Raw genomic sequence first — 72089 nt, 5'->3', positions numbered from 1 at the left:
ATCAAAAATGAAACGGAGAGGAGGCGGGGCCAAGATGGCAGACTAGGTGGATGCTACTGCGGATCCCTCTTGCAACAAAGACTCGGAAAAACAAGTGAATCGATCACATACATAACAATCTACGAACTCTGAACAACAAACACAGATTTAGAGACGGAGAACGAACAAATACGGGGAGACAGCGATTGTTTTCAGAGCCAGGAGCCAGCGTACCAGTCAGCGGATTTTCTGGAAAAACTAGTTTCCCAGTGATGGCTCGGAGACAGCAGTCCATATCAAACCACATAAAGAAGCAGACCATGACAGCTTCTCCAACCCCCAAACAAAAGAATCAAAATCTGTCCCAAATGAAGATACAATCCTGGAATTATCAGATACAGAATATAAAAAACTAATTTACAGAATGCTTAAAGACATCACAAATGAAATTAGGCTAACTGCAGAAAAAGCCAAGGAACACACTGATAAAACTGTTGAAGAACTCAAAAAGATTATTCAAGAACATAGTGGAAAAATTAATAAGTTGCAAGAATCCATAGAGAGACAGCATGTAGAAATCCAGAAGATTAACAGTAAAATTACAGAATTAGATAACGCAATAGGAAGTCAGAGGAGCAGACTCGAGCAATTAGAATGCAGACTGGGACATCTGGAGGACCAGGGAATCAACACCAACATAGCTGAAAAAAAATCAGATAAAAGAATTAAAAAAAATGAAGAAACCCTAAGAATCATGTGGGACTCTATCAAGAAGGATAACTTGCGAGCGATTGGAGTCCCAGAAGAGGGAGGGGGGACAGAAAACACAGAGAAAATAGTTGAAGAACTCCTGACACAAAACTTCCCTGACATCATGAAAGACGAAAGGATATCTATCCAAGATGCTCATCGAACCCCATTTAAGATTGATCCAAAAAGAAAAACACCAAGACATATTATCATCAAACTTGCCCAAACCAAAGATAAACAGAAAATTTTAAAAGCAGCCAGGGAGAAAAGAAAGGTTTCCTTCAAGGGAGAATCAATAAGTTCAGACTACTCAGCAGAAACCATGCAGGCAAGAAGGGAATGGGACAACATATAGAGAGCACTGAAGGAGAAAACCTGCCAACCAAGGATCATATATCCAGCAAAACTCTCTCTGAAATATGAAGGCGAAATTAAGATATTTACAGATAAACACAAGTTTAGAGAATTTACTAAAACCAAACCAAGGCTACAAGAAATGCTAAAGGAGATTGTTTGGTCAGATGACCAATAATATCAGGTACCAGCACAATACAAGGTCACAAAACAGAACGTCCTGATATCAACGCAACTCAAATAGGGAAAGCATAAAAACAAACAAATTAAGATTAATTCTAAAAAAATAAATAAATTAATTAAATAATACACATAACAGGGAATCATGGAAGTCAATAGGTAAAAGATCACAATAATCAAAAAGAGGGACTAAATACAGGAGGCATTGAACTGCCAGATGGAGAGTGATACAAAGCGATATAGAACGATACAAGTTAGGTTTTTACTTAGAAAAATAGGGGTAAATAATAATGTAACCACAAAAAGGAATATCAACTCCATAACTCAAGAAAAAGCCAAGAAAAACGTAACGACTCAACTAACATAAAGTTAAACATTATGAAAATGAGGATCTCACAATTTACTAAGAAAAACGTCTCAGCACAAAAAAGTATGTGGAAAAATGAAATGGCCAACAACACACATGAAAAGGCACCAAAATGACAGCACTAAAAACTTATTTATCTATAATTACGCTGAATGTAAATGGACTAAATGCACCAATAAAGAGACAGAGAATCACGGACTGGATAAAGAAACACGATCCATCTATATGCTGCCTACAAGAGACACACCTTAGACTTAGAGACACAAACAAACTAAAATTCAAAGGATGGAAAAAATATATCAAGCAAACAATAAGCAAAAAAGAAGAGGAGTAGCAATATTAATTTCTGACAAAATAGACTTTAGACTTAAATCCACCACAAAGGATAAAGAAGGACACTACATAATGATAAAAGGGACAATTGATCAGGAAGACATAACCATATTAAACATTTACGCACCCAATGACAGGGCTGCAAGATACATAAATCAAATTTTAACAGAATTGAAAAGTGAGATAGATACCTCCACATTTATAGTAGGAGACTTCAACACACCACTTTCAGAGAAGGACAGGACATCCAGTAAGAAGCTCAATAGAGACACGGGAGACCTAATTACTACAATCAACCAACTTGACCTCATTGACTTATACAGAACTCTCCACCCAACTGCTGCAAAATATACTTTTTTTCTAGTGCACATGGAACATTCTCTAGAATAGACCACATATTAGGTCATAAAACAAATCTTTGCAGAGTCCAAAAACATCGAAATATTAGAAAGCATCTTCTCAGACCACAAGGCAATGAAACTAGAAATCAAAAACAGTAAAACTAGGGAAAAGAAATCAAATACTTGGAAAATGAACAATACCCTCCTGAAAAAAGACTGGGTTATAGAAGACATCAAGGAGGGAATAAGGAAATTCATAGAAAGCAACGAGAATGAAAATACTTCCTATCAAAACCTCTGGGACACAGCAAAAGCAGTGCTCAGAGACCAATTTATATCGATAAATGCACACATACAGAAAGAAGAAAGAGCCAAAATCAGAGAACTGTCCCGACAACTTGAACAAATAGAAAGTGAGCAACAAAAGAACCCATCAGACACCAGAAGAAAACAAATAATAAAAATTAGAGCTGAACTAAATGAATTAGAGAACAGAAAAACAATTGAAAGAATTAACAAAGCCAAAAGCTGGTTCTTTGAAAAAATTAACAAAATTGATAAACCATTGGCTAGACTGACTAAGAAATACAGGAAAGGAAACAAATAACCCGAATAAGAAACGAGAAGGACCACATCACAACAGAACCAAATGAAATTAAAAGAATCATTTCAGATTACTACAAAAAATTGTACTCTATCAAATTTGAAAACCTAGAAGAAATGGATAAATTCTTGGAAAAACACTACCTACCTAAACTAACACATTCAGAAGTAGAACAACTAAATAGACCCATAACAAAAAAAGAGATTGAAACGGTAATCAAAAAACTTCCAACAGAAAAAAGTCCTGGCCCGGACGGCTTCACTGCAGAGTTCTACCAAACCTTCAGAGAAGACTTAACACCATTACTACTAAAGGTATTTCAAAGCATAGAAAAAGACGGAATACTACCCAACTCATTCTATGAAGCTACCATCTCCCTGATACCAAAACCAGGTAAAGACATTACAAAAAAAGAAAATTATAGACCTATATCCCTCATGAACATAGATGCAAAAATCCTCAACAAAATTCTAGCCGATAGAATCCAACAACACATCAAAAAAATAATTCACCCTGATCAAGTGGGATTTATACCAGGTATGCAAGGCTGGTTTAATATCAGAAAAACCATTAATGTAATCCATCACATAAATAAAACAAAAGATAAAAACCACATGATCTTATCAATTGATGCAGAAAAGGCGTTTGACAAAGTTCAACACCAATTTATGATAAAAACTCTTACGAAAATAGGAATTGAAGGAAAATTCCTCAACATAATAAAGGGCATCTATGCAAAGCCAATGACTCGATGGCACTAGTTTTTTTTTTTTTTTTTATGCAAAGCCAACAGCCAATATCACTCTAAATGGAGAGAACCTGAAAGCATTTCCCTTGAGAACGGGAACCAGACAAGGATGCCCTTTATCATCGCTCTTATTCAACATCGTACTTGAAGTCCTAGCCAGGGCAATTAGGCTAGACAAAGAAATAAAGGGTATCCAGATTGGCAAGGAGGAAGTAAAGCTATCACTATTTGCAGATGACATGATCGTATACATGGAAAACCCTAAGGAATCCTCCAGAAAACTACTGAAACTAATAGAAGAGTTTGGAAGAGTCTCAGGTTATAAAATAAACATACAAAAATCACTTGGATTCCTCTACATCAACAAAAAGAACACCGAAGAGGAAATAACCAAATCAATACCATTCACAGTAGCCCCCAAGAAGATAAAATACTTAGGAATAAAACTTACCAAGGATGTAAAAGACCTATACAAAGAAAACTACAAAGCTCTACAACAAGAAATTCAAAAGGACATACTTAAGTAGAAAAACATACCCTGCTCATGGATAGGAAGACTTAATATAGTAAAAATGTCTATTCTACCAAAAGCCATCTATACATTTAACGCACTTCCGATCCAAATTCCAATGTTATATTTTAAGGGGATAGAGAAACAAATCACCAATTTCATATGGAAGGGAAAGAAGCCCCGGATAAGCAAAGCATTACTGAAAAAGAAGAAGAAAGTGGGAGGCCTCACTCTACCTGATTTCAGAAGCTATTATACAGCCACAGTAGTCAAAACAGCCTGGTACTGGTACTACAACAGGCACATAGACCAATGGAACAGAATTGAGAACCCAGATATAAATCCATCCATGTATGAGCAGCTGATATTTGACAAAGGACCAGTGTCAGTTAATTGGGGAAAAGATTGTCTTTTCAACAAATGGTGCTGGCATAACTGGATATCCATTTGCAAAAAAATGAAACAGGACCCATACCTCACACCATGCACAAAAACTAGCTCCAAGTGGATCAAAGACCTAAACATAAAGACTAAAATGATAAAGATCATGGAAGAAAAAATAGGGACAACCCTAGGAGCCCTAATACAAGGCATAAACAGAATACAAAACATTACCAAAAATGATGAAGAGAAACCAGATAACTGGGAGCTTCTAAAAATCAAACACCTATGCTCATGTAAAGACTTCACCAAAAGAGTAAAAAGACCACCTACAGACTGGGAAAGAATTTTCAGCTATGACATCTCCGAGCAGCGCCTGATCTCTAAAATCTACATGATTCTGTCAAAACTCAACCACAAAAAGACAAACAACCCAATCAAGAAGTGGGCAAAGGAGATGAACACACATTTCAGTAAAGAAGATATTCAGGCAGCCAACAGATACATGAGAAAATGCTCTCGATCATTAGCCATTAGAGAAATGCAAATTAAAACTACGTTGAGATTCCATCTCACACCAACTAGACTGGCATTAATCCAAAAAACACAAAATAATAAATGTTGGAGAGGCTGCGGAGAGATTGGAACTCTCATACACTGCTGGTGGGAATGTAAAATGGTACAACCACTTTGGAAATCCATCTGGCGTTATCTTAAACAGTTAGAAATAGAACTACCATACAACCCAGAAATCCCACTCCTCGGAATATACCCTAGAGATACAAGAGCCTTCACACAAACAGATATATGCACACCCATGTTTATTGCAGCTCTGTTTACAATAGCAAAAAGCTGGAAGCAACCAAGGTGTCCGTCAACGGATGAATGGGTAAATAAATTGTGGTATATTCACACAATGGAATACTACGCATCGATAAAGAACAGTGACGAATCTCTGAAACATTTCATAACATGGAGGAACCTGGAAGGCATTATGCTGAGCGAAATTAGTCAGAGGCAAAAGGACAAATATTGTATAAGACCACTATTATAAGATCTTGAGAAATAGAAAAAACTGAGAAGAACACATACTTTTGTGGTTACGAAGGGGGAGGGAGAGAGGGAGGGAGAGGGTTTTTTATTGATCAATCAGTAGATAAGAACTGCTTTGGGTGAAGGGAAAGACAACACTCCATACAAGGAAGGTCAGCCCTATTGGACTGGACTAAAAGCAAAGAAGTTTCCGGGATAAAATGAATGCTTCAAAGGTCAGTGGAGCAGGGGCGGGGGCCTGGGGAACATGGTTTGAGGGGACTTCTAAGTCAATTGGCAAAATAATTCTATTATGAAAACATTCTGCATCCCACTTTGAAATGTGGCGTCTGGGGTCCTAAATGCCAACAAGGGGCCATCTAAGATGCATCAATTGGTCTCAACCCACCTGGAGCAAAGGAAAATGAAGAACACCAAGGTCACACGACAACTAAGAACCCAAGAGACAGAAAGGGCCACATGAACCAGAGACCTACATCATCCTGAGACCAGAAGAACTAGTTGGTGCCTGGCCACAATCGATGTCTGCCCTGTCAGGGAGCACAACAGAGAACTCCTGAGGGAGCAGGAGATCAGTGGGATGCAGACCCCAAATTCTCATAAAAAGACCATACTTAATGGTCTGACTGCGACTAGAGGAATCCCGGCGGCAATGCTCCCCAGACCTTCTGTTGGCACAGGACAGGAACCATCCCCGAAGACAACTCATCAGACATGAAAGGGACTGGTCAGCGGAGGGGAGAGAGATGCTGATGAAGAGTGAGCTAATTAAATCAGGTGAACACTTGAGAGTGTGTTGGCAACTCTTGACTGGAGAGGGGATGGGAAGATAGAGAGAGAGGGAAGATGGCAAAATTGGCACGAAACGAGAGACTGAAAGGGCTGACTCAAGAGGGGGAGAGCAAGTGGGAGAAGGGAGTAAGATGTATGTAAACTTACATGTGACAGACTGAATGGATTTGTAAATGTTCACTTGAAGCTTAATAAAAGTTAATTAAAAAAAATGAAATGGAACACATGAACATCGATATTCTAGTCATTAGTGAGCTGAAATGGACTGGTATTGGCCATTTTCAATCAGACAATCATATAGTCTACTATGCTGGGAATGACAGCTCAAAGAGGCATGGTGTTGCATTCATCGTCAGAAAGAATGTTTCAAGATCTATCCTGAAGTACAATGCTGTCAGTGATAGGATAATATCCATATGCCTACAAGGAAGACCAATTAATAGAACTATCATTCAAATTTATGCACCAACCACTAGGGCCAAAGATGAAGAAATAGAAGAATTTTATCAGCTGCTGCAGTCTGAAATCGATCAAACATGCAATCAAGATTCATTGATAATTACTGGGAATTGGAATGAGAAAGTTGGAAACAAAGAAGAAGGATCAGTAGTTGGAAAATATGCCCTTGGTGATAGAAACAATGCTGGAGATGGAATGATAGAATTTTGCAAGACCAACGACTTCTCCATTGCAAATACCTTCTTTCAGCAACATAAATGGCGACTATACCCATGGACTTTGCCAAATGGAACACGCAGAAATCGAATTGACTACATCTGTGGAACAAGATGATGGAAAAGATCAATATCATCACTCAGAACAAGGCCAGGGGCTGACTGTGGAACAGACCATCAATTGCTCATATGCAAGTTCAAGCCAAAATTGAAGAAAATCAGAGCAAGTCCATGAGAGCCAAAATATGACCTTAAGTGTATCCCACCTGAATTTAGAGACCGTCTCAAGAATACATTTAACACATTGAATACTAGTGACCGAAGACCAGATGAGTTGTGGAATGACATCAAGGACATCATCCATGAAGAAAGCAAGAGGTTACTGAAAAGATAGGAAAGAAAGAAAAGACCAAGGTGGATGTCAGAGGAGACTCTGAAACTTGCTCTTCAGCATCGAGCAGCTAAAGCAAAAGGAAGAATTGATGAAGTAAAAGAACTGAACAGAAGATTTCAAAGGGCCTCTCAAGAAGACAAAATAAAGTATTATAATGACATGTGCAAAGAGCTGGAGGTAGAAAACCAAAAGGGAAGAACATGCTGGGTGTTTCTCAAGCTGAAAGAACTGCAGAAAAAATTCATGCCTCAAGTTGCAATAGTGAAGGATTCCATGGGGAAAATATTAAAAGACACAGGAAGCATCAAAAGAAGATGGAAGGAATACACAGAGTCATTATACCAAAAATAATTAGTCAATATTCAACCATTTCAAGAGGTGGCATATGATCAGACACCGATGGTACTGAAGGAAGAAATCCAGGCTGCTCTGAAGGCATTGGTGAAAAACAAAGCTCCAGGAATTGATGGAATATCAATTGAGATGTTTCAACAAACATGCAGTGCTGGAGGTGCTCAACCGTCTATGCCAAGAAATATGGAAGAGAGCTTCCCGGCCAAATGACTGGAACAGATCCATATTTATGCCTATTCCCAAGAAAGGTGATCCAAAACCGAAGTAGGAAATTATAGAACAATATAATTAATATCACACGCAAGCAAAATTTTGCTGAAGATCATTCAAAAACGGCTGCAGCAATATATCGACAGGAAACTGCCAGAAATTCAGACCAATGTCAGAAGAGGACATGGAACCAGAGATATCATTGCTGATGTCACATGGATCCTGGCTGAAAGCAGAGAATACCAGAAGGATGTTTCCCTTTGTTTTATTGACTATGCAAAGGCATTGGACTGTGCGGATCATAACAAACTATGGATAACGCTGTGAAGAATGGGAGTTCCAGAACACTTAATTATGCTCATGAGGAACTTTTACATAGATCAAGAGGCAGTTGTTTGGATAGAACAAGGGGATACTGATAGGTTTAAAGTCAGGAAAGGTGTGCATCAGGGTTGTATTCTTTCATCATACGTATTTAATCTCTATGCTGAACAAATAATTCGAGAAGCTGGACTATATGAAGAAGAACGTGGCATCAGGATTGGAGGAAGACTCATTAACAACCTGGGTTATGCAGATGACACAACCTTGCTTGCTGAAAGTGAAGAGGACTTGAAGCACTTACTAATGAAGATCAAAGACCACGGCCTTCAGTATGGACTGCACCTCAACATAAAGAAAACAAAAATCCTCACAACTGGACCAATGAGCAACATCATGATAAACGGAGAAAAGATTGAAGTTGTCAAGGATTTCATTTTACTTGGATCCACAATCAACACCCATGAAAGCAGCAGTCAAGAATCAAAAGAGGCATTGTATTGGGCAAATCTGCTGCAAAGGACCTCTTCAAAATGTTGAAGAGCAAAAGATGTCACCTTGAAGACTAAGGTGTGCCTGACCCAAGCCATAGTATTTTCAATCATGTCACACGCATGTGAAAGCTGCACAATGAATAAGGAAGACTGAAGAAGAGTTGACGCCTTTGAATTGTGGTGTTGACGAAGAACATTGAATATACCATGGACTGCCAAAAGAGGGAACAAACCTGTCTTGGAAGAAGTGAGGCCAGGGTGCTCCTTAGAGGGAAGGATGGCAAGACTGCATCTTATATACTTTGGACATGTTGTCAGGAGGGATCAGTGTCTGGAGAAGGACATCATGCTTGGCAGAGTACAGGGTCAGCTGAAAGAAGAAGACCCTCAATATGGTGCATTGACACAGTGGCTGCAACAATGAGCTCAAGCATAACAACGATTGTAAGGGTGGCGCAGGACCGGGCAGTGTTTCGTTCTGTTGTGCATAGGGTCGCTATGAGTCGGAACCGACTCGATGGCACCTAACAACAACAACAACATAAGAATTCCAGATTATTTATTTACACAAATTGGCAAATTGATTCTAAAATTCATGTGGAATTACTAGGGACACAGAATAAGCAAAACTATCTTGAAAAAGGAGAAAGGAGAACTCACACTTCTTGATTTCAAACTTACTACAAAGCAACAGTAATCAAGAGAATGTGGTAAAAAAAAAAACTAGCACAAAAATAGACATATAGATCAATAGATTAGAAATGAAAGTTTAGAAATTAACCCATATGTATATATAATATGTATCTATCTATCTATCTATATACACACACACATATATGTAGAGCTCATCTCAACAAAGGTGCCAAGATCACCCAATGGGGAAAGAATGGTCTTTTTGATAAATGGTGCTAGGACAAATGGATAGCCACATGCAAAAGGATAAAATACGACGATTACCTCAAATGAGATTAAAAAAAAAAACTCAAAGTGGATCAAGGGCCTGAATGTAAGAAGTAAAACTGAAATGCTTAGAAAACATAGGGACAAATCTTGACCTTAGATTTTGCAAAAGATTCTTAAATGTAGACCAAAAGCACATGCAAACAAGGAAAAAAAATAGATAAATTGAATTTGAAAACACATTAAAGAAGTGAAAACCCATAGAATTAGAGAAAGTATTTGCAAATCAAATATATTTCATATAGTTTTATTCCAAAATAAACAGACAAATAACCATTTAAAAAGAGAATAAAAGACTTGAATAGACATTTCCACAAAGAAGAAATGCACAGGAAAAAAGATACTCAACATTATTAGTCATCAGGGAAATGCAAATCAAAACTTCAGTGAGATACCACTTCATTCCCACTAGGATAGCTCCTATTTAAAAAAAAATAAAAAAGCATATGTTGGTGAAAATGTGGAGAAATTAAAAATTTTGTGTATTCCTAATGGGAATGTGAAATTGTTGCCAGCACCTCTTCACATTTAATTGAAGGAGGTTCTTGCCTTTCACAGATCAAGAATGAACAGGTGAGGCATGGGGAATTTTCCATACAAGCAAAGCTTTTTTAAAAGAGGCTTGCAAGAGGAGATGAGGAGGGCCTAGGCAACACTTACTGCCATCACCCTGAACTAAGAGCTTGCATAGGTTTTTAAAGGTTTTTGAGTGGGGAAAGGATTTATGTTTATTCATGGGCATAGGCAGGGTTTTCCAGGAAGTGGCCCATTTGGGTGGGGATATGTTAATTAAGGTGCACATGCAGTGGTTTTCTAAGATAGTTCCAGTCTCCCGGGCTTCTGGGGTTCATTGCAGGACTTATTATGAAGTGCTGCTCCCCCAGTTCGGTTCCCCGGATTCAGCTTTAGCTCTCTGTTGCCCCTGGTGGAAGATCACATAGCGGTCAGAGGTGGATATTCTGCGCATGTCCCTAGGGCTGGTTCCATTTGGTTGCTTTTGAAAAAAGACAGCTTTGAGGAAATCTGTGAGCTCTATCATTAGGCTGCTTCGACTCATTGTTCCAGGATGCGTTTTGTCTGTTGTTGTTCGTTCCTTATCTATTTGCAGCTTCGGTTACTACAAGGTTAGAGCTGACCTCAGGTGCCTCTGGATCCCCTGTCTTAAAATGGTACAGCCATTTTGGAAAATATTCTGGTAGTCCCTCAAATTATTAAACTTAGTTACCATAAAAAAAAAAAGTAATTTCATTCCTAGGTATATATCTAAAAAAAGAAAACATATATCCATGCAAAAATTGTAAACAAATGTTTACAGCAGCATCTCAAATAGCTATGAAGTAACAAATGGATAAAAAAAAAATGTGACATATCTGTACAATGGAATGTTATTTGGCCATAAGAATGAATGAAGTAATGCTACCTGCTACAACATGGGTGAACCCTGTAAATATTATGCTAAGTGAGAAGAGTCAGTCACTAGAGACCATATATTACATGATTCTATTTCAAAGAAATGTCCAGAACTGGGGAATCTATAGAGTTTTCTCAGGGCCGGGAGTGGGAGGGGAATGAGAGGATTGTTGTTGTTGTTAGGTGCCACTGAGTTGATTCCAACTCATAGGACAATATGCACAACAGAACGAAACACTGCCTGGTCCTGCGCCATGCTCACAATGGTTATGCTTTAGCCAATTGTTGCAGCCACTGTGTCAGTCCATCTCATTGAGGGTCTTCCTCTTTTTGTCTGACCCTCTCCTTTACCAAGCATGATGTCCCTCTCCAGGGACTGATCCCTCCTGATAACATGTCCAAAGTGTGTGAGACCTAGTCTCACCATTCTTGCTTCTAAGGAGCATTCTGGTTGTACTTCTCCCAAGACAGATTTGTTTGTTCTTTGGCACTCCGTGGAATATTCAATATTCTTCACCAACATCACAATTCAAAGGCATCTATTCTGCTCTGGCCTTCCTTATTCATCATCCAGCTTTAACATGCATATGAGGCGACTGAAAACACCATGGTTTGGGTCAGGCACACTTTAGTCTTCAAGGTGACATATTTGCTTTTCAACACTTGAAAAGGTCTTTTGCAGCAGATTTTCCCAATGCAATGCATCTTTTGATTTCTTGACTGCTGCCTCTGTGGGTTTTGATTGTGAATCCAAGTAAAATGAAATTCTTGACAACTTCAGTCTTTTCCCCGTTTATCATGATGTGACTTACTAGTCCAGTTGTGAGAATTTTTGTTTTCTTTATGTTGAAGTGTAACCCACACTGAAGGCTGTGGTCTTCGATCTTCATCTGTAAGTGCTTCAAGTCCTCTTCACTTTCAACAAGCAAGGTTGTGTCATCTGCATATTGCAGGTTGTTAATGAGTCTTCCTCCAATCCGGATGCCCCATTCTTCTCCATATAGTCCAGCTTTTCGGATTATTTGCTCCACATACAGATTGAATAGGTATGGTGAAAGTATACAACCCTGACACACACCTTTCCTGACTTAAACCACACAGAATCCCATTGTTCTGTTCTAACGACTGCTTCTTGGACTATATACAGGTTCATCATGAGCAGAATTAAGTGTAAAAAGAGTACAGCGTTTCTTTTTAAAATGATGAAAATGTTCTAAAATTGACTAAGGCGATGGTTACACATATATGTGAATTTACTAAAAACCATTGAATTGTACACTTTAAATGAGTAAATTGTATGGCTTTGGTTTATACCTTAATAAAGTTATTGTCTGAGTTATTTAGTGCTGCTATAAGAGAAATACCACAAGTGGGTGACTTTAAAAAAGAGATATTTATTTCCTCACAGTAAAGTAGGCTCGAAGTCCAAATTCAGGGCATCAGTTCCAGGGGAAGTCTTTCTCTCTCTGTGGGCTCTGGACGAAGGTCCTTCTCACCAGTCTTCCCCTGGACTAGGAGCTTCTCCTCACAGGAACCCCGAGTCCAAAGGACGCACTGTGCTCCAGCCACTGCTTTCTTGGTGGCATGAGGTCCCCCTGTCTCTCTGTTGGCTTCTCTGTTTTATATCCCAAAAGAAACCTGCTCAAGAAACAATCCAGTCTGTAAATTTGAGTTCTGCCTCATCAACGCAACTGCCACCCATCCCGCATCATTAACATCATAGAGGCAGGATTTACAATGCATTAGAAAATCACATCAGATGTCAAAATTGTGGACAATTATATAATACCGGGAATCATGGTCCATCCAAATTGATACACACATTTTTATGGGGACAACATTGAATCCATGATGGCTGTTAAAAAATTAGAATCTATTCAGAGGAAAATTTCTGCTCAGATAGTGGTATTTGATATTACAAATGAAAAGTTTTAAATCCATTTTGTGACCCAGAAATTAGCTATGAATTGTGTATATTACATGCAAACATTGTAATGGGATCCATTTAGGAAATACTATTGGAATCATTATTCCCTTTTCTTGAGCATGCAGAATATGACCCAGCTGGACCTGCAGAATATGACCCAGCTGGACCTGGACACACAAGTACTCACAGGGACACATCAACTGGGCCCTCAGTTAAAAAGACAGTAGTTAAGACAACATTGAAAAATATCTTTTAGGGATCCTTTCACATAAACCAATCAAACAGAACACAAAAGACTTTCCACTCTTCTTTTTTTCTATTAGCATTTAGTGAATAGAAAATTTGTTGGGCCAATGAAGACCATCTCTCTGTCATTACTGAAACTTGTATCAACGATTGTAGGATCACATTTTCTAGCTAATTCCTGAAAAGGTGAAGCTTTTTCAATGGTTTTGCCCATTTGTAATGTTAATATATACTGATGACTCTGTAATGTTCCTTGGACTCTGGCAGACATAGCTCTAGCAGCATGCTCGTCCATTTTCCCATTCTTGCCTATTCTGTAGTATTTCCTTGGACTTGGATAGACATGAGTCTAGCAACATGCTTGTTTGTTTTCCCTTCTTTCCTGTTCTGTAATATTTCCTTGGATCTGGGTAGACATGAGCTCTGGCAGCATGCTTGTCCACTTCCCGCTCTTGCCTTTTTGAATATATGCTGAATAAACCTTTCATTTTGCTTTATTAAACTTTGTGATGTTTTTACCCTACAACAGGTTATATATGGTTTTATTGCAGAAAAAAATTATAAACACTTTTAATTTTATCATGCACCTTTTTTAAAGCACTGTATAGATTCTTAATGTAAACATAGTATCATGTTTCATGTATATTATATCCTGTACAGGCACAGATTTAAAAGTAATATAAATTGTAATATAAATATAATTTAATATATATATATTATCTTGAAATATAAATTTAAATATGAATTGCAAAATGTGCAACAGTTGCAAATATTCAGTTTGCTGTGAGTACCACTGCAATGCCTTTTGGAACATAAAGAGAATACTCAACACTACTGAGAAAAGAAACTTCATAAAAACTAAACATTAATGCTATCTGAGAAGAAGGATTTGCTAAATTAGCTAATCTGTGTTTTTCTGATTAAGTACTTCCTCCATTCAAATTCTACCTGCTTTCTGGAGCTTAATCTCTCACTGATGTCATCAGCATCACAACCCATAGAGCTTCATGGCATTTAGATGTACTCACCTTTGTCTCAATGACTTAGGCCAAAAGTGATGAAATATTCTTGCTGGGGTGCTGCATGATATTGTAAATCTCAAGAGTGGAAGTTCAAGGTTATGAGTCATACAAAATTATAAGTGTTGGAAGTGCTCAAGGCTCATGTATTCTTTAATAAATCTATTTTTTTGAATCTTTATGAAATATACAGAACTTCTAGAGTGGGGCCAGGGTAGGGATTCCTTTTGCCTAAATCTAAGTTTATTGTTGTTGTTGTTGTTGCTAGGTGCCATTGAGTTGATTCCAACTCATAGCGACCCTGTGCACAACAAAACGAAACTCCGCCCAGTTCTGAGCCATCCTTACAATCGTTATGCTTGAGCTCATTGTTGCAGCCACTGTGTCAATCCAAATCATTGAGAGTCTTCTTCATTTCCTCTGACTGTGTACTCTGCCAAGCATGATGTCCTTCTCCAGAGACTGATCCCTCCTGACAACATGTCCAAAGTATGTAAGGCGCAGTCTCGCTATCCTTGCCTCTAAGGAGCATTATGGCTGTTCTTCTTCTAAGACAGATTTATTCATTCTTTTGGCAGTCCATGGTATATTCAATATTCTTCACCAACACCACAATTCAAAGTCATCAATTCTTCAGTCTTCCTTATTCATTGTCCAGCTTTCACATGCATATGATGCGATTGAAAATACTATGGCTTGGGTCAGGCACACCTTAGTCTTCAAGGTGACATCTTTGCTTTTCGACACTTTAAAGAGGTCCTTTTGCAGCAGATTTGCCCAATGCAATGTGTCTTTTGATTTCTTGACTGCTGCTTCCATGGCTGTTGATTGTGGATCCAAGTAAAATGAAATCCTTGACAACTTCAGTCTTTTCTCTACTTATCACGATATTGCTCATTGGTTCAGTTGTGAGGACTTTTGTTTTCTTTATGTTGAGGTGCAGTCCATACTGAAGGCTGTGGTCTTTGATCTTCATCAGTAAGTGCTTCAAGTCCTCTTCACTTTCAGCAAGCAAGGTTGTGTCATCTGCCTAATGCAAGTTGTTAATGACTCTTTCTCCAATCCTGATGCCACGTTCTTCTTCATATAGTCCAGCTTCTCGGATTATTTGCTCAGCATACAGATGGAGTAGGTATGGTGAAAGAATACAACCCTGATTCATACCTTTCCTGACTTAACCAATCAGTATCCCCTTGTTCTGTCCGAACAACTGCCTCTTGATCTATGTAAAGGTTCCTCATGAGCACAATTAAGTGTTCTGGGATTCCCGTTCTTTGCAATGTTATCCATAATATGTTATGATTATTAATGATATTGTTCTATAATTTCCACATTTGGTTGAATCACTTTTCTTGGGAATAGGCATGAACATGGATCTCTTCCAGTCAGTTGGCCAGGGAGCTGTCTTTCATATTTCTTGGCATAGATGAGTGAGCACCTCCAGTGCTGCATCTGTTTGTTGAAACATCTCAATTGATATTCCATCAATTCCTGGAGCCTTGTTTTTCGCCAATGCTTTCAGAGCATCTTGGACTTCTTCCTTCAGTACCATTCCTGATCATATGCCACCTCTTGAAATGGTTGAATATCGACTAATTGTTTTTGGTATAATCACTCTGTGTATCCCTTCCATCTTGTTTTGATGCTTACTGTGTTGTTTAATATTTTCCCAATAGAATTCTTCACTATTGGAACTTGAGGCTTGAATTTGTTCTTCAGTTCTTTCAGCTTGAGAAACCCCAAGCGTGTTCTTCCTTTTTGATTTTCCATCTCCAGGTCTTTGCACATGTCATTATAGTACTTTACTTTTTACCCATCACTAGATTAAGACAAAAACATTACTATCACCGTAGACTACACTCGAACAGTCAGTCATCTAATCACATCACCCTCCCCATTCCCAATCACAACTATTACCAGGAATTATATATATATATATATATTTTTTGATGTTTTTCTATTAGGTTATATTCTATGAAATTTCTATCAGTGGATCATTTTTTTTTTTTTTTTTTGCTTTACAATCTGTCATTTTCAAAGTATTCAATAGAATCTTTATATCACTGCTGTAAGAATCCCTAGATGACTTATTAAAAAAGTGCCTCTTAGGGAACATATTAAAAGTTTAATCTTAATGGATAAATTTGGGGTCTTGATTGTTTTTCTCACCATTGTGCTTTTGAAGTTCAATCCTATTGCTGGGTGTAGCACTAATTCATTTATTTTCAATGCTGTATACTTCTATATTATGCATGGAAAATTAAAGGAAAAAAAGCCTCTTTTCTGATGTCACTGAGCCTGTTTTGAGATAGTTTTTTGCTATTGTGAATGAAGTTGTCTGAGTATTTTTGTACATGTCCCTGGTGCAAATTAGCAAGAGTTTTATATTTGGGGCGATGTTTTTGGGTATTGAGGAGGGTCCGTTCACCTCCCTGCAGTTTCAAAGAGTTTTCCTAAGCGATTGAATCAATTTAAACTCCCATTAGAAGTCTCTGCTGTTTCGCATCTTCACCAAAATATTTTCATTTATTGTGACGATTTAGTGGGTATAAACTACTGTTGCTGTTAGGTGCCGTTAAGTTAGTTCCGACTCATAGTGACCCTATGCACAACAGAACAAAACACTGCCCAGTCCTGCGCCATCCTCAAAATCCTTGTTATGCTCGAGCCCATTGTCGCAGCCACTGTTTCAATCCACCTTGTTGAGGGTCTTCCTCTTTTCCACTGACCCTGTACTTTGCAAAGCATGATGTCCTTCTCCAGAGACTGATCTCTCCTGACAACATGTCCAAAGTATGTAAGATGCAGTCTCGCCATCCTTGCTTCTAAGGAGAATTCTGTTTTTTTTTCTTTCAAGACAGATTTATTTGTTCTTCTGGCAGTCCATGGTATATTCAATATTCTTTGTCAACACGACAATTCAAAGGTATCGATTCTTTTTCAGTCTTCCTTATTCATTGTCCAGCTTTCACATGCATATGATGCGATTGAAAATGCCGTGGCTTTGGTCAGGCCCACCTTAGTCTTCAAGGTGACATCTTTGCTCTTCAACACTTTAAAGAGGTCCTTTGTGGCAGATTTTCCCAATGCAATGCGTCTTTTGACTTCTTGACTGCTACTTCCATGTCTATTGATTGTGGATCCAAGAAGAATGAAAGCCTTGACAACTTCAATCTTTTATCTGTTTATCATGCTGTTACTCATTGGTCCAGTTGGGAGGATTTTTGTTTTCTTTATGTTGAGGTGTAATCCATACTGAAGGCTGTGATCTTTGATCCTCATTAGTAAGTGCTTCAAGTCCTCTTCACTTTCAGCAAGCAAGGTTGTGTCATCTGCATAATGCAGGTTGTTAATGAGTCTTCCTCCAATCCTGAAGCCCCTTTCTGACTGGAGGAGATCTATATTTATTCCTATTCCCAAGAAAGGTGATCCAACCGAATGTGGAAATTGTAGAACAGTATCATTAATATCACACACAAGCAAAATTTTGCTGAAGATCATTCAAAAATGGCTGCAGTAGTATATGCACAGGGAACTGCCAGAAATTCAGGCCAGTTTCAGAAGAGGACGTGGAACCAGGGATATCATTGCTGATGTCAGATGGACCCTGGCTAAAAGCAGAGAATACCAGCAGGATGTTTACTTGTGTTTTATTGACTATGCAAAGGCATTCGACTCCGTGGATCATAACAAATTATGGATAACGTTGCAAAGAATGGGAATCCCAGAACACTTAATAGTGCTCATGAGGAATCTTTGCATAGATCAAAAGGCAGTTGTTTGAACAGAACAAGGGAATACTGATTGGTTTAAAGTCAGGAAAGGTGTTCATCAGGGTTGTATTCTTTCACATTAACTATTCAAAAAACTATTGTTACATAATAATATTTATTACGAGATTGAGAGCTCTTTCAGATGCTAATATTTATTATGAGATTGAGAGCTCTTTTGGGAAGTATATGTTTATGGTATTTCTAGTGAGCTCTTTGTTTTTATTGAATAATGGATCAATTTTCTGTAACACCAGTTCATACATTAGCTCTCCATTTATGTGTTGATCTTTTTGAGGTGGCTCTATTTTCAAACCAAGAGACCTGTTGTATTTATCCCTGCATCAGAATTGCTGGTCTTAATTATGGTAGCATACCACTGAGAAAAAAATAAGTTTGCTGTCTTAAGGAACACACCCCAAACAACTGTTAGTTTACAGCCTCCAAGTTACATTGTATGACAATGACTGGTTATCTTATCATCTGTAATCTACTTCAACATTATCGATAACCAAATGTGCTAATCTCAACCCACCGTGGAAAAGAAACGTATATTGCAGCTACTACTTTGACATTGGGAAAAGTTGGTAGTAAAACTTTAAAAAAGGGAATAAAATATCTGTTACATGTTCAGTCTGTATTGATTCCTGAAAGTATTTTAGAAAAAGCTGAATATGATATGTAGAAACCAGATAAAACTTCAATGAGCAATATATACAGAAATAGTTGTTAGTATTTGCATTTTTAGGATATATTTGTTATATTATCACTTGTATTTCTATTAGGAATTCATATCACTATATAAATACACTATATTTTTTAGCCTAAATGAGGTGTCAGTCTTCCTGATGTTGTAGATAGCACAGCGATTACTTTCAATGTACATAATGGAACAAGACCAGCATTAGTTACAAATGGAGGCGTGTCCATGTGTGTGAGGTACTTGAGATGGATGTGAGAAGGAGGAGGTGAAGGGAACAGGAAGTAATGCATACCAATGCATAGTACTGGCCTCTCAGAATGCAGGAGTCAGCCAAAGTGAAGCTCTTTCTCCTTTTAGACTTGTTCCATAAGGATTTGCAAACAAGTGTGACTAATGAGGAGCTTTGGATATTGAACCCTCAAGGGCCACAGAGACTATAAATAGTCTGCCTGTGACCACCCACTCAACAGCTGGCCCAGGTCAGTAGGCAGCACACCTGGACCTCCTCCCAGGGGCCATCACTTTCCACAGGATCCTACCTGGTCCTTCCCTGTCTTCTGTGCTCCCTCAATACAGAGCTTCCATTTTTATCCTTCAACCTTCAGAGGATAACTGAATGTCATTCCTTAGTGGTGACACCCAGGTAATCTGGCACCCTCTAGTTTATCTTTTGCAAATAGGAGAGGTCGTTGTCTATCAGCCCATTTGGGGAAGCAGTGAGTTAAGTACAGGTAGAAGAGGAGCAGAATGGAATCATCTGTGAGGTCCCTGCCTAATTGTTCATCATCTTCTTGACATAATTCCTTGTACTTTTGCACAAGTACTTCAGCAGCTGTCAGTCTCCTAATCACCTACTCTGACCCTGAAGTTGGAGAGATTTTTTTTTCATCCTCAAAAGAAAACTGTCGTTGCTCAATTTTTATGAATGTTTTAGAATTCTGTAAAATATTCTCTTATTTATTTGGCAGGGGGCTGGGGCATATGGTCACCTTCTCCCTATCTTTCAGTTCCTGGGCCTTGACATACTTTAGTGGGGGAGATCTTTGGTCTTGACCTAATTACTGTGATATGAGGACTCAGAAAGTAGATCGAGAAGCAGGGAGACCCTTCTAGCTACATCCCAAGTGAACCAGTGTTCTCTTAAATATTTTAAATGTAGCACAGCACAGAGTAATAGGTCACGTATCAGTGGGCACGTACAACCCATGTATCAATGTTTCCAGAATTAAAAGATGTTGACATTTTGCCATTAAAGTCCTTTTTTAAAGTAACAAAATAATGTGCATGAGTAAGACACATCCTTTATATTCCCTTTCATTTCTCTTCTTCCCTTCCTAAAAGACAAGCATGATCTTGAATTTTGTTGGTCTCCAGTGCATTTTAAACTGTGTGTGTGTGTGTATATATACAATAAAAATGCCCCTCAGCTAGAGAAAGGATAAATTGTGATGTAAACAAAGAATGGAAAATCTTAAGGTAGCTAGAGTTAATGAACCAAAACAAAGTATACCAAGACTGATAAATCATTAAATGTATCATTTTAAGAAGCAATTACTGTATATAAAAGTATGAAAGCAAAACTAAAATATTATTTATGGATAGAATCATAATAGATGTATTGGAAACACAGGAGAGTAACACATACAAATTCTGTGTTAGTTTTCCTGAAAGAGGGAAAAATATTGAGAATGTGAAAAATAAAGGAGTATTAATTTTTTTTTCAAATAAGTACACATTATTTTATTAAGAAAAAAACAATGAAAGTGTGGCAACATATTTTTTTAAATAATATGTTATTGTGTTTTTGGTGAAGATTTACACGGTGGTTTAGGTTCCCCTTCAATAATTTCTACAGAAATTGTACAGTGATGTTGGTTTTAATTTGATGGTGGAGCGTGGTGAAAAACCAGGCTTTTATTGTTTTTCTCTGTACTGCTCAGATCCTTGAAATGTTTCAGAATAAAAAGTGTAAATTTATATCCATGTAATTTTAAAACTTATTTAAATTTTTCCTAACCATAGGTGTCATTTTAGACGAGGTACTTTTCTCTTTTGGGTTTTCGTTATTTGTGTCTATACATCTGGGTGTGCTTAATTCATTTCAATTTCTATGCGTTTTATATCATTAGAAATGAATACTGATATCATTCATATTTACTTGGATTCTTTCTTTCCCATGCTTTTTTTACATGAGGAAGAGTCTCGGGAGAGTTTTAGCATATCTATTCCTCCTTAAAATTTGCAGTTATCTTGCTAGGGATGTTTTTTCTCTCTTTATACTTCTTTTATTTTGGTGCACCAATTACTCACTTCTATAATGAACCATCAGGTTGTGCTCATGCAGAACAAAACACAACAGGAAATACTGAGAGGGTGTCATATGCTGAACATCTTGTTTGAGGGTTTTATCTGTTCATTTTTCATCCTTATAAAATTCCTGTAAGGTTTTGTGATGGTCCCCACTATACAGTGAGGTAATGGAAGATTCTCAAAGAGTTCTAGAAATATTCTTGTTGATAAACCAAGTGCTAGAGACTGGATTAAAGTTAGGTCTGTCTGAGTGCAAATATTACACCAATTAATTGATGCTATTAAGATTGCTTGTTGTCAGGACCTCATGCTTAAGGTCAGACCCTCCTGTCAAGCTGCCTGGATATTTGTGTTGAGGGGACAGAGTTTGTTTGCCTAGTACCATTAAGAGAAAAAAATAAGATTTCTAATGAGTTGTTCACCCTAGCAATAGGCACTTTCACGACTTTTTCTAAGGTGCTGATTCATCAGAAAAATGGGAAAATGCATCGAGGTTGTAGTCAATCAACTCTTACCTGGTTTTAGGGATCCAGGTATTTTCAGGAGGCTCATTTTAACATCAGAAATGGAAGTGTACTAAGAGTTTAACTTGGTACACAACCTCAGGATTCTCATAAGAGCCAGTGCCCATGTTTCCTACCCCAGGTTTGATGTGGCCCAGCCAGAAACAGAAGGAAAGAAGAGCCAAAATTCCATGATTGATTTTCAATATTTCTTTTCCTAACACCTGCTACTTATACTATGGAGACTATGAATCAAAACATAAAAGGAAGAGGGGATGAGTGAAGCTACCGAGCAGTGAGGGATTATTCCAATCCTCTGGCATAAAATGGAAGAGAAGAAGAGAAGGACAGATCACAGCGGGCTATCTGAAAAGAGAGGAAAGGAAGAAGAAAATAAATTTAGAAGTAAAAATCTATTAATAAGAAACTAATTATTCCATTTGAAATTTGAAATTCTGTGGTTTCTTTTTCCATTGATTTACATGTAAAAATGGGAGTGGCAGTTAAACAGAAAAGAGTGTATATGCGTTTATTTCATACATTGCTGCATTTGAGAAGGTAAGGAATTACTAAAAAATAAGTTCCATTATTGTATTCGATTATCATGATAGTCTTAAATAGTACTTCACACTCACCAGATGCCAGGCTCCTTGCTAAGCAGCTTGTACTGATTAAATTTTTTAAGTCCTACAACTATATAAGTATTTAATGTGTCCTCTTATAATTTGCTCAGTGTCTTTCTTCTCCTTTAAGGTGACTTGGCAAACTTTCTTCTTTTTCTACTACCATTGAGACCCCCTGTAAGAAGCCTAGATGGTTGTGCTGATAGAGTATGTCTTTCTTATTCTCAATTCTGATTGTTGTTGTTGTTAGGTACTAGTGGGTCAGCTCTGACTTATAGTGACCCTATGTATAATGGAAAAAAACACTGCCTGGTCCTGCACTATCCTCATGATCCTTGTTATGCTTAAGCCCATTGCTGTAGCCACTGTGTCAATCCATCTTGTTGACAGTCTTCGTAGTTTTTGCTGACCCTCTACATTACCAAGCATCATGTTTTTCTCCAGGGACTGGAGATAACATGTTCAATGGACCTGAGACAATTTCTCACATACCTTGCTTCTAAGGACCATTCTGGCTCTACTCCCTCCAAGACAGATTTGTTCATTCTTCTGTAAGTCCATGATATTGTAAATATTCTTTGCTGACACCATAATTCAAATGCATCAATTCTTCTTTAATATTCCTTATTTTTTGCCCATTTTTCCCATGTGTATGAGACCATTGAAAATACCATAGCTTGAATCAGGTGCATCTTAATCTTCAAAGTGACATCTTTCATTTTTGACTTTAAGCACCAGTGACTGAAGACCAGATGAGTTGTGGATGACATCAAAGACATCATACATTACAAAAGCACAGGGCCATTAAAAAGACTGAAAAGAAATAAAAGATCAAAATGGATGTCAGAAGAGACTCTGAATCTTGCCCTTGAACACAGAGTAGCTAAAGCAAATGGAAGAAATGTTGACGTTAAAGAGCTGAACAGAAGACTTCAAAGGTTAGCTCGAGAAGACAAATTAAAGTATTATAATGAAAAGTGCAAAGACCTGAAAATATAAAACCACAAGGGAAGAACATGCTTGGCATTTTTCAAGCTGAAAGAACTGAAGAAAGAATTCAAATCTTGAGTTGCAGTTCTGAAGAATTCTATGGGCAAAATATTGAATAATACAGGAAGCATCAAAAGAAGATGGAAGGAATACACAGAGTTACTACACCAAAAAAAAAAAAAAGATCTGTGTTCAACCATTTCAGGAGGTATCATATGATGACAACCAGTTGTACTGAAGGAAGAAGTCCAGGCTGCATGGAAGGCATTGGCGAAAAACAAGTCTTCAGAAATTGATGGGATACCAATTGAGATATTTCAACTAACAGATTTAATGCTGAAAGTGGTCGCTCGTCTATGCCAAGAAATTTGGAAGACAGCTACCTGGACAACTGGAAGAGATCCATATTTGTGCCCATCGCGAAGAAAGGTGATTCAACAGAATACAAAAATCGGTGAACAATTTCATTAATATCACAAGTAAGTAAAATTTTGCTGAAGGTAATTCAGAAGAGGATGTGGAACAAAGGAGAGGATGTGATATGAGGGATATCGTTGCAGATGTCAGATGGATATTGGCTAAAAGCAGAGAAACCTGTGTTTTATTTAGTATGCAAAGACATTCAATTGTGTGTATCATAACAAATTATGGATAACACTGAGAAAGACTGAAATTCCAGAACACTCAAGTGTGCTCATGCAGAGCCTGTACACAGGCTGAGAGGCAGTTGTTCAAACAGAACGAGGGGACACAGCATGATTTAAAATCAGGAATAGTGTGTGTCAGGGTTGTATCTTTTCACCATGCTAATTCAACCTGTATGCTGAGGCAATAATCTTAGAGGCAGGATTTTATGAAGAAGAACAGGGTATCAGGACTGGAGGAAGTTTCATTAACAACCTGCAATGTGCAAATGGCACAGGTTTGCTTCCTGAACATTAAAAGAGCTTGAAGCATTTGCAGATGAAGATCAAAGATTACAGCCTTCATCACCATGGATTACACCTAAATATAAAGAAAACGGAAATTTTCACAACTCAGACATTAAGCAACATCACGATAAAGGGAGAAAATATTGAAGTTGTCAAGGATTTCATTTTACCGAGATCTACAATCAACGTGCATGGAAGCAGCAGGCAGGAAATCAGATGACATTGCATTGGGCAAATCTGCTGCCAAAGACCGCTTAAAAGTGTTAAAAAGCAAAGATATCAGGATTCTGCTTAGGACACACTAACAAGTTGTTGCTTTTTTTTTCTCCAGTTTTTGAAGACCATGTATTTTCTTTTTCCCCCCATTCCTCTGTTTTTGGGGAAAAAAGATGTCCTACATATTTCCTTGGTGTCCTTGTGGTGCAGTGATTAAGAGCTCTGTTGCTAACTGAAAGGTTGGCGGTTCCAATCTGCCAGCTTCTCCATCGGGGAATGATGTGGCAGGTTTCAACCTTGGAAACTCTATACAGCAGTGTAACTCTGTTCTGTAGGGATGCTATGAGTTGGAATCGCCTAGATGGCAATGGGTATATATCATTTATGGGAATAATGTTTCCATCTTCAAATAATTGGAAGAAAAGAGTCTCATTGCCATAATCGGATAATAGCATGAAGTTTCACGTAGCACACTCTATCCTGACCTCAGGTCCTGACTGTGGGTCTTGTTTTGATGCTGTCACTACCTGTGTGGTCAGAGTTTAGGTGACTTTGAACACCATGGAAAGCAACTGGGTTTCAATTCAGTTGGAACTTTTCAAGAGGCAAGTGATGGAATCTGTAGCAAATCCTAAAAATGGCTTGGAATAGCCGGAGCTCAGTAAGTGTTAGTAGTGGTAATGGCAGCAGTTTTTGACAACTTTGACCTTTATTATTATCAATTCTGATAATACAACTGTTAATTAGAACAATAGCAACAAGGGATAAGAACCTAAATGATGGGACATTCCGGTGGAAAAAGAAAATTGAAAGGACAAATTTTGAGGAAAAAATGAAAATGAAGAAGCTTGATTGAGTCAAGAGTTGAACTCCTCCCCAAGTCCCTCTGCAGAGCCTGGTGAGCCAGGTCCCCATCTCCTCATGAAGTGCACCACATCTTTTCCTCCCTGCAGATGAATTGATTGTACATGAACCACAATGGTTGATTTTCTAGAAGAGTGGACCTCAAAGTATAGTCCCAGGCCATCAGCAATAGCATTTGAGAATTTGTTAGAAAGAACAATTTTAGAGCCTTAGACCCCAAATTCTGAAGCCAATAGTCTGAGTGTGGGGGCTCAACAAGTCCTTCAACTGATTCTGACAAGAAGCAGTTTAAGAACCATTGTTCTAAAACATGGATGTAGAGTTTGTTTTTCTGCTGGTTCGAAGGCTTGGGAAAATTCCCAAGGAAAAAGCCATGTATATTTTCTCTTTTATTCCTATTACTTGGCACAATGTGGATAAAGAATAGATATTCAATAAACACATAAATACTACCTATGTGGTCAGAGAGTTGAAGACTTTTAAAGCAAGGAGCACTAGTGTCATAGTGTCTAAGAGTTTGGCTGCTAACCAAAAGATCAGCAGTTCAAATCTACCAGCTGCTCATTGGAAACCCTAGGGGGCAGTTCTACTTTGTCTTATAGGGTTGCTATGAGTCTGATTTGACTCAAGGCACAGAACAACAAGAAAAAAAAAATCAAGGAGCCTATTTGTGTCTTTATTCAGGTGGAAATTTGGGGGGAGATATGGTAATGGATAAGAGAGAAAACAGAAGGAAGGAGGAAGGGAGGATGGGACAAAGACAGACGAAGGAATAGAAAGAGGAGGAGGGAGAAGGAGACAGAGAGTAGAAAGATTTGTAGTATTCACTTCGTTTCACAATACAGATGCGAGAATTTCTCTGAAATAAGCACCTCTTTTAGATCTCTTTCCTATCACTTCCATCATCAGACTCATCAACAACATGACATCAGAAAACCAAACTGGTGTAGCAGCATTCTCCCTCCTGGGGCTCTCAGAGGATTCAGAACTGCAGCCCTTCCTGTTCGGACTATTCCTGACCATGTACCTCGTCACTGTGTTGGGGAACCTACTCATTATCCTGGCCATCAGCTCAGACTCCCACCTCCACACCCCCATGTACTTTTTCCTCTCCAACCTGTCCTTCACTGACATCTGTTTCAGCACCACCACGGTCCCCAAGATGCTGGTGAACATCCAGACACAGAACAAATCCATCAGTTACACAGGCTGCCTCACCCAGGTTTGCTTCCTCATGATATTTGCAGGCATGGAAAATTTTCTCCTTGCAGCAATGGCCTATGACCGCTATGTGGCCATCTGCCAACCACTGAGGTACACAGTCATCATGAACTCTCACCTCTGTGGTCTGCTGATTCTACTCTCCTTGTTCATTAGTTTGGTGGATGCCCTGCTCCACAGTCTGATGATACTAAGGCTGTCCTTCTGCACAGACAGGGAAATCCCTCACTTCTTCTGTGAGCTTGCTCAGGTCATCAAACTTGCCTGCTCCAATACTCTTCTCAATAACATCCTGACATATTTACTAACTAGCGTACTGGGTAGTGTTCCTCTCCTTGGGATTATTTTTTCTTACTTTAAAATTGTTTCTTCCATTCTGAGAATACCATCAGCTGGTGGAATGTATAAGGCTTTCTCCACCTGTGGGTCTCACCTGTCAGTGGTTTTCTTATTCTATGGGACAGCTTTTGGGGTGTACATTAGTTCTGCAGTTACTCGTTCTTTCAAGAAGACAGCAGTAGCCTCAGTGATGTACACTGTGGTCCCTCCAATGATGAACCCATTTGTCTACAGCCTGAGGAACAGGGACATGAAGGGAGCCTTGAAGAAACTCCTGCAGAGAACATTTTCTTTTTCATGATTTTTTCATCTGCCTTAGGCTTAGACTTCTAGAGTGAGTCATTGTGAAAGAAAACCGGGTGAATCAGAATGTTAGACTCTTTTATTAACAGTTCTTTTTTTTCGTTTCGATGATAAAAAACTTTATATGTTTATCAATTCAAATGCATTTTTACTTATGAGTATATTTATTTACTTACACATGCTTCTGTCTTGTGATAATTTTTACCTTATTAGCAAGGCATGTTAAAGCATTTATTTATTTATGTTTATTTTGGTAACTATATATATACTGACACATTTGTCATTTCAACATTTTTTACATGTGCCATTTAGTGGCATTAATTACTTTCTTCATGTTGTTCAATCATCACCACTATTCATGTTCAAGTTTTTCCATCACCCTTAGCCAGTGTCCCTAAGCAATGAGCCTCCCTTTCTTTTTTCTTACTTGCTGACCCTGGTAACCACTAATAAACTTTGTTCTCTGTACACTGCCTTATCCTAGGTATTTCATTTATGAGGGATCATATAGTATTTGTCCTTTTTTAACTGACATTTCACTCTGCGTAATATTTTAAAGTTCAGCTATGTTGTTGGATGTATCAGGGCTATTTCTCTTTATGGCAAGTAGTACTCCATTGTATTATGACATTTTGCTGACCCACTGATCTGTTGATGGGCATTTAGCCTGTTTCCACCTTATGGCTATCGTGAATATGCTGCAATGAACATTGGTTTACAAGTATCTGTGTTCTTGTTTTCAATTCTTTTGATACAATGGTTTATACCATAGTGACTAACCCACAGAAAAACTCACTGCCATCGAGTCAATTCTGACTCATAGCGACCCATTAGGACAGAGTAGAACTGCCGGATAGAGTTTCCAAGGAGCACCTGGTGGATTCAAACTGCCAACCTCTTGGTTAGCATCCGTAGCAATTAAACACTACATCACCGGGGTCTCCTAGTGACTAACAGTAGTGCAAAATAGGTATGGAAACTGACTTTGCTCCTCTCTAGCTTTGTGATATTTGACTGATTGTGTTCTAGGACAGGTTTCCCTGAAGGTCACCAGATGGCTGCATCACTTACAGGCATTGTATACCAGACAGCTGACTATGCCTTTTTTTTTTTTTTTAAAATAAAGAGGTTACTTTTCCAATGACTCTTTCAGAAAACATCCTTTCACAGCTGATATGCCTGAATTGGGACATACAGAACCCTTCATAAAGCATTCTCTGGTGAGGGGAATGGAATTATTATGAGTGGATTTGACATATCGCCTACAGCAGTTGTTCTCCAATGTTAATGTGTATGAGAACTGGAGAACTTGTTAATTCACAGATTCCTGGACTCATCCTCAGTGATTTTGGTAGCCCTGGTGGTGCAGTAGTTAAGCATTTGCCTGCTAACCAAAAGGTAGTGAGTTTGAATCCAACAAATGCTCATTGTAAACCCTATAGCTGCAGTTCTACTCTGTCCTATAAAGCTGCTGTGAGTCAGAATTGGCTCAATGGCAACGGGTTTGGCTTTGGTTACTGTGAGGTGGGCCCATGAATATGCATGTCTGACAAACTCATAGGTGATTCCACTGTGGATAGTCCAAGTATTACACTTGGAGTGACATTGATCAAGAATGTAATTACTGTTGGGAACTCAGTAGGCACAATGCCTGGCATACTGTAAGTACTCAATGAAATTTAGCAAATTATAGCCATCTATTCTTGGACCTTACAATCCTTTTGTTTTCACACATTTTTTAGCATTTGCTTTAGCAGTTAGTTTTCCTCATCTTTTTTGAAATATGTATCAGCATTTTGAGTGAATCTAGTAATATATATATATATATTTTTAGTACTATAATCAAAGACACAATTATGGGTTTTATAGGCTGAGGTGAATTATGTTTCCCTGAGAGTTAATTTGCTTTGATTCCTTCTTATTGATTACCTGCTAGCAATGACTTTGACTTTCTTCTTTATACCTTGTGTCACCTTTTCTGTTGTTTCTTATTCATTTCACATGAAATACACGCATCAAATGTGCTTGAATAAAGGCAATATGATCACTGTAGTCTTTGAAGGACTCAACCATATAGGGGAGGTGTTGGATGTGACACTATAGAGAAGCAAGGAGAAAGTTTGGTTTTATTGAGGATCTTTTTTTTAATCTCAGGAGATAATTCACGATGAGAATGGATGACTCCCTGGAAAATTGAATGCCAGAGAGCCTTTTGTTCTCATCCTCACTGACTTCCATTATTGTCAGCACCACTTCTGGGGACAGCTCCTGGACAGGCCTCCATGGCATTTGCTAGGGCAGGATTTCACCCAGTGATGGCCTTAGCCACCTGCAGCATCTTGGGTCTTTGTTAAATCTGCAGCTATCTGCCCCTCATTCAAGGACCACTGACTCTGGACCCTGTGGATAGGTCCTTAGAGAAAACATGATTAAAAAGACCCTTGTGAAATAGTGATGAGCTCTATATTCTGGAACCATATCTTTAACACTAGAATGTATTTAAAATATGAAAGTTTTTAAAATTTTATTTATGAAATATAGCACACATAAAAAGTGTGTGTAATTGAACTATTTTCTTATAGAATAGTCATATAATATAAACATATATGTCCACCACTTAAATGGAAAAATGACATTTACAGTCATCTAGAATCCTTCTGTAAGACTCTCAGTCTAATCATCCTCCCTCTTGCCAAGAAATAACCACTATCCTGAATTTTGTATTTTACATTTTCTTAGCTATTCCTTATATTGGGTTGAATCCTATGAAATTCCCAGCATTTCACTCTTTTTGACATATAAAACTGCTGTTTTCATGCATTGTAACATAATAGTTTTACAACCTCTACATATCTCCCTTTCTTCCACTTCACAAATGAAATCTATGACAAACCCACAGTTAACATTGTACTTAATGGACTGCATACTTCCCTTTTGGATCAGGAAAAAAACAGGATGTCCACTCATTCTATGTCTATTCAACTTATGGTGGAGGTTGTAGATAGGGCAATTATGCAAAAAAGGAAGAATAAGAAGAGGAAGAAGAAATAAAAGGCACCAAGTTGGAAAGGAAGAGATAAGACTCCCTTTATTTGCAGATGACATGAGAGATGACATAGAGAAAATCCTAAATAATCTGCTAAAATTCTATTTGGACTAATATACACTCTCAGCGAGGTTGCAGGATACAAGATCAATGTGCAAAAGCCAATTGAATTTTATATACTTGAAATAAACAATCCAAAAATGGAAATTAAGAGAAACGATTCACTTTACAAAAGCATCAAGAAGAATACAATGAAATACTTAGGAATAAATATAATAAAAGAGTATAAGACACATTTTTAAAAGTGCAAAATATTGTAGAAATGAATTTGAGAAGATCTAAATAATTAGAAAAAAACACACCATATTCATGAATTGGAATGCTGCAAAAGGTCTCTTTAAAGCCCTGAAAAGCAAAGATGTCACTTTGAAGACTAAGGTGTGCCTGACCCAGACCATGGTGTTTTCAATAGCCTCATATGCATGGGAAAGCTGGACAATGAACGATGAAGACCAAAGAATTGACGCCTTTCAGTTGCAGTGTTGGTGAAGAATATACTGTGGACTGCAAAAAAATGAACAAATCTGTCTTGGAAGAAGTACAACCAGAATGCTCCTTGGAAGCAAGGATAGCAAGATTATGCCTCATCCACTTTGGACATGTTATCAGGTGGTATCAGTCCCTGGAGAAGGATGTCATGCTTGGTAAAGAGGAGGGTCAGCAAAAACGAGGAAGACCCTCAACAAGATGAATTGACACAGTGGCTGCAACAATGAGTTCAAGCATAACAACGATTGTGAGGATGGTGCAGGACCAGGCAGGGTTTAGTTCTGTCATTCATATGGTCGCTATGAGTCGGAACTGACTTGATGGCACCTAAGAACAACGATATGAAATACAGAGGACCTCTGTATAGGGACTCCTTTTGTCTAGATCTAAGTGTATTACTGCCTCCAAATTATAAGATTAAATTTTAATGCTACCTAAAAGATTCTTTAAAAAGTTTTTTTTTAATTAAAAAAAAAACCCTAGTGGCATAGTGGTTAAGTGCTATGGCTGCTAACCAAAAGGTCGGCAGTTTGAATCCACCATGTGCTCCTTGGAAACTCTACGTGGTGAAGAAATAATAGGTGCCCAAATTGGAAAGAAAAACGTAAAACTGTATTTGCAGGTGACTTCAGAGATGGTGTAGAGAAAATCTTAATCTGCTAAGACACTATTTGGACTAATAACTGCACTCAGCAAGGTTATAACATACAAGATCAATATGCCAAAATCAATTGTATTTCTATATACTTGCAATGAATAATGCAAAAATGAAATTAAGCAAACAATTCCATTTACAAAAGCATCAAAAATTACAGAATAAACTACTTAAGAATAAGTTTTAGAAAAGAAGTGTAAGACATATACTGAAAAGTGAAAACTATTACTGACATAACTTTAAGATCCAAATAATTAGAAAAAATACATCATGTTCATGAGTTGGAGAAATTAGCATTTTTAAGATGGCAATATTCTCCAAACTGATCTACTGATTAAACACAATCCCCATAAGAATTTCAGATTATTTCTTTTCATAAATTGACAAACTGATTCTAAAATTCGTATGGAATTACTAGGGACACAGAATAACCAAAACAATCTTGAAAAAGAAGAACAAAGTAGGAGAACTCACACTTGTTGATTTCAAACTTACTACAAAGCAACAATAATCAAGATAATGTGGTACTAGCACAAGAAAATTTTTCTCGTGTTTTTAGCACAAGAATAGACATATAAATCATAGATTAGAATTGAAAGAGTAGAAATTAACCCATATATATATATAAAAAAAACCCACTGCCGTCCGAGTCGATTCCGACTCATAGCAACCCTATAGGACAGAGTAGAGCTGCCCTGTAGAGTTTCCAAGGAGCACCTGGCGGATTTGAACTGCCGACCTCTTGGTTAGCAGCCCTAGCACTTAACCACTACACCACCAGGTTTTCCATATATATACACACACATATATGTAGAACTCATCTCAACAAAGGTGCCAAAATCATCCAGTGGGGGAAGAATAGTCTTTTTGTTAAATGGTGCTAGGACAAATGGATAGCCACATGCAAAAGGATAAAATAGGATGATTAACTCAAACGAGATTAAAAAAAAAAAAAAACTCAAAATGAATCAAGGGCCTGAATGGAAGAACTAAAACTGTGAAATGCTTAGAAAACATAGGGAAAAATCTTGACCTTGGATTTGGCAAAAGATTCTTAAATGTAGACCAAAAGCACATGCAAACAAGGAAAAAAACAGATAAATTGAATTTGAAAACTTTGTGCTTCAAAGGATCACATTAAAGAAGTGAAAACCCATAAAATTAGAGAAAGTATTTGCAAATCAAATATATTTCATATAGTTTTATTCCAAAATAAACAGACAAATAACCAATTAAAAAGAAAATAAAAGACATGAATAGACATTTCTACAAAGAAGAAATGCACAGGAAAAAAGATACTCAACATTATTAGTCATCAGGGAAATGCAAATCAAAACTTCAGTGTGATACCACTTCATTCCCACTAGGATAGCTTCTATTTAAAAAAAAGAAAAGAAAAAGCATGTGTTGGTGAAAATGTGGAGAAATTAAAAATTTTGTGTGTTCCTAATGGGAATGTGAAATTGTTGCCAGCACCTCTTCACATTTAATTGAAGGAGGTTCTTGCCTTTCATGGATCAAGAATGAACAGGTGAAGCATGGAGAATTTTCCATACAAGCAAAGCTTTATTAAAAGAGGCTTGCAAGCGGAGATGAGGAGGGCCTAGGCAACGCTTACTGCCATCTCCCTGAACTAAGAACTTGCATAGGTTTTTAAAGGTTTTTGAGCGGGAAAGGATTTATGTTTATTCATGGGCATAGGCAGGGTTTTCCAGGAGGTGGCCCATTTGGGTGGGGATATGTTAATTAAGGTGCACACGCAGTGGTTTTCTAAGATGGCTCCAGTCCCCTGGGCTTCTGGGGTTCATAGCAGGACTTATTATGAAGTGCTGCTCCCCCAGTCTGGTTCCCCGGATTCAGCTTTAGCTCTCTGTTGCCCCTAGTGAAAGATCACATAGCGGTCAGAGGTGGATGTTCTGCGCATGTCCCTAGGGCTGGTTCCATCTGGTTGCTTTTGAAAAAAGACAGCTTTGAGGAAATCTGTGAGCTCTATCATTAGGTTGCTTTGACTCATTGTTCCAGGATGAGTTTTGTCTGTTGTTATCTATTTGCAGCTTCAGTTATGTACAAGGTCAGAGCTGACCTCAGGTGCCTCTGGATCCCCTGTCTTAAAATGGTACAGCCATTTTGGAAAATATTCTGGTAGTCCCTCAAATTATTAAACTTAGTTACCATATGACCCTGTAATTTCATTCCTAGGTATATATCTAAAAAAAGAAAACATATATCCATGCAAAAATTGTAAACAAATGTTTACAGCAGCATCTCAAATAGCTATGAAGTAACAAATGGATAAAAAAAAAATGTGACATATCTGTACAATGGAATGTTATTTGGCCATAAGAATGAATGAAGTAATGCTACCTGCTACAACATGGGTGAACCCTGTAAATATTATGCTAAGTGAGAAGAGTCAGTCACTAGAGACCATATATTACATGATTCTATTTCAAAGAAATGTCCAGAACTGGGGAATCTATAGAGTTTTCTCAGGGCCGGGAGTGGGAGGGGAATGAGAGGATTGTTGTTGTTGTTAGGTGCCACTGAGTTGATTCCAACTCATAGGACAATATGCACAACAGAACGAAACACTGCCTGGTCCTGCGCCATGCTCACAATGGTTATGCTTTAGCCAATTGTTGCAGCCACTGTGTCAGTCCATCTCATTGAGGGTCTTCCTCTTTTTGTCTGACCCTCTCCTTTACCAAGCATGATGTCCCTCTCCAGGGACTGATCCCTCCTGATAACATGTCCAAAGTGTGTGAGACCTAGTCTCACCATTCTTGCTTCTAAGGAGCATTCTGGTTGTACTTCTCCCAAGACAGATTTGTTTGTTCTTTGGCACTCCGTGGAATATTCAATATTCTTCACCAACATCACAATTCAAAGGCATCTATTCTGCTCTGGCCTTCCTTATTCATCATCCAGCTTTAACATGCATATGAGGCGATTGAAAACACCATGGTTTGGGTCAGGCACACTTTAGTCTTCAAGGTGACATATTTGCTTTTCAACACTTGAAAAGGTCTTTTGCAGCAGATTTTCCCAATGCAATGCATCTTTTGATTTCTTGACTGCTGCCTCTGTGGGTTTTGATTGTGAATCCAAGTAAAATGAAATTCTTGACAACTTCAGTCTTTTCCCCGTTTATCATGATGTGACTTACTAGTCCAGTTGTGAGAATTTTTGTTTTCTTTATGTTGAAGTGTAACCCACACTGAAGGCTGTGGTCTTCGATCTTCATCTGTAAGTGCTTCAAGTCCTCTTCACTTTCAACAAGCAAGGTTGTGTCATCTGCATATTGCAGGTTGTTAATGAGTCTTCCTCCAATCCGGATGCCCCATTCTTCTCCATATAGTCCAGCTTTTCGGATTATTTGCTCCACATACAGATTGAATAGGTATGGTGAAAGTATACAACCCTGACACACACCTTTCCTGACTTAAACCACACAGAATCCCATTGTTCTGTTCTAACGACTGCTTCTTGGACTATATACAGGTTCATCATGAGCAGAATTAAGTGTAAAAAGAGTACAGCGTTTCTTTTTAAAATGATGAAAATGTTCTAAAATTGACTAAGGCGATGGTTACACATATATGTGAATTTACTAAAAACCATTGAATTGTACACTTTAAATGAGTAAATTGTATGGCTTTGGTTTATACCTTAATAAAGTTATTGTCTGAGTTATTTAGTGCTGCTATAAGAGAAATACCACAAGTGGGTGACTTTAAAAAAGAGATATTTATTTCCTCACAGTAAAGTAGGCTCGAAGTCCAAATTCAGGGCATCAGTTCCAGGGGAAGTCTTTCTCTCTCTGTGGGCTCTGGACGAAGGTCCTTCTCACCAGTCTTCCCCTGGACTAGGAGCTTCTCCTCACAGGAACCCCGAGTCCAAAGGACGCACTGTGCTCCAGCCACTGCTTTCTTGGTGGCATGAGGTCCCCCTGTCTCTCTGTTGGCTTCTCTGTTTTATATCCCAAAAGAAACCTGCTCAAGAAACAATCCAGTCTGTAAATTTGAGTTCTGCCTCATCAACGCAACTGCCACCCATCCCGCATCATTAACATCATAGAGGCAGGATTTACAATGCATTAGAAAATCACATCAGATGTCAAAATTGTGGACAATTATATAATACCGGGAATCATGGTCCATCCAAATTGATACACACATTTTTATGGGGACAACATTGAATCCATGATGGCTGTTAAAAAATTAGAATCTATTCAGAGGAAAATTTCTGCTCAGATAGTGGTATTTGATATTACAAATGAAAAGTTTTAAATCCATTTTGTGACCCAGAAATTAGCTATGAATTGTGTATATTACATGCAAACATTGTAATGGGATCCATTTAGGAAATACTATTGGAATCATTATTCCCTTTTCTTAAGCATGCAGAATATGACCCAGCTGGACCTGGACACACAAGTACTCACAAGGACACATCAACTGGGCCCTGAGTTATAAAGACAATAGCTAAGACAACCTTGGCAAATATCTTTTAGGGATCCTTTCACATAAACCAGTCAAACAGAATGCATAAGACTTTCCGCTCTTCTTTTTTTCTTTTAGCATTTAGTGAATAGAAAATTTGTTGGCTCAGTGAAGCCCTTCTGACTGTCATTAGTGAAACCTGTACCAATGATTGTAGATCACATTTTCTAGCTAATTTCTGAAAAGATGAAGCTTTTTCAACGGTTTTGCCCATTTGTAATGTTAATATATACTGATGACTCTGTAATGTTCCTTGGACTCTGGCAGACATGGCTCTGGCAGCATGCTTGTCTGTTTTCCCATTCTTGCCTATTCTGTAATATTTCCATGGACTTGGATAGACATGAGTCTAGCAACATCCTTGTTTGTTTTCCCTTCTTTCCTATTCTGTAATATTTCCTTGGATCTGGGTAGACATGAGCTCTGGCAGCATGCTTGTCCACTTCCAGCTCTTGCCTTTTTGAATATATGCTGAATAAAATTTTCATTTTGCTTTATTAAACTTTGTGATGTTTTTACCCTACAACAGGTTATATATGGTAAGTTTTATAGCAGAAAAAAATTATGAACACTTTTAATTTAATCATACACCTTTTTTAAAGCACTGTATAGATTCTTAGCGTAAACATAGTATCATGTTTCATGTATATTACATCCTGTATAGGTACAGATTTAAAGTAATATAAATTGTAATATAAATATAATTTAATAGATATATTTTATATTAAAATATAAATTTAAGTATAAATTGCAAAATGTGCAACAGTTGCAAATATTGAGGTTGCTATGAATACCACTGCAATATCTTTTGGAACATGAAGAGAATACTCAACACTACTGGGAAAAGAAACTTCATAAAAACTGAACAGTAATACTATCTGAGGAGAAGGATTTGATAAATTAACTAATTTGTGTTTTCTCTTATTAAGTACTTCCTCCATTCAAATTCTACCTGCTTTCTGGAGCTTAATCTCTCACTGATGTCATCAGCATCACAACCCATAAAGCTTCATGGCATTTAGACATACTCACCTTTGTCTCAATGACTTAGGCCAAAAATGATGAAATATTCTTTCTGTGGCCTGGCATGGTATTGTAAATCTCAAGAGTGCAAGTTCAAGGTTATGAGTCATACAAGACTATAAGTGTTGGAAGTGCTCAAGGCTTGTGTATTCTTTAAATAAATCTATTTTTTTCAGTGTTTATGAAATATACAGGGTTTCTAGAGTGGGGCCCAGGGTACGGATTGCTTTTGCCTAAATCTAAGTTTATTGTTGTTGTTGGTGTTGCTAGGTGCCATTGAGTTGATTCCAACTCATAGCGACCCTATGCACAACAGAACAAAACACGACCTGGTTCTGAGCCATCTTTGCAATCGTTGTTATGCTTGAGCTCGTTGTTGCAGCCACTGTGTCAATCCACCTTGCTGAGGGTCTTCCTCTTTTCCTCTGGCTTCGTACTCTGCCAAGCATGATGTCCTTCTCCAGGGACTGATCCCTCCTGACAACATGTCCAAAGTCCGTAAGGCTAAGTCTCGCGACCCTTGCCTCTAAGGAGCATTCTGGCTGTATTTCTAAGACAGATTTGTTTGTTCTTTTGGCAGTCCATATTATATTCAATATTCTTCGCCAAGACCAGAATTCAAAGGTGTCAATTCTTCTTCGGTCTTCCTTATTCATTGTTCAGCTTTCACATGCATATGATGTGATTGAAAATACTATGGCTTGGGTCAGGCCCACCTTAGTCTTCAAGGTGACATCTTTGCTCTTCAACACTTTAAAGAGGTCCTTTGCAGCAGATTTACCCAATCAATACATCTTTTGATTTCTTGACTGCTGCTTCCATGGCTGTTGATTGTGGATTCCAGTAAAATGAAATCTTTCACAACTTCAATCTTTTCTCCATTTATCATGATGTTGCTCATTGGTCCAGTTGTGAGGATTTTTGTTTTCTTTATGTTCAGGTTCAATCCATACTGAAGGCTGTGGTCTTTGATCTTCATTAGTAAGTGCTTCAAGTCCTCTTCACTTTCGGCAAGCAACGTTGTGTCATCTGCATAATGCAAGTTGTTAATGAATCTTCCTCCAATCCTGGTCCCACTTTCTTCTTCATATAGTCCAGCTTCTAGGATTATTTGCTAAGCATACAGATTGAGTAGGTATGGTGAAAGAATGCAACCCTGATGCACACCTTTCCTGACTTTAAACCAATCAGTATCCCCTTGTTCTCTTCGAGCAACTGCCTCTTGATCTATGTAAAGGTTCCTCATGAGCACAATTAAGTGTTCTGGGATTCCCATTCTTTGCAATGTTATCCATAGTTTGTTATGATACACACAGTCGAATGCCTTTGCACAGTCAATAAAATACAGGTAAACATCTTTCTAGTATTCTCTGCTTTCAGTCAGGATCCATCTGTCATCAGCAATTATACCCCTGGCTCCACACTGTCTTTGGAAACCGGCCTGAATTTCTGGCAGTTCCCTGTAAATATACTGCTCAGCTGTTTTTGAATGATCTTCAGCAAAATTTTGCTTGCATGTGATATTAATGATATTGTTCTGTAATTCCCACATTCAGTTGGATCTCCTTTCTTGGGAATAGGCATAAATATGGATCTCTTCCAGTCAGTTGGCCAGGAAGCTACCTTCCATATTTCTTGGCATAGATGAGTAAACACCTCCAGTGCTGCATCTGTTTGTTGAAAGATCTCAATTGATATTCCATCAATTCCTGGAGCCTTGTTTTTCACCAATGCTTTCAGAGCAGCTTGGACTTCTTCCTTCAGTACCATCAGTTCCTGATCATATGCCACCTCTTGAAGTGGTTGAACATCGACTAATTCTTTTGGGTATAATGACTCTGTGTATTCCCTCCATCTTGTTTTGATGCTTACTGTGTCATTTAATGTTTTCCCCATAGAGTCCTTCACTATTGCAACTTGAGGCTTGAATTTTTTCTTCAGTTCTTTCAGCTTGAGAAACCCCAAGCATGTTCTTCCCTTTTGGTTTTCCATCTCCAGCTCTTTGCACATATCAGTATAGTACTTTACTTTTTACCAATCACTAGATTAAGACAAAAACATTACTATCACTGTAGATTCCACTTGAACAGTCATCTAATCACATCACCCTCCCCATTCCCAATCACAACTATTATCAGGAATTCTGTATTTATATATATATATTTTTGATGTTTTTCTATTAGTTTATAATCTATGAAATTTCTAGCAGTTGATCTTTTTTTTTTTTTTTGCTTTACAATCTGTCATTTTCAAAGTATTCCATAGAATCTTTATATCACTGCTGTTATGAATCCTTAGATGACTTATTAAAAAATGTGCCTCTTAGGGAACTTATTAAGAGTTTAATCTTAATGGATAAATTTGGGGTCTTGATTGTTTTTCTCACCATTGTGCTTTTGAAGTTCAATCCTATTGCTGGGTGTAGCACTAATTCGTTTATTTTCAATGCTGTATACTTTTATATTATGCATGGAAAATTAAAGAAAAAAAAACCTCTTCTCTGATGTCAATGGGACTGTTTTTAGATAGTTTTTTGCTATTGTAAATGAAGTTGTTTGAGTATTTTTGTACATGTTCCTGGTGCAAATTAGCAAGAGTTTTATATTTGGGGTGATGTTTTTGAGTATTGAGGAGGGTCTGTTCACCTCCCTGCAGTTTCAAAGAGTTTTTCTAAGTCAGTGAATCATTTTAAACTCCCATTAGAAGTCTCTGCTGTTTCGCATCTTCACCAGAATATTTTCATTTATTGTGACGATTTAGTGGGTATAAACTATTGTTATTGTTAGGTGCGGTTGAGTCGGTTTCGACTCATAGTGACCTTATGCACAACAGAATGAAACACTGCCCGGTCCTGTGCCATCCTCACAATCTTGTTATACATGAGCTCATTGTTGCAGCCACTGTTTCAATCCACCTCTTTGAGGGTCTTCCTCTTTTCCACTGACCCTGTACTCTGCCAAGCATGACATCCTTCTCCAGGGACTGATCCCTCCTGACAACATGTCCAAAGTATGTAAGATGCAGTCTTGCCATCCTTGCTTCTAAGGAGCATGCTGGTTGTACTTCTTCCAAGACAGATTTATTCGTTCTTCTGGCAGTCCATGGTATATTCAATATTCTTTGTCAACAGCACAATTCAAAAGCATCAATTCTTCTTCGGCCTTCCTTATTCTTTGTCCAGCTTTCACACGCATATGATGGGATTGAAAATACCATGGCTTGGGTCAGGCCCACCTTAGTCTTCAAGGTGACATCTTTGCTCTTCAACACGTTAAAGAGGTCCTTTGCAGCAAATTTACCCAATGCAATACATCTTTTGATTTCTTGACTGTTGCTTCCATAGGTGTTGATTGTGGATCCAGGTAAAATGAAATCCTTGACAACTTCAATCTTTTCTCCGTTTATCACGATGTTACTCATTGGTCCAGTTGTGAAGATTTTTGTTTTCCTTATGTTGAGGTGCAATCCGTACTGAAGGCTGTGGTCTTTGATCTTCATTAGTAAGTGCTTCAAGTCCTCTTCACTTTCAGCAAGCAAGGTTGTGTCATCTGCATAATGCAGGTTGTTAATGAGTCTTCCTCCAATCCTGAAGCCCCTTTCTGACTGGAAGAGATCTATATTTATTCCTATTCCCAAGAAAGGTGATCCAACCGAATGTGGAAATTATAGAACAATATCATTAATATCACATGTGAGCAAAATTTTGCTGAAGATCTTTCAAAAATGGGTGCAGTAGTATATGTACAGGGAACTGGCAGAAATTTAGGCCAGTTTCAGAAGAGGATGTGGAACCAGGGATATAATTGCTGATGTCAGATGGATCCGGGCTGAAAACAGAGAATACCAGAAGGATGTTTACCTGTGTTTTATTGACTATGGAAAGGCATTCAACTGTGTGGATCATAACAAATTATGGCTAACGTTGCAAAGAATGGGAATTCCAGAACACTTAATTGTGCTCATGAGGAACCTTTACATAGATCAAGAGGCAGTTGTTCAGACAGAACAAGGGGATACTGATTGGTTTAATGTCAGGAAAGGTGTGCACCAGGGTTGTATTCTTTCACCATAACTATTCAAAAAACTATTCTTATGTAATAATATTTATTATGAGATTGAGAGCTCTTTCAGATGCTAATATTTATAAAGAGATTGAGAGCTCTTTTGGGAAGTATATGTTTATGATATTTCTAGTGAGCTTTTGTTTTTATTAAATAATGAATCTTTTTTCTGTAATACCACTTCATACATTAACACTCCATTTATGTGTTGATCTTTTTTGGGGTGCTCTATTTTCAGACCAAGAGATCTGTTGTATCTATCCCTGCATCAGAATTGCTGGTCTTAATTTTGGTAGCATACCAGTCAGGAGAAAATAAGTTTGCTGTCTTAAGGAACACACCCCAAACAACTGTTAGTTTACAACCACCAAGTTACATTGTATGACAGTGACTGGTTATCTGATCATCTATAATCTACTTCAACATTATCGATAACCAAATGTGCTAATCTCAACCCACCGTGGAAAAGAAACGTATATTGCAGCTACTACTTTGACATTGGGAAAAGTTGGTAGTAAAACTTTAAAAAAGGGAGTAAAATATCTGTTACATGTTCAGTCCATATTGATTCCTGAAAGTATTTTAGAAAATGCTGAATATGGTATGTAGAAACCAGATAAAACTTCAATGAGCAATATATACAGAAATAGTTGTTAGTATTTGCATTTTTTAGGATATATTTGTTATATTATCACTTGTATTTCTATTAGGAATTCATATCACTATATAAATACACTATATTTTTTAGCCTAAATGAGGTGTCAGTCTTCCTGATGTTGTAGATAGCACAGCGATTACTTTCAATGTACATAATGGAACAAGACCAGCATCAGTTACAAATGGAGGTGTGTCCATGTGTGTGAGGTACTTGAGATGGATGTGAGAAGAAGGAGGTGGAGGGAAGAGGAAGTGATGCATACCAATGCATAATCCTGGCCTCTCAGAATGCAGGAGTCAGCCAAAGTGAAGCTCTTTCTCCTTTTAGACTTGTTCCATAAGGATTTGCAAACAAGTGTGACTAATGAGGAGCTTTGGATATTGAACCCTCAAGGGCCACAGAGACTATAAATAGTCTGCCTGTGACCACCCACTCAACAGCTGGCCCAGGTCAGTAGGCAGCACACCTGGACCTCCTCCCAGGGGCCATCACTTTCCACAGGATCCTACCTGGTCCTTCCCTGTCTTCTGTGCTCCCTCAATACAGAGCTTCCATTTTTATCCTTCAACCTTCAGGGGAGAACTGAATGCCATTTCTTAGCGGTAACACCCAGGTAATCTGGCACCCTCTAGTTTATCTTTTGCAAATAGGAGAGGTCGTTATCTATCAGCCTATTTGGGGAAGCAGTGAGTTAAGTACAGGTAGAAGAGGAGCAGAATGGAATCATCCGTGAGGTCCCTGCCTAACTGTTCCTCATCTTCTTGACATAATTCCTTGTACTTTTGCACAAGTACTTCAGCAGCTGTCAGTCTCCTAGTCACCTACTCTGACCCTGAAGTTGGAGAGATTTTTTTTTCATCCTCAAAAGAAAACTGTCGTTGCTCAATTTTTATGAATGTTTTAGAATTCTGTAAAATATTCTCTTATTTATTTGGCAGGGGGCTGGGGCATATGGTCACCTTCTCCCTATCTTTCAGTTCCTGGGCCTTGACACACTTTAGTAGGGGAGATCTTTGGTCTTGTCCTGATTACTGTGATATGAGGACTCAGAAAGTAGATGGAGAAGCAGGGAGACCCCACTAGCTACATCCCAAGTGAACCAGTGTTCTTTTGAATATTTTAAATGTAGCACAGCACAGAGTAATAGAGCAAACACCCATGTTTCAATGTTTCCAGAATTAAAAATGTTGACATTTTGCCATTAAAGTTCTTTTTTTAAAGTAACAAAATAATGTGCATGAGTAAGACACATCCTTTATATTCCCTTTCATTTCTCTTCTTCCCTTCCTAAAAGGCAACCATGGTCTTGAATTTCATTGGTCTCCAGTGCATTTTAAACTGTGTGTGTGTGTGTGTGTGTGTACCACAATAAAAATGCCCATCAGCTAGAGAAAGGATAAATTGTGATGTAAACAAAGAATGGAAAATCTTAAGGTAGCTAGAGTTAATGAACCAAAACAAAGTATACCAAGACTGATAAATCATTAAATGTATCATTTTAAGAAGCAATTACTGTATATAAAAGTATGAAAGCAAAACTAAAATATTATTTATGGATAGAATCATAATAGTGGTATTGGAAACACAGGAGATCAGCACATACAAATTCTGTGTTAGTTTTCCTGAAAGAGGGAAAAATATTGAGAATGTGAAAAATAAAGGAGTATTTCAAGTAAGTACACATTATTTCATTAAAAAAAAACAATGAAAGTGTGGCAACATATTTTTTTAAATAATACTTTATTGTGTTTTTGCTGAAGATTTACACGGTGGTTTAGGTTCCCATTCAATAATTTCTACAGAAATTGTACAGTGACGTTGGTTTTAATTTGATGGTGAAGTGTGGTGAAAAACCAGGCTTTTATTGTTCTCTGTACTGCTCAGATTCTTGAAATGTTTCAGAATAAAAAGTGTAAATTTATATCTATGTAATTTTAAAACTTATTTAAATTTTTCCTTACTATAGATGTCATTTTAGACAAGGTACTTTTCTCTTTTGGGATTTGTGTTGATACATCTAAAAAAAAAATACATCTAGGTGTGCTTAATTCATTTTAATTTCTATATGTTTTATATCATTAGAAATGAATACTGATATCATTCATATTCACTTGGATTCTTTCTTTCCCATGTTTTTTTACATGAGGAAGAGTACCGGGAGAGTTTTAGCATATCTATTCCTCCCTAAAATTTGCAGTTATCTTGCTAGGGATGTTTTTTCTGTCTTTATACTTCTTTTATTTTGGTGCACCAATTACTCTTTCTATAATGAACCATCAGGTTGTGCTCATGCAGAACAAAACACAACAGGAAATACTCAGAGGGTGTCATATGCTGAACACCTTTTTTGAGGGTTTTATCTGTTCATTTCTCATCCTTATAAAATTCCTGTAATGTTTTGTGATGGTTCCCACTATACGATGAGGTAATGGAAGATTCTCAAAGAGTTCTAGAAATATTCTTGTTGATAAACCAAGTGCTAGAGACTGGATTAAAGTTAGGTCTGTCTGAGTCCAACTATTACACCAATTAGTTGATGCTATTAAGGTTGCTTGTTGTCAGGACCCCATGCTTAAGGTCGGACCCTCCTGTCAAGCTGCCTGGATATTTGTGTTGAGGGGACAGAGTTTGTTTGCCTAGTACCATTAAGATAAAAAAAATAAGATTCCTAATGAGTTGTTGACCTTAGAAATAGGCACTTTCACGACTTTTTCTAAGGTGCTGATTCATCAGAAAAATGGGAAAATGCATCGAGGTTGTAGTCAATCAACTCTTACCTGGTTTTAGGGATCCAGGTATTTTCAGGAGGCTCATTTTAACTTCAGAAATGGAAGTGTACTAGAGTTTAACTTGGTACACAACCTCAGGATTCTCATAAGAGCCAGTGCCCATGTTTCCTACCCCAGGTTTGATGTGGCCCAGCCAGAAACAGAAGGAAAGAAGAGCCAAAATTCCATGATTGATTTTCAATATTTCTTTTCCTAACACCTGCTACTTATACTATGGAGACTATAAGTCAAAACATAAAAGGAAGAGGGGATGAATGAAGCTACTGAGCAGTGAGGGGTTATTCTAATCCTCTGGCATAAAATGGAAGAGAAGAAGAGAAGGACAGGTCACAGTGGGCTATCTGAAAAGAGAGGAAAGGAAGAAGAAAATAAATTTAGAAGTAAAAATCTATTAATAAGAAACTAATTATTCCATTTGAAATTTGAAATTCTGTGGTTTCTTTTTCCATTGATTTACATGTAAAAATGGGAGTGGCAGTTAAACAGAAAAGAGTGTATATGCGTTTATTTCATACATTGCTGCATTTGAGAAGGTAAGGAATTACTAAAAAATAAGTTCCATTATTGTATTCGATTATCATGATAGTCTTAAATAGTACTTCACACTCACCAGATGCCAGGCTCCTTGCTAAGCAACTTGTACTGATTAAATTTTTTAAGTCCTACAACTATATAAGTATTTAATGTGTCCTCATATACTTTGCTAGTGTCTTTTTTCTCCTTTAAGATGACTTGGCAAACTTTCTTCTTTTTCTACTACCATTGAGACCCTCTGTAAGAAGCCTAGATGGTTGTGCTGATAGAGTATGTCTTTCTTATTCTCAGTTCTGATTGTTGTTGTTGCTGTTATGTACTAGTGAGTCAGCTCTGACTCATAGTGACCCTATGTATAACAGAAAAAAACACTGCCTGGTCCTGCACCATCCTCGTGATCCTTGTTATGCTTAAGCCCATTGTTGTAGCCACTGTGTCAATCCATCTCGTTGACAGTGTTCCTAGTTTTTGCTCACCCTCTACATTACCAAGCGTAATGTTCTTCTCCAGGGACTGGAGATAACATGTTCAATGGACCTGAGACAATTTCTCACATACCTTGCTTCTAACGACCATTCTGGCTCTACTCCCTCCAAAACAGATTTGTTCGTTCTTCTGTAAGTCTATGGTATTTTAAATATTCTTTGCCGACACCATAATTCAAATGCATCAATTCTTTTTTAATCTTCCTTATTTTTTGTCCATATTTCCCATGTGTATGAGACCATTGAAAAACGATAGTTTGAATCAGGTGCATCTTAATCTTCAAAGTGACATCTTTCATTTTTGACTTTAAGCACCAGTGACTGAAGACCAGATGAGTTGTGGATGACATCAAAGACATCATACATTACAAAAGCACAGGGCCGTTAAAAAGACTGAAAAGAAATAAAAGATCAAAATGGATGTCAGAAGAGACTCTGACTCTTGCCCTCGAACACAGAGTAGCTAAAGTAAATGGAAGAAATGTGGAAGTAAAAGAGCTGAACAGAAGATTTCAAAGGTTAACTCCAGAAGACAATTTAAAGTATTATAATGAAATATAATTGGAAATATAAAACCAAAAGGAATGAACATGCTTGGCATTTTTCAAGCTGAAAGAACTGAAGAAAGAATTCAAATCTTGAGTTGCCGTTCTGAAGAATTCTATGGGCAAAATATTGAACAATACAAGAAGTATCAAAAGAAGATGGAAGGAATACACAGAGTTACTACACACACAAAAAAAAATGATCGATGCTCAACCATTTCAGGAGGTAGCATATGATGACAATCGCTTGTATTGAAGGAAGAAGTCCAGGTTGCACGGAAGTCATTGGTGAAAAACAAGTCTTCAGAAATTGATGGGATACCAACTGAGATATTTCAACTAACAGATTTAATGCTGAAAGTGGTCGCTCATCTATGCCAAGAAATTTGGAAGACAGCTACCTGGACAACTGACTGGAAGAGATCCATATTTGTGCCCGTTGCGAAGAAAGGTGATTCAACAGAATACAGAAAACTTTGAACAATTTCATTAATATCACAAGTAAGTAAAATTTTGCTGAAGGTAATTCAGAAGAGGATGTGGAACAAAGGAGAGGATGTGATATGAGGGATATCGTTGCAGATGTCAGATGGATATTGGCTAAAAGCAGAGAATACCAGAGAGATGTTTACCTGTGTTTTATTTACTATGAAAAGATATTCAATTGTGTGTATCATAACAAATTATGGATAACACTGAGAAAGACTGAAATTCCAGAACACTCAAGTGTGCTCATGCAGAGCCTGTACACAGGCTGAGAGGCAGTTGTTCAAACAGAACAAGGGGACACAGCATGGTTTAAAATCAGGAATAGTGTGTGTCAGGGTTGTATCTTTTCACCATGCTAATTCAACCTGTATGCTGAGGCAATAATCTTAGAGGCAGGACTTTATGAAGAAGAATAGGGCATCAGGACTGGAGGAAGATTCATAAACAACCTGCAATGTGCAGATGACACAGGCTTGCTTCCTGAACATTAAAAGAGCTTGAAGCATTTACAGATGAAGATCAAAGATTACAGCCTTCATCACCATGGATTACATCTAAATATAAAGAAAACGGAAATTCTCACAACTCAGATTAAGCAACATCATGATAAAGGGAGAAAATATTGAAGTTGTCAAGGATTTCATTTTACCGAGATCTACAATCAACGTGCACGGAAGCAGCAGGCAGGAAATCAGATGGCATATTGCATTGGGCAAATCTGCTGCCAAAGACCTCTTAAAAGTGTTAAAAAGCAAAGATATCAGGATTCTGCCTCGGACACACTTACATATTGTTGCTTTTTTTTTTCCTCCAGTTTTTGTAGACCATGTATTTTCTTTTTCCTCACATTCTTCTGTTTTGGGGAAAAATGATGTCCCACATATCACATTGGTGACCTTGTGGTGCGGGGATTAAGAGCTCTGATGCTAACTAAAAGGTTGGCGGTTCCAATCCGCCAGCTTCTCCATCGGGGAATGATGTGGCAGTCTGTTTTCGCAAAGATTTCAGCCTTGGAAACTCTATACAGCACTGTCACTCTGTTCTGTAGGGATGCTATGAGTTGGAATCGCCTAGATGGCAATGGGTATATATCATTTATGGGAATAATGTTTCCATCTTCAACTAATTGGAAGAAAAGAGTCTCGTTGACATAATAGGATAACAGCATGAAGTTTCACGTAGCACACTCTATCTTGCCATCAGCTCCTGACTGTGGGTCTTGTTTTGATGCTGTCACTACCTGCGTGGTCAGAGTTTAGGTGACTTTGAACACCATGGAAAGCAACTGGGTTTCAATTCAGTTGGAACTTTTCAAGAGGCAAGTGATGGAATCTGTAGCAAATCCTAAAAATGGCTTGGAATAGCCAGAGCTCAGTAAGTGTTAGTAGTGGTAATGACAGCAGCTTTTGAAAACTTTGAACTTTATTATTATCAATTCTGATAATACCTCTATTAATTAGAACAATAACAACAAGGGATAAGAACCTAAATGATGGGACATTCCGGTGGAAAAAGAAAATTGAAAGGACAAATTTTGAGGAAAAAATGAAAATGAAGAAGCTTGATTGAGTCAAGAGTTGAACTCCTCCCCAAGTCCCTCTGCAGAGCCTGGTGAGCCAGGTCCCCATCTCCTCATGAAGTGCACCACATCTTTTCCTCCCTGCAGATGAGTTGATTGTACATGAACCACAATGGTCGATGTTCTAGAAGAGTAGACCTCAAAGTATAGTCCCAGGCCATCAGCAATAGCATTTGAGAATTTGTTAGAAAGAACAATTTTAGAGCCATAGACCCCAAATTCTGAAGCCAATAGTCTGAGTGTGGGGGCTCAACAAGTCCTTCAACTGATTCTGACAAGAAGCAGTTTAAGGACCATTGTTCTAAAACATGGATGTAGAGTTTGTTTTTCTGCTAGTTCGAAAAAAAAAAATTCTCAAGGAAAAAGTTATGCATTTTTTCTCTTTTATTCCTATTACTTGGCACAATATGGATAAAGAATAGATATTCAATAAACACATAAATACTACCTATGCGGTCAGAGAGTTGAAGGCTTTTAAAGCAAGGAGCACTAGTGTCATAGTGTCTAAGAGTTTGGCTGCTAACCAAAAGATCAGCAGTTCAAATCTACCAGCTGCTCATTGGAAACCCTAGGGGACAGTTCTACTTTGTTTTATAGGGTTGCTATGAGTCTGATTTGACTCAAGGCACAGAAAGACAACAAGAAAAAAAAAAACAAGGAGGCTATTAGGGTCTTTATTCAGGTGGAAATTTGGGGGGAGATATGCTGCAGTGGTATGGTAATGAATAAGAGAGAAAACAGAAGGAGGGAGGAAGGGAGGATGGGACAAAGACAGATGAAGGAATAGAAAGAGGAGGAGGGAGAAGGAGACAGAGAGTAGAAAGATTTGTAGTATTCACTTCGTTTCACAATACAGATGTGAGAATTTCTCTGAAATAAGCACCTCTTTTAGATCTCTTTCCTATCACTTCCATCATCAGACTCATCAACAACATGACATCAGAAAACCAAACTGGTGTAGCAGCATTCTCCCTCCTGGGGCTCTCAGAGGATTCAGAACGGCAGCCCTTCCTGTTCGGACTATTCCTGACCATGTACCTCGTCACTGTGTTGGGGAACCTACTCATTATCCTGGCCATCAGCTCAGACTCCCACCTCCACACCCCCATGTACTTTTTCCTCTCCAACCTGTCCTTCACTGACATCTGTTTCAGCACCACCACGGTCCCCAAGATGCTGGTGAACATCCAGACACAGAACAAATCCATCAGTTACACAGGCTGCCTCACCCAGGTTTGCTTCCTCATGATATTTGCAGGCATGGAAAATTTTCTCCTTGCAGCAATGGCCTATGACCGCTATGTGGCCATCTGCCAACCACTGAGGTATACAGTCATCATGAACTCTCACCTCTGTGGTCTGCTGATTCTACTCTCCTTGTTCATTAGTTTGGTGGATGCCCTGCTCCACAGTCTGATGATACTAAGGCTGTCCTTCTGCACAGACAGGGAAATCCCTCACTTCTTCTGTGAGCTTGCTCAGGTCATCAAACTTGCCTGCTCCAATACTCTTGTCAATAACATCCTGGTATACTTACTAACTAGTATACTGGGTGGTGGTCCACTCCTTGGGATTATTTTCTCTTACATTAAAATTATTTCTTCCATTCTGAGAATACCATCAACTGGTGGAATGTATAAAGCTTTCTCCACCTGTGGGTCTCACCTGTCAGTGGTTTTCTTATTCTATGGGACAGTTTTTGGGGTGTACATTAGTTCTGCAGTTACTCATTCTTCCAAGAAGACAGCAGTAGCCTCAGTGATGTACACTGTGGTCCCTCCAATGATGAACCCATTTGTTTACAGCCTGAGGAACAGGGACATGAAGGGAGCCTTGAAGAAACTCCTATGGAGAACATTTTCCTTTTCATGATTGTGTTATCTGCTTTAGGCTTGGGCTTCTAGAATGAGTCATAGTGAAAGAATACTGGGCGAATCAGAATGTTAGACCCTTCTAGTAACAAGTTTTTTTCCTTAACATTTTGATAATAAAAATCATTTTATCTTTATTATTAATTCATATGCATTTTTACCTATGTATATATTTACTTACACACGCTTCTGTCTTGTGACAATTTTTACCTTGTTAGCAAGACATGCTAAAGCATTTATTTTTTTATGTTTAATTTGGCCAATATGTATGTAACAAAACATTTGTCATGTCAACATTTTTTACATGTACTATTCAGTGACATTAATTACATTCTTCATGTTATTCAACAGTCATTACTACCCATTTTCAAATTTTTGCATCACTCTTAGCTTAGTATCCCCTACACAATGAGTCTTCCTTTCTTTTTCCTCCTCACCACCCCTGATAACCACTAATAGAGTTTGGTCTCTATACACTTGCCTATTCTAGGTATTTCATATAAGTGGGATCATAAGATATTTATTCTTTTGTAACTGACATTTCACTTGGCATAAGGCTTTCAAGGTTCATCTATGCTGTAGCATGTATCAGGGCTTTATTTATCCTTATGGCCAGAAGTATTCCATTGCATAGATGATATTTTGTTTATCCATTCATCTGTTGGTTGGCATTGAGCCTGTTTCCACCTTATGGTTATTGTGAATATTGCCACAAGGAACATTGGTGTACAAGTATCTGTTTGTGTTCCTGCTTTCAATTCTTTTGCTACAATTATTATATACCATAATGACTAACAGCAGTGCAAAATAGGTATGGAAAGTGATTTTGCTCTTCTCTAGCTTTGTGATATTTGATTGATTGCATACTAGGGCAGGTTTTTATGAAGGCCACCAGTTGGCTATATCACTTGCATGCATTATATCCCAGAAAGCTGACTATGACTTCTTCTTTTAATAATGAGGTGACTTTTCCAATGAGTAACTCAGAAGACATCCTTTCACAACTTATAAGCCTGAACTGGGACATACAGACCTCTTCTTTATTCTCTGATGAGGAGAACAGAATTATTATGAGTTGATTTTACATATTGTCTAAAACAGTTGTTTTCCATCCTTAACACATATGAGAACTGGAGAACTTGTTAGTACACAGATTCCTGTGTCCTTCCTCAGTGATTTCAGCACCCTGGTACCATAGTGGATAAACATTTGACAAATCCGGCAGCTGCTCCTTGTAAGCCCTATGGGGGCAGTTCTATTCTGTCCTATAGGGTCGCTATGAGTAGGAATTACATCAACAGCAATGGGTTTGGTTTTGGTTTTGGTTAGTGTGAGGTGGGCCCATGAATGTGCACTTCTAACAAGCTCATATGTGATGCCTGTGTGCATAGTCCAAGTATTACACTTTGTGTGACACCGATCTAAAATGTAATTACTGTTGGAAACTCAATAGGCACAATATCTGGCACACAGTAAGTACTCATTGAAATTTAGCTAGTATCGTTGTATTCCATATCTAATCCCCTATCCTTGGTCCTTTCAATTCTTTTGCTTTCACACATTTTTTAACATTTGCTTTAGCACTTAGCTTTGCTTACCTTAATTTAAATATATATCAGCATTTCAGGTGAACCTAGTAATATAAACAAAGACATAATTATTGGGTTTGCAGGCTAAGGCAAATTATATTTTCCTGACAGTTGATTTGCTTTGATTCCTTCTCATTGATTACTTGCTAGCAACGACTTTCATTTTTTCATTTATTTCTTGTGTTACCATTTTGATTGCTTCTTTTTCATTTCAGATAAAATCCACACATCAAATGTGTTTTAATAAAGCTAATAGAATCACTGCAGTCTTAGAAGGACTCTGCCATGTAGGGAGGTGTTGTGTGTGGTGCTATAGGCAACCAAGTAGAAAGTTTGCTTTTACTGGGGATCACTTTTAAACTAAGGAGATTACTCCTGGTGAGAATGGATGACTCCTTGGAGAACTGAGTGCCCAGAGAGCCTTCTGTTCTGGTCATTACTGAGTTCCATTGTTTTCAGCACCACTTCTGGGAACAGATCCCAGACTAGCACCAAAGGCCTTTGCTAGGGCAGTGGTTCACCCAATGATGGTCTTAAATCTCCTGCAGGATCTTGGGCCTTAGTTAAAGCTGCAGGTTCCTGGACCTCATTCAAGGACCAAAGATTTTGGACCCTGGGGATTGGTCCCTAGGGAAAGTATGGTTAACAAGACCCTTGTGAAATAGTGATGAGCTCTATGTTCTGGAACCATAGTTTTAATACTAGAATTTATTTAGAATCTGGTGTATGAAAGACTTTTTTCAATTTTATTTGTGAAATATGTCATACGTAGAAAGTGTGTGTAATGTACCTGTAGTTCTTGTAGAATCTTCATATAATAAAAGCACATAACCATCACCTAAATTGAAAAGTAGATAATTATGATCATCTTAGAATTCCCTTGTGAGGCCTTCCCTATCTCCCAGAAGTAAGTGCTATCCTGAATTTTGTATTTATCATTTTTTTGCTGTTCCTTATTTTGAGATGAACCCTGTGAAATTGCCAGCATTTCAATTTTTGATCTACAGAACTGCCAATTTCATGCATTTCAACATAATAGTTTTACCACTTCTACATACATCCTTTTCCTCCACCTCATAAATGACATCTATGAAAAACTCACAGCTAACATTGTACTTAATGGACTGGGTGCTTCCCTCTAGGATCAGGAAAAAAAAAAAAAAAAAGAATGTCCATTCTTTCTACTTCTACCTGTGGTGGTGGTTCTAGCTAGGGGAATTATGCAAAAAAAAATTAAAAAGAAAACAAATAAATAATAGGTACACAAATTAAAAAGGTAAAAGTAAAGCTATCTGTATTTGCAGATGATATGAGAGATGATGCAGAGAAAATCCTAAAGAATCAACTAAATTACTATTTGGACTAATAAACACACTCAGCACAGTTGCAGGATATAAGATCAATATGCAAAAATCAATTGTATTTCTACACACTTGCAATTAATAATCCAAAAATATAACTAAGAAAAGAATTCCATTTACAAAAGCATCAAAAAGAATACAATACTTAGGAATAAATGTAAGCAAAGAAGTATAAGACATATATTGAAAAGTACAAAGCATTGTTTAAATAAACTTAACAAGAGCTAAATAATTAGAAAAAATACACCATGTACATGAATTGTTAAGATGGCAATATTTTCCAAACTGATCTACAGATTAAACACAGTCCCCATCAGAATTCCAGATTTTTTCTTTACACAAATTGACAAACTGATTCTAAAATTCATATGGAATTGCAAGGACACAGAATAACCAAAACAGTCTTGAAAAGGAAGAACAAAGTAGGAAAACTCACACTTCTTGATTTCAAACTTACCACAAAGCAACAGTAATCAAGATGGTACTGGTGCAAGGATAGACATATAAATCGATTAGAACTGAAGAGTCTTGAAATATATATTTATAAAACTCATCTCAGCAAAGGTGCCAAGATCATCCAATGGGGCAAGACTAGTCTTTCTGACAAATGGTACTAGGGCAAATGGATAGCCACAAGCAAAAGTATAAAGTAGAACTCTTACCTCAAATAAGATTAAAAAAAAAAAAAAAAAAAACTTGAAGTGAATCAAAGACCTAAATGAAAGCACTAAAAGTGGTGTAAAATGTTTAGAAAACATAGGGACAAATCTTGACCTTGGGTTTGGCAAAGGATTCTTAGATATGGCACCGAAAGCACATGCAAAAAATAAAAAATGGATAAATTAAATTTGAAAACATTGTGCTTCAAAGGATACCATGAAAGAAATAAAAAGACAATCCATAGAACTAGTGAAAATATTTGCAAACCACATATATTACATTTTTAATCAAACGTGAAAAGACAAATAACCAATTTTAAAAAAAAAGGACTTGAGCAGATGTTTCTTCAAAGAAGAAATGCATAAGAAAAAATACTCAACATCACTAATCTTCAGGAAAATGCAAAGCAGAACTTTAGTGAGATACCACCTCACATCCACTAGGATAAAAAAAATAGCACCTATTAAATTTTTTTTTAAATAAAAGAAAAAAAACACAAACTTTGGCAAAGATGTGGAGAAATTGGAACTTTTATACATTGTTGAAGGGAATGTGAACTGGTACAGCCATTTTGGAAAATATTCTTGTAGTTCCTCAAATTATTAAACATAGTTACCATATGACCCAGTAATCTCATCCTGGGAATATATCAAAAAAAAAAAAAAAAAGGAAACATAAGTCCGCTCAAAAAATTGTACACAAATGTTTATTGCAGCATCTCAAATGATCGTCAAGTAATGGATGGATAAACAAAATGTGATATGTATGTACATTGGAATATTATTTGGTCATAAAAATCTATGAAGTAGTGCTACATGCTACAACATGGATGAAGTCTGAAACATTATACTAAGTGAAAGGAGCCAGTCACAAAAGACCACATATTACATACTCCTATTTAAATAAATTACCCAGAACAGGGAAATCTATAGAGAAAGAGAATAGTTTAGAGTTAGTGGTGGGAGTGGAATGAGAGGATAGGGAGTGATAACTACAGGGTACACAGATTCTTTTCGAAGTGATGAAAATGTTCTAAAATTGACTGCAGTGATGGTTGCATATATCTGTGAATAGACTAAAAACCATTGAATTGTGCACTTTGAATTAGTAAACTGTATCGCATTTGATTTATATCTCAATAAAGTTATTAAAAAATTAAAATCAATTTGGAGGAACTTCACTCAGATGGCAGTAATTGAAACTATCAATGAGAAGTTTTAAATCCATATTGTGACCCAGAAATTAGGCATGAATTTATACATCAAGTGTGCACATTGTAATGGATTATAAATGGTAAGTTATTACTGCAGAAAAAAATTCTAAATGTTTTTAATTTTATCATATACCTTTTTAAAAGCATTATCTAGACTATTACAGTAAACAAATAGTACCAAGTTTCATGTATATTACATCCTGTATATGTACAGATTTAGAAGTAAAATAGTATTGCAGAATGTGCAATGGTTGCAAATGTTAAGTTTGGTGTGAGTACCCCTGCAACATCTATTGAAACATGAAGAGGATACTCAGCACTACTGGGAAAAGAAACTTTACAAAAACTAAACATTAATGCCATTTGAGAGGAAGGATTTGACAAACTAATTCGTGTTTGTTTTTACTTAACTATTTCCACCATTCAAATTCTCCCTGGTTTCTGGAACATAATCTCTCACTGCTGTCATCAGCATCACAGCCCATAGAGCAGTGTGGCATTTAGGCACAGTCACTTTTGTCTCAATGACAGGCCAAAATTGATGAAAAATTCTTGTGAGGGGCCTGAGTGTTATTATAAATCTCAAGAGTGGAACTGTAAGATTATGAGTCATACAAGATTACGAATGTTCAAAGTGCTCGAGGCTCCCATATTTTTTAATAAATTTATTTTTTTGAATGTTTATGAAATCCAGAGGGCCTCTAGAGCTGGGGCCCAGCATAAGGACTCCTTTTGCCTAGATCTAAATGTATTACCACCTCCACATTATAAGCTTAAAATTTAATACTACCTATTAAAATCCTACTTTACAACATAATTGGATTGTATTAATAACATCAAGAATTTCTTAACATTATGCTCATAATAAGTTATCAATTTAATGTGAGTGTTGTGAAGACGAGAGTTCACAGAGAGAGGGTACTTGGGCTCAATGATAAGCTGTTCTTTGATGTTAGATGTCATCGAGTCCATTCCAACTCATAGTAAGCTTATGCACAACAGAATGAAACACTGTCCAGTTCTGTGACATTCTCACAATCCTTTCTATGTATGAACCCATTGTTGCAGCCACTGTGTCAATCCATCTTGCCTAGGGTCTTCCTCTTTTATGCTGACCCTCTGTCATACCAATCATGATATCCTTCTCCGGGGACTGGTCCCTCCTGATAGCATGTCCAAAGTATGTGAGATGAAGTCTTGGCATGCTGGCTTTGAAGGAACACTCTGTACTTCTTCCGGGACAGACTTGTTCCTTCTTATGGTAGTCCATGGTATATTCAATATTCTTTGCCCAAACCATAATTCAAATGTGTCAATTCTTTTTTGGTCTTCCTTATTCATTGTCCAGGTTTTGCTTTCATACGAGACAATTGAAAATATGATGGGTTGCTTCAGGTGCACCTTAATGTTCAAAGTAACATCTTTGCTTTCCAATGCTTGAAAGAGGTCTTTGCAGCAGATTTGCCCAATGCAATGTCATTTGATTTCTTGACTGTCGCTTCCAAGGGTATTGATTGTGGATTCAAGTAAAATGAACTCCATGACAACTTCAGTGTTTTTTTCGTTTATTGGGATGTTACTTTTAGCCTGGTTGTGAGGATTTTTTTGTTTTGTTTATGTTGAGGTGTAGTCCATATTGAAGGCTGTAGCCTATGAACTTCATTAGTAAGTGCTTTAAGTCCTCTTCACTTTCAAGCAAACAAGGTTGTGTCATCTGCATGTAGCAGGATGTTAAATCAGTCTTCCTTCCATCCTGATGCTGTGTTCTTCGTATAGTCCAATTCTCAGATTATTTGCTCAACATACAGATTGAATAATAATTGTGAAAGGATATAACCCTGACACACACTTTTCCTTATTTTCAACCATGCAGTATCCCCTTGTTCTGTTCTTATGAGTGCTTCTTGGTCTAAGTACAGGTTCCGCATGAGACGATTATTTGCTCTGTAATTCCCATTCTTCAAAATGTTATTTGTATTATTTTATGATCCACACAGTAGAATGCCTTTGCATTGTCAATGAAACAAAGGTATTTCTGGAATTCTCTGCTTTCATCCAAGATCCATCTGATACCAGGTTCCACTTTCTCTTCTGAATCCAGCTTGAAAAATTTTTGATATCTTAACAAAATTTTACTTATGTGTGATAACAAAGATATTGTTCAGTAATTTCCACATTCTGTTCAGTCACCTTTCTTTGAAATGGGCACATGTAAGAATCTCTTCCACTCTGTTGGCCTAGTAGCTGTCTTCCAGATTTCTTGGCATAGACAAGTGAGCACCTCCAGCACTGCATCCATTTGTTGAAGCATCACAATTGGTATTCTGTCAATTCCTGGAGCCTTGTCTTCATCAATACCTTCAGTGCAGGTTGAACTTCTTCCTTCAATACCATCAGTTCTTGATCATATGCTACCTGGTGAAGCCATCGAACATGGACAATTCTTTTCGGTACAATGAATCTGTGTATTTCTTCCATCTTCTTATAATGCTTCCTACGTCTTTCAATATTTTGCCCGTAGAATACTTCAAAACTGAAACTCAAGTCGTGAATCTTTTCTCCAGTCCTTTCAGCTTGATAAATGCCAATCCTGTTCTTCTATTTTGGTTTTCTAACTCCAGGTCTTTGCCTATTTCTTTATAATACTTTGTCTTCTCAGGCTGCCCTTTGAAATCTTTTGTTCAATCCTTTCATGTGATTATTTCTCCCCTTTGCTTTAGCTACTCTATGTTCAAGAGCTAGTTTCAGAGCCTCTTCTAACATCCATTTTGGTCTTTTCTGTATTTTTGATGACTTTTTTGCTTTCTTCATGAATGATGTTTTTGATGTCATCCTGCAACTCGTCTGATCTTGGGTCTTTAGTGTTCAATGTGTCAAATGTATTCTTGAAATAGTTTCCAAATCCAGGTGTGAGATACTTAGGGTTGTTCTTTGGCTCCCACTGACTTGTTTTAATTTTCTTCAGCTTCATCTTGAACTCCATATGAGCAATGGATGGTCTGTTCTGCAGTAGTCTTCTGGTCTTGTTCTGGCAGATGATATTGAGCTTTCTATTGTCTCTTCCCACAGATGTACTCAATTTTATTCTTGTGTGTTCCATGTTGTGATGTTCACATGTATAATCACCATTTATGTTGTTGAAAAAAGATATTTTCAACGAATAAATCATTGGTCTTGCATAAATCTATCATGCAAGCTCCAGTATAGTTTCTATCATCAAGGCCATGTTTCCAATTATGGATCCATCTTCTTTGTTTCTAAATTTCACATTCCATTCAGCTCTAATTATCAATGCATCTTGATTGCATGTTTGATTAATTTCAGACTGCAGAAGTTGGTAAAAAATCTTCAATTTCCTCATCTTTGCATTAGTGGTTGGTGCATAAATTTGAATAATAGTCATATGAACTAATCTTCCTTATAGGTCTATGGATATTATGCTCTCACTGACAGCGCTGTACTTCAGAATAGGTCTTGGAATGTTATATTTGATGATGAATGTGATGCCATTCCTCTTCAATTTGTCATTCCCGGCATAGAAGACCATGTGATTGTTGAATTCAAAATGGCCAATACTAGTCCGTTTCAGCTCACTAATGCACAGGATATCAACCCTCATGCTTTCCTTTTCATTTTTGATGACTCCAATTTTCCTTGATTAACACTTTGTACATTCCATTGTCTGATTATTAATGGATGTTTGCAACTGTTTCTTCTCATTTTGAGTAGTGGCACACCAGCAAATGAAGGTCTCAAAAGCTTGACTCCATTCAAGTCATTAAGGTCAACTCTACTTTGAGGAGGCAGCTCTTCCCCAGTTGTATTTTGAGTGTCTTCTAACCTGAGGGGCTCATCTGCCAGCACTATATCAGACAAGGTTCCACTGCTTTTCATGAGGTTTCACTGGCTATTTGTTTTTTAGAAGTAGATCACCAGTTCCTTCTTCCTAATCCGTATTAGTCTGGAAGCTCTGCTGAAAGCTGTCAATCATGGGTGACCCTGCTGATATTTGAAATATTGGTTGCATAGCTTCAAGCATCACAACAACACACAAGCCACCACAGCACAACAAACTGACTGATGTGTGGTGGGCGTCATCTACAGAATTGGCTAATTAGGTGATCTCGATTGGCTTGAGATGATTTTGAGGTATTTGAGCTTCCTGTACGTGGAAGTCGTCAATTCTAGTAAAACAAAAACTATGCCAAACCTGTTGCTGTCAAGTCAATTCCGACTCATGTCAACCCTATAGGACAGACTAGAACTGCCCCATAAGGATGCCAAGGAGTGGCTGGTGGATTTGAACTGCTGACCTTTCCTTTAGCAGCCAAGCTCTTGACCACTGCCCCACCAGATCCAATAAGGATATATAAATCCTGACTCTAATGTGCTCGAACAATACAAAGAGTTAATTTTCATGAAAAGGAAAAGACTTCACAGATAGAGAATGCACAAGAACAGGACACAAGCACTGTATTTAGTCTCCCATGAAGTGGTTCCATCCTAGAACTTGTTCCCCTCGTCATCTGATTGCTGCAGCAGATGCAGGTGTTATACCCACACATGTTGCCCAGAGAGAAAACTTACTGTCCTTTACTGGGTGTATTGTAATAGACCTTCCCATGGAATCATCTAGAGATATTCCTTCCCATCTCATGACTGAGAGTAGGATCATATGCCCCTTCTCAGTCTAATACCCGGTGTGGGGAAAAATGATTAGTATGAAAATCTTAGACTGACCATCTGAAGTACAATTCCTGTTGGGACATTAACCCCCATAACCATAAGGAGTACTTACAAAAAATGTCTGGCACAGTAGTAAATATTCAATAAAACTTAAATAGTATTATTGTGTTCCAGGTATGGCCTATATTCATAAGTCTTCTAATAATTTGGGTCTCACATATTTTTAACACTTGCTTCAGTGGTTATATTTGTTTATCCTCATTGTAATAATTATCAGTAGTTTTTAATCAAGCTAGAGGACAGCTCCCCACAACGCACTCAAGGTATTTTCTAGTGCAGACCTTCATACACTGATGTCCACAGAACACCTGAAGACCCTAGTCACCTGAGACACTTGTCCATACTGCAGGGTCCTGGACCTTATCCAAAAATTACTGACTTTGAATCTCTGGGGAGACACCTGAAGGAAGAGACTCCTGAAGCACTTTTTGAAAATTCTCATGTACCATGAAATCTGAGAATCAGGCGTTAATATTGGAAGAACATGGGAGAATATATTTATAATCTGGAATATAAAAGGCCTTTCCTCAACTTGTTAAAATGTCTATATAACCTATACATCAATGTTTGTTGAGCACTTCTCACAATAGCCAAAGGGTGGAAATGTCCATCAACAGATAAATAGATAAACAAAATGTGGTATATGCATAAAATGGAATATGACTCAGCCATAAAGAGAAATGAAGTCCTGATGCATGCTGCTATACGGATGAACCTTGAAAACATAATATTGAGTGAAATGGGTCAGTGACAAAAGGAAAAATACTGTATGATCTCACTTACATGAAATAAGCAAATAAATAGAAAGGAAAGATTATTAGTTGTTACCAGGGGAAGGGGAAGTTTTTGCTTAGGGGGCATTGAGTTTATGTTAAAAGTGGTGGAATGTATTGGAAAATGGTCATGATAATGGTTGTATAACTTGAAAAAAGTAATCAGTGTCACTGAACTGTACACATAGAAATAGTTGAGATGGTGAATTTTATGTTTATTTTCACCACAATAAAAAAATATCATACCCAAAGTAATGTATAAAATGTATCTGTAGTTCTTACAGAATAGAAGTATAATGAAAACACATATACCCATCACTGAATTAAGAAAAAAAACATTACTACCCCCAAGATTCCACTTGCAGTCATCTAATCACATCACCCTCCCAATTTCCAATGGTAACTATTATCGTGAATTCTGTTTTTATCTTTTTTTTTGCAATTTTTTCTATTAGGTTGTATTTTATGAAATTTCCAGTATTTAATCATTTTTTGCTTTACAATCTCGCATTTTCAAAGTATTCAATAGCATCTTTATATCACTGCTGTATGAATCTGTAGATGATTTATTAAATAAATGTGCCTCTTATAAAACTTATTAAAAATTTAATCATAATAGATAAATATGGGGTCTTGATAGTGTCTCTCACCATTGTGCTTCTGAAGTTCAACCCTATTGTCGGGTGTAGCACTAATTCATTTATTTCCAATACTGTATATTTTTACATCATGCATGGTGATTTCAAAAAAAATAGCCTCCTTCTGATGTCAATGGAACTGCTGGTAGCTAGTTTTTTGCTATTATGAATGAAGTTGTTTGAATATTTTCGTACATGTCCTTCTGCAAATGAGCAAGAGTTTTATACTTGGGGTAATGTTGTTGGGTATAGTGAAGGTCTGTTTGCCTCCATGTAGTTCCAAAGGGTTTTCCTAAGTGATCGAATCAATTTAAACTCCCTTTAGAAGTCCCAGAAACCCTGGTGGCGTAGTGGTTAGGTGCTACGGCTGCTAACCAAAGGGTCGACAGTTTGAATCCGCCAGGCGCTCCTTGGAAACTCTATGGGGCAGTTCAACTCTGTCCTATAGTGTCGCTATGAGTCAGAATCGACTCCACTGCACTGGGTTTGGGTTTTTTTTTTTGTTTGTTTTAGAAGTCCCTGGTGTTTGACTTCTTCAACAATACATTTTCATTTATTGCGACGATTTAGTGGGTATAAAATATTATTACATAATATTAAATAATAATATTTATTATGAGGTTGAGACTCTTTCACATGCTATAGCCCATTATTTTTCTTCTTTTGGGAAGTATATATTTATGATATTTCTGGAGAGCCCTTTGTTTTTATTAAAGAATGGAGCCATTCTCTGCAATACCATTTTAGTCATAAACTGCCCATTTACGTGTTGGTCTTTTTTGAGGGGCTCTCTTTTCAGATCAAGAGCTCTGTTGTATCTACCCCTGCATCAGAATTACAGGTCTTAATTATGGTAATGTATCAGTCAGCAAAAAACAAGTTTACTGTCTTAAGGAACACACCCCAAACAACAGTTAGTTACAATCACCAAGGTACATTGTGTGTCATGTTGACTGGGTATCTGATCATTCATAATCTACTTCAACATTGTTGATAACAAAGAGCAATAGTCTCAACCCATAGTGGAAAAGAAATGTATATTGAAGTTACTAATTTGAAATTGAAAAAAGTGGTAGTAAAACTTTCAAAAGGTAATAAAATGTCTGTTATGTGTTCAGCTGATTTGGATTACAGAAAATAGAAAGTGCTGAAATAATATGTAGAAATTGGATAAACCTCCAATGAGTAATATACATAGAAATAGTTGTTGGTGCTTTCATTTTTTAGGATACATTCACTATATTATCACTTGTATGTATATCAGGAATTCATATCACTTTATAAATACACTTTTTTTTTTTTTTTTAGCCTAAATGAGGTGTTAGTCTTCCTGACATTGTAGTTAGGGTAGCGGTTTCTTGCAAGATATATTGTGGAAGAAGACTAGCATCAATTACAGAATATAGGTGTGCCCATGTTTGTAAGTTATTTGAAGTGGATATGAGAAGAAGGAGGTGGAGGGAAGAGAAAGTAATGCATACCAATGCATATTCCTGACCTCTCAGAATGAGGAAGTCAGCCAACATGAAGCTCTTCCCTCTCTGAGACTTGCTCCATAAGGATTTGCAAGAGTTTGACTAATGAGATGCTTTGACTATTGAACCCTCAAGGGCCACAGAGACTATAAATAGTCTACCTGTGACCACCCACTCTACAGCCCTGCCCTGGTAAGTAGCAGCACACCTGAGTCTTGTCCCAAGGACCAACACTTTCCACAGGAGCCTGCCTGGCCCTTCTCTTTGCCTCTTGTGCTTCCTCAATACAGAGCTTCCATTTTTATCCTTCAACCTCCAGAGGCGAACTGAATGTCTTTCTTTAGTTCTGGCACCAAGGTAATCTAACATCCCCGAGTTTATCTTTTGTAAATAGGGAGAAGACTTTTTCTATCAGCCTATTTTGGACAGCAGTGAGTTGAGTACAGATAGAAGAGGAGCAGAATGGAATCATCTGTGAGGTCCCTGCCTAATTGTTCATCATATTCTTGACATGCTTCCTTGTACCTTTGCTCCAGTACTTGATCAGATCTCATTCTGCTAACGATCTACTCTGACCCTGAAGTTCCACGGATTTTTTTCTTCCTCAAGAGAAACCTGTCCTTGCTCAGTTTTTATGAATGCTTTAGAATTCTCTAAAATTTTCTTTCAGTTCTTTGGTAGGGGGCAAGGGCATGTGGTCAGCTTCTCCTTATGTTTCAGTATCTGAGTCTTAACACACTTTAGTAGGGAAGATCTTTGGTCTTGACCCAATTCCTGAGCTATGAGGACTCAGGTAGGATGTGGAGAATGAGAGTGACCCCACAAGCTATATTGCAAGTCTACTAGTGTTCTACTAATTATTTTAAAGATAACACAGCACAGAATGATAGGACAAATACCCATGTATCAATGTTTCCAGAATTAATAAATGTTGACTTTTGCTATTAGAGGTTTTTTTTTGAAGTAACTAAGTAGAATGCACAAAGACGCCCTTTATATTACCCTCCATTTCCCTTCTTCCATTCCTAACAGGCAACCACATTCTTGAATTTGGTTGGTCTCTGGTATATTTTAACTGTACATGTGCATGTATACCACAGTGACAGTGCCCATCAGCCGGAAAAAGGTTAAGTTGTGATGTAATCAAAGAGTGGAGTATCTGAAGGTAGCTGGGGTTAATGAACCAAAGCAATACTGACACATCATCACATGTATTATTTTAAAGAAACAATCATATTGTAAAAAGTTATCAAAGGTGAAACAAAAACATTCTTTATGGATAGAATCATAATATATGTACTGAAAACACCGGCGACTAATGCATCCCAAGTTCTTTGTAGCAGTTTCCCTGGGGGAGGTAAAAATATTGAGAATGTGTAAAAATAAAAGAGGATTTCAAATAAGTACGCATTATTTTATTAAAAAAAATTCTCAATGGAAGCATGGCAGCATTTTTTTAAAAATAATATTTTATTGTATTTTTGGTAAAGATTTAAATAGCAATTTAGGTTTCCTGTCAACAATTTCTCTGTGAATTGTTCGGCGAAGTTGGCTTTAATTAGATGGTGCAAACTGGTGCGAAAATGGGCTTTTATTATTTTTCTCTGTGCTTCTTGGTATGCTTGAAATGTTTCATAATTAAAAGTGTAAATTTATGTGTATGTAATTTTAAAACTTGTTTAAATTTTCCATTCCTATAGATGTCATTTTATATGAGGTGCTTTTCTCCTCTGAGTTTTTATTATTTGGGTTGGTGTATCTGTGCCTAATTTATTCATTTTAATTGCTATATATTTTATAATATGTCCGTTACAAATGAACATTGATATCATTCATATTCATTTGGGCCCTTTCTTTCCCCTGCTTTTTCACACGAGGAGGAGACCAGTGAAGTTTTAGCATGTCTGTTCCTCCCTAAAATTTGCAGTTATCTTGGTAGGGATGTTCTTTCTCTCTCTACTCTTCCCCGATTTTGATGCACCAATTACTCCCTTCTGTAATGAACCATCATGCTGTGCCCATGCAGAACAAATCACAATGGGAAATACTGAGTGGTTGTTATATTTTGAACACTGTGCTTGATGCTTTCGTCTATTCCTTTTTCATCCTTGCCAATTACTATACGGTTTTATAATGGTTTCCATTATACAATGAGGTGATGGAAGATTCTCAGAGTTCTAAAAAATCCTTTTTGATAAAAAAAAAAAAACGAGATAAAAAAAGATACTGGATTGAAATTAGTTGTGTGTGATTCCAAACCTTACACCAATTAATTGATGCTATTATGGTTTTTTATTTTCATGCTTAGGGCCCAGAACTTCCTGTCAAACAGCCTGGATGTTTGTGTTGGGGTAGCAGAATTTTTTTGCCTTGTGCAGTTAAGCTAAAAAAATAAGAATCTTAATGAGTTTTTCATCCTTGAAATAAACACTTTATCAGACTTTTTTTTTTTCAAGTCTGTCTTTTTTTTTTTTAATTTTTATTAAGCTTCAAGTGAACATTTACCATTCCAATCAGTCTGTCACATGTAGGTTTACATTTTTTCTTTTTTTTAATGTCCCTCTTTATTAGTATGTTAGCAATGTTTCATTTTTTCTTATGGCAAGTGATGCTGGTTTTCTACTTTATCAACATTTAACATACATACAGAACAGTATACAAATTACAAATATATTTATGATTTTTGCAAAATAAACATGGTCATGTAACTACCACCCAGATCAAAAAATTCAACATTGACACCACTCCAGAAGTCTTCTCAGTTTCCCTGCCCAGTCATTTCTCTTGAAAAGATAATGACTATTGAATTTCATCCTCACTGATTAATGAAAGCTTGGAGTGTTTACCAGAGTCCCTGCTTGTGAAGGCTGAGAAAGCTCAGGGTTTATTTTTAGCCTTTGTGTGTCCTTTTCAACTTGGGTGTCTTAACTCTGTGCAGATAGGAAATAAAACACATTCCTGAAAGAAAATAGCAGCACATAATGTCAGGCTCATTTCTCTGTGTTCCTTTTTTTCTGGGATTTTGGGCTCTTAAGTCCTGACTGCCTTGGTAGCCCTGAACTCTGATTGTGTCTCCCTCGCTCTGTCAGTCAGCTGATAGGTCTGACTTGCCACTTTTTTGTTGTTGTCGTTGTTGTACTTTAGATGAAGGTTTACAGAACAAAGTAGTTCCTCATTAAACAGTTAGTACACATATTGTTTTATGATATTAACAACCCCACAACATGTCAACACTCTCCCTTCTCAAACCTGGGTTTCCTATTACCCGCTTTCCTGTTCCCTCCTGCCTTCTAGTCCTTGCCACTGAGCTAGTGTGCCCCTTTAGTCTCATTTTGTTTTAGGGACTGTCTAATCTTTGGCTGAAGGGGGAACTTCAGGAATGACTTTATTACTGAACTGAAAGTGTGTCCGAGAGCCATACTCTCAGGGTTTCTCCATTCTCTGTCAGGCCAGCAAGTCTGGTCTTTCTTTTTGAGTTAGAATTTTGTTCTACATTTTCCTCCAGCTTTGTCCGGGACTGTCTATTGTGATCCTTGTCATAACAGTCAGTGGTGGTAGCCGGGCACCATCTAGTTTTACTGGACTCAGTCTGGTGGAGGCCATGGTACATGTGGTCCATTAGTCCTTTGGACTAATCTTTCCCTTGTATCTTTAGCTTTCTTCATTCTTTCTTGCTCCCAAGGGGGTGAGTCCAGTGGAGTATCCTAGATGGCTGCTCACAGGCTTTTAAGACTCCAGACACTACCCACCAAAGTAGGATGTAGAACATTTTCTTTATAAACTAAAAAAAAATATGTTATGCCAATTGAGCTAGATGTTCCCCAAGACCATGGTCCCCACTGCCCTCAGCCCAGCAATTCGATACCTCAGGGAGTTTGGATGTGTCTATGGAGCTTCCATGATCTTGCCTTGTACAAGTTGTGCTGGCTTCCCCAGTATTTTGTACTGACTTAGCCTTCACCAAAGTTGCTGCTTATCTATTGCCTATTTAGTGTTTTTCCATCCCTATTCCTCCCCTCCCTCATAACCATCAAAGATTGTTTCGTTTTGTGTGTAAACCTTTTCATGAGTTTTTGCACTAGTGGTCTCATACAATATTTGTCCTTTCGTGATTGACTTATTTCACTCAGCATAATGTCCTTCAGATTCATCCATGTTATGAGATGCTTCATAGATTCATCATTGTTCTTTATTGTTGTGTAATATTCCGTTGTGTGTATGTACCACACTTTGATTATCCATTCATCTGTTGATGGGCATCTAGGTTATTTCCGTCTTTTTGCTGTTATGAACAATGCTGCAATGAACATGGGTGTGCATATGTCTATTCGTGTGACAACTCTTATTTCTCTAGAATATATTCCTAGGAGTAGGATTGCTGGATCATATGGTATTTTTATTTCCAGCTTTCAAAGGAAGAGCCATATTGTTGTTCAAAATGGTTGCATTACTTTGCATTCCCACCAGTACTGCATAAGAGTTCCGATCTCCCCACCACCTCTCCAACACTTGTTATTTCCTGTTATTTATTTATTTAAATTCATGGCAGTAATGCCAGGGTGAGATGGTATTTCATTGTGGTTTTGATTTGCATTTCTCTAATGGCTAGTGATCGCGAGCATTTCCTCATGTGTCTGTTGGCTGCTTGAATGTCTTCTTTGGTGAAGTGTCTGTTTGTTTCCTTTGCCCATTTTTTAATTGGATAATTTTGTCTTTTTGTTGTAGAGGTGTTGTATATTCTTGTAAATTTTAGGGATTAAAATTTTGTCCGATTTGTAATAGCCACATTTTTCCCCCCAGTTTGTAGACTCTCTTTTTACTCTTTTGGAGGATTATTTTGATGAGCATAAGTATTTAATTTTTAGAAGATCCCAGTTATCTAGCTTATCTTCTGGACTTTGTGTGTTGTTGGTTGTGGTTTGTATCTTGTTAAGGCCATGTATGAGGGCCTCTAGTGTTGATCTTTTTCTTTTTTCTCTTTTATGAGCGTCATAGTTTTAGGCTTTTTATTTATGTCTCTGATCCATTTTGAGTTAGTTTTTTTTTTTTTTTTTTTTTGTATATGGTGTGAGGTGTGGGTCCTGTTTCACTTTTTTGCAGATGGACATCCAATTTTGCCTGCACCATTTGTTAAAAAGACTGTCTTTTCCCCATTTGATGGACTTTAGGCCCTTGTCGAAGATCAGGTGACCATAGGTGGATGAATTTACATCTGGGTACTCAATTCTGTTCCATTGGTCAATGTATCTGCCATTGTACCAGTACCAGTACCAGGCTGTTTTGACAATCAGTACCTAGTTGGTTGTGCTTTATGGGGTTTCTTCCCTTTCCATATGAAGTTAATGATAAGTTTTTTCCATCTCTTTAAAGAATGTTGTTGGTATTAGGATTGGTATTGTATTGTATTTGTAAATAACTTTGGGTAGAATTGTCCTTTTCACAATGTTGAGTCTACCTATCCATGAGCATGATATATCTTTCCATTTATGTAGATCTCCTTTGGTTTCTTGCAGTAGTGTTTTGTAGTTTTCCTTCACAGACTTTTTCTAAAGCATTGGTTCATATGAATAATTGGCAAATGCATCAAGGACATAGTCAGTTAACTCTCACCTGGTTTTAGGGATCCAGATATTCTCAAGGGTCTCATCTTAACATAGGAAATGGAAGTGTCCTAGAGTTGATCTTAGTACACAACCTTGAGATTCCCACACAAGGCAGTGCCCAATGTTTCCTGACTCAGGCTTCGATGGGACCCAACCAGCTACAGAAGGAAAGAAGATCCAAAATTCCACGATTCATTTTCAGTATTTCTTTTTCTAACATCTGCTAATTTTACAATGGAGATGCTAAGTCACAACATAAAAGGAATAGGGAATCAATGAAGCTACTGAGCTGCATGGGATTATTTCCATCGTCTGCCATAAAAAGGGAGAAAGGAAGGGAGGAACAGATCACTGTGGGCTATATGGGAAGAGAGTAAAGAAATGAGAAAATAAATTTAGGAGTAATAACTTATTAATAGATATTAATTGTGCCATTACTTTTGAAATTGAGTGGTTTCCTTTTCCATTGATTTATGTGTAAAAGTGTGAACGGCAGTTAAACAGAAAAGAGTATATATGTGTTTATTTCATACACTGTTGTGTGTGACAAGGTAAGAAATTTCTAAAACAATAAAGTTACATTATCTTATTCAATTATCATGATAATCTTAAATAGTACTTCACACTCACCAGGTTCCAGGCTTCCTGCTAAGCAATTTGTATTGATTACATTTTTTAAGTACCACAATTATACAAGCATTTGAAGTGTCCAGGTATACTTTGCTCTGTGTTTTTTTCTCCTTTAAGGCTGACTTGACAATGTTCCTCAATTTTCTACTACTGTTGGGACCCTCCTGTCAAGCAGCCTAGATGTTTGTGTTGTTAGATTGTGTCTTTCTCATTTTAGGATTCTGCTTGCTGTTGTTATTAGGTGCCATGGGCTCAGTTCTGGCTCATAGCAACCCTATGTACTATACAGAACAAAACACTGCCCACTCCCACACATTTCTCACAATTGTTGCTATTGTTTGAGCCCATTGTTGTGGTAACCATGTCAATCCATCTCACTGAGTGTCTTCCACTTTTTTGCTGATCTTCTACTTTACCAAGCATTATGTACTTCTGCAGGGACTGGTCCCTCCTGACAACATGTCCAAAGTACGTGAGACAAAGTCTTGCCATCCTTGCTTCTAAGGAGCATTCCGGCTGTAGGCCTTTCAAGGTAGATTTGTTCTTCTTCTGGCAGTCCATGGTATATTCAATATTATTTCCCAACACTGTAATTTAAACACACCAATTCTTCTTCAGTCTTCTGTTTTCATTGTCCAGCTTTCTCATGCACATGAGGCCATTGAGATTAACATGGCTTGAGTCAGGCACACCTTAGTCCTGCAAGTGGCACCTTTCCTTTTTAAGACTTCAAACACTAATAACTGAAGACCAGATGAGTTGTGGAAGGACATCATAATTGAAGAGAGCAAAAGGTAATTAAAATGACAGGCACAAAAGAAAAGACCAAAACTTGCTCTTGACTCTTAAACTTGCTCTTAAATTTAGAGTGGCTAAATCAAATGGAAGAAACAATAAAGTCAAAGAGCTGGACAAAACATTCCAAAGGGAAGCTCGAGATGACCAAGTATAATAGTATAATGAAATGTGCACAGACCTGGAGTTAGAAAACCAAAAGGGAAGAACAGGATTGACATTTCTCAGGCTGAAGGAACTAAAGAAAGAATTCAGTCCTCAACTTGCAATATCGAAGAATTCTATGGGCATAATATTGAACGATGCAGGAACCATAAGAAGAAGATGGAAGATATACACAGAGTCACTGTACAAAAAGAATTGGTTGATGTTGAACTATTTCAGGAGGTAGCATATGATCAAGAACTGATACTATTGAAGGAAGAAGTCCAAGGTACCCTGAGGCATTGGTGAAAAACAAGGCTCTAGGAATTGAGGGAATACCAGTTGAGATGTTTCAACAAATGTATCCAATGCTGGAAGTACTCATCTTTGCCAAGAAATTGGGAAGACAGCTACCTGACCAATCGAGTGGAAGATATCCATATTTGTGCCCATTCCAAAGAAAGGTGACATAACAGAATGTGGAAATTATCAAATGATATGATTAACATCACACACAAGTAAAATTTTGCTGAAGATAATTAAAAAAACCATTGCAGGAGTACATCGACAAGGAATTGCCAGAAATTCAAGCTGGATACAGAAGAGAACGTGGAACCAGGGATATCATTGTCTATGTAGCATAGATCTTGACTGAAAGCAAAGAATACTAGAAAGACTTTTACCTTCTTTTATTATTATTATTATTGACAATGCAAACACATTCAAATAAATGTGTGGATCCTAAGAAATCACGGATAACACTGGGAAGAATGGGAATTCCAGAACACTTAATTGTGCTTTTGTGGAACTGTACATAGACCAAGAGACTTTTGTTCGAATACAATGAGGGAATACTTGATGGTTTAAAATCTGAAAAGGTGTGTGTCAGAATTGTATCCTTTCACCATACCTGTTCAATCTGTGTGCTGATCATTTAATCTGAGAAGGTGACTTTATGAAGAAGAATGCAGCATCAGGATTGGAAGAAGACGAATTAATAATCAGCAATGTACAGATGACACAACCTTGCTTGCTGGAAGTGAAGAGGGCTGAAACACCTACAGATGAAGATCAAAGACTACAGCACTCAGTATGGATTACACCTCAACATAAAGAAAATGAAAATTTTCACATTGGGTCGAAAACAACATCATGATAAGTGGAGAAAAGATTGAAGTTGTCAAGGATTTCATTTACTTGGAACCACAATCAACATCCATGGAAGCAGCAGTCAAGAAATCAAATGATGTATTTCATTGGAGAAATCTGCTGCAAAAGATCTTTTAAAATTGTTAAAAAGTAGAGATGTCAAGATCCTGCTTTGAACACACTAAAAAAATTGTTGCTTTTTTTTCTCCAGTTTTTTCAAGGCTCATGCATTTCCTCCTTCCTCCCATTCTTGAGCTTTGGGCAAAAAAAAATATGCTGCATATCACCTGGGTGCCCTGTTAGTGCAGTGATTAAGCACTCAGCTGCTAACCAAAAGTTGGCAGTTTGAACACACCAGCTTCCCCACAGGAGAAAGACATGGCAGTCAGCTTCTATTAAGTTTTCAGCCTTGGAAATTCTATGTGGCAGTTCTGTCTTATAGGATCACAATGAGTGGAAATCAACTCACCTGCAATGGGTATATATCAACTTATGAGAATAATATTTCAATCTTCAAATAACTGGAAGAAAAGGAAATCTCATTTCATAATAGCTGTTAAGCTTAAGGTTTCAGCCAGTACATTGTAGGTTGACATCACGTCCTGAGTTTGGGTCCTGTTTTGATTCTGTCACCTGTTGGATACTGCCTATGTGGTCAGAGAGCAAGTGACCTCAAATACCAGGGAAAGCACATGGTTTTAATTCAGGTGAAAGATTTCAAGAGGCAAGTAATAGAATTTGCTGACCCTTCAGGATGCCTTGTCCTGCCCTACTCAGAGATCATATCACCCAAAAACAGTGGTCATATAAGGTCAGCTCCAAGTTCTGGCAGCCAAAATTCAAAACCTGTTTTTACCTCCTTGCAGAGTACCATGTACTTTGTATCTGCAACTTCACTTTTCTTTTACCTTTACACGAGGTCATGGATAAAATGTGAGATAATAGGAGCACCTTATTCATATGTCCACTGTGAGAATAAAAACAGTTAATATAGTAAATCCTGAAAACTATGTCTGCCAATAATCAGAGATCAGTAGGTTTTAGTGTTGGTAATGATAGCGGTTTATAATAATTATGATGTTTATTACTATGCTTTCAGATAATACTATTAATTAAAACAATAATAACAAGGGACGTCTTAGTCATCTAGTGCTGTTATAAGAGAAATAGCACACGTGGATGGCTTCAGCAGACAGAAGTTTATTCTCTCACAGTCTAGTAGGCTAGAAGTCCAAATTGGGGGCATCAGCTCCAGGGTAAGGCTTTCTCTTACTGTTGGCTCTGGAGGGAGTCCCTTGTCATCAATCTTTTTCTGGACTAGGAGCTTCTCAGTGCAGAAACCCCAGATACA

The 72089-nt window shown here is 37.5% G+C and overlaps 3 protein-coding genes across 3 annotated transcripts in view; all 3 read left to right on the top strand.

Moving 5' to 3' along the window:
- Window positions 1-25564: 25564 nt before the first annotated feature.
- LOC100663020 (putative gustatory receptor clone PTE03) lies at window positions 25565-27420 on the top strand. Its single transcript, XM_003423650.4, has one exon. It carries the CDS (start codon window positions 26236-26238, stop codon window positions 27172-27174), a length of 939 nt encoding a protein of 312 aa, XP_003423698.4. The 5' UTR covers window positions 25565-26235; the 3' UTR covers window positions 27175-27420.
- Window positions 27421-48757: 21337 nt separating this feature from the next.
- On the top strand, window positions 48758-54040 carry LOC135230647 (putative gustatory receptor clone PTE03). The gene has a single exon (XM_064280585.1). It carries the CDS (start codon window positions 49025-49027, stop codon window positions 49961-49963), a length of 939 nt encoding a protein of 312 aa, XP_064136655.1. The 5' UTR covers window positions 48758-49024; the 3' UTR covers window positions 49964-54040.
- Window positions 54041-71781: 17741 nt separating this feature from the next.
- LOC100672698 (putative gustatory receptor clone PTE03) overlaps window positions 71782-72089 on the top strand; it is a 2508-nt gene continuing 2200 nt past the window's right edge. Inside the window, exon 1 of the mRNA XM_064280587.1 lies at window positions 71782-72089. This exon is cut by the window's right edge and continues 2200 nt beyond it. The gene's annotated coding sequence lies outside the window, so the exon portion shown is untranslated.

Source organism: Loxodonta africana, chromosome 3, assembly GCF_030014295.1.
Source record: "Loxodonta africana isolate mLoxAfr1 chromosome 3, mLoxAfr1.hap2, whole genome shotgun sequence".
In the NCBI taxonomy this organism is placed as follows: domain Eukaryota; kingdom Metazoa; phylum Chordata; class Mammalia; order Proboscidea; family Elephantidae; genus Loxodonta; species Loxodonta africana.
The sequence above is the reverse complement of the archived record's forward strand: the minus strand, read 5'-3'. Positions and strand labels throughout refer to the sequence as shown.

What these genes read in the sequence shown, in the direction of transcription:
- LOC100663020 (XM_003423650.4), top strand. Translation starts at nt 26,236, where the DNA reads ATGACATCAGAAAACCAAACTGGTGTAGCAGCATTCTCCCTCCTGGGG.
- LOC135230647 (XM_064280585.1), top strand. Translation starts at nt 49,025, where the DNA reads ATGACATCAGAAAACCAAACTGGTGTAGCAGCATTCTCCCTCCTGGGG.